Genomic DNA, 72,089 nt, shown 5'->3' with positions numbered 1-72,089 from the left:
TACATGTGTAATGTCATTATTACTGAATGTAATATTTAAAAAAAAAAAAACACTATTTGTTTGTTCAGTTTGAGGCTGCATTTGTAGCCTGACACAACACTGCTTTTTTTATTTATTTTTTTGGGTGGTTTTTTTTTTTTTTTGGGCTGGCTCATATAGTGGTAATGTGTGTTTGGAGTGCCACATCACAGAGCAATTTCTGTAGTGCATATGTAATATTTTTCCTTTCATTACAAAATAAGGATGTGTGTGTTTTGGGTTGTTAGTGTATGTATTTTTACTTGTGTCCTATGTCTGTGTCCTGTACATGTTTTCCTGTGTTGCACTTTCCATAGTGCATATGGCTATTGGACAATGTTTATTGTTGTATGTAGTTGCTTTTTGGAAAACGGTCCTTATGTTTTTATTCCTAAAAAACAAGCATTTTTGAAATAATTAATGTTTATAAGCATAATGGGTGGATGTATCAACAATAGCATGAATACATGATATTTTATTTTGGTTTTACAGTGTTGGAAAAAAGCAGTACTGGTCGTCCTACAGTAACTCCCATGACATCTGATGATGATGACTCTGCGGAAGCAGGTAAAGTGTCCATTGTAGTATAGGGTATGTTTGTAAAGGAATGGCCATAACAAAAGTTCACTTTCAATACTAGGTCCATCAAAAGAAGTCTGGAGCAGCAGAAGTCGTACTTCTGTAACACACCACCAAAAAAAACACATGTGGCAGCAAAGAAAGCAAGGTCTGATGTCCAGGGACAAACACAGCAGGCTACCCCGCCACGAAGATTATCGACAGTATGTTCGGTCCCCCCACTCCAAATTTTGGACACACCTCCAAGATGTGAACCACACTCCCCTCATCTTGATTGTGAGTATCAAACTGAAATACATGTAATAAATTTCTGATCGTAATCAAACTTTCACTTAAACGCATTAAGTCAAAACACATCAAAATATGATATACTTACCGAAGCCAATAAAACATGAAATAGAATCCTAGCAAAATGGCCTTGTCCACATACTGTAAATATATGTATGTCCACTTCAGCCATACAGTAGCATTTAGTGTGTAAGATGCTGCAACAGAAACTCATGTGTAATTTTGTGAAATAGTAAGGTTGTTTTACAATTTTTCACATGTGTGTTTGACCTATAAAAACATTCCTATGTTTGTTTTAGAAAAACTATAAGGTAACACATTATGGATTACAATTAGTTTTTATGGTGGAGTATGTATGATCTACAATAAAAATAATGTGTTTGCTTTCACAATGAAGTAACCAGACACATTAGCCACAAACAGCCATATGTATGTATTTACATTATGAGTGATGATGTTGCTAGGCAGGATATGTGAAAGCACCAGTCAATGACATGTGTTCCATGTTTAATGTTTTTTTTTATTTTTCAAACATATGGATAACTAACGGATTTTTTTTTTAACAATTACAGCTTCTAGTCCTGGTAACAGCATCCCTCCGCAACAACAGCAACACAGTGACATGGATGAGACAATCATGTTAGAAATGTAGCCATTAAGCAAAGGAATGAGCTCCCCAGCACCTGTGAGTACACTACCACAGCAAAGCACTCCACCACCACAACACAGCCCAACAACACCAGGAACACAAGGCCCTGATCACGTGTTTTGGAACATTTGGGTTAGACAGCAGGCCACTAATGAAGATTGCCTGCGTAGGCAGACACAAATGTTTGCAAGCCTACCATGTCACCTCAGAAGATTAAACAGAAATATGAGTAGACAAAATGAACAAACCACGAGAATTGCCAATACCACGGAACTCATGCGTGCAGACATTACACAGGTCATGGCCAACTTACAGCGCATAATGGAAGAACAGCACAGACTAATGGAAGAACAGCACAGACAACAGCAAAGCTATATGAACATTTTTCAAAACAATCAAAAGATAAATGAAAATGTATTCCGAATTGTAGACAATCAAAATGCTGCTACACGTGAACTCAATGCCACCCTCACTAACCTCAATGAAACACTCAGATCCATGCACCAACAGCAAACAAGCAGCAGTTCTGGTACGACTACTCCAAATATCACGCCAGTGTCATCACCACCAAGACGCTCCACCAGAGCACACCAACATGACAGTGCTAAAGGCAAAGGGCAGGACAAGCAGCCACCCAAATAAAATTAACAAATAAACCTCACATTTTTAAATTTACAGAAGTAAATCAAAATACTTAGTAAGTGTATGTTTGTCAAAATAGATATAACACTTAGCTCCTTGACAATTTGTACAACATCATTAATTATAAGTGGTACAAACAACAGGAAATTAGTATGCACATTTATTCTTTACCATCTTTGAATTTTTTTGGAGGAGGGAAATGCTTGAGCTGCACATACATGTTAGCAGGAAGTAACCAGACCACTTGATTTTTTTCTAATCATTACTCTTTCTAGATTCCAATCAATCTCAGATCCTGCAGACACAATAATTGGCAGACAGCCAGAATGTCTTTAGCAGGAAGTAAACAGACCACTTGATTTTTTTCTAATCATTACTCTTTCTAGATTCCAATCAATCGCAGATCCTGCAGACACAATAATTGGCAGACAGCCAGAATGTCTTTAGCAGGAAGTAAACAGACTACTTGAATTTTTTCTAATCACTGCTCTTTCTAGATTCCAATTAATCTCAGATCCTGCAGACACAATAATTGGCAGCCAGGCATAATCATCCATGACCAATGCAACTTACAATGTGAATTAAAACTGGTTTACATTTCTTCTGTAGACGACTTTACAAGAAAAACACAATAGAGTTGTGTAAAAGTGTCCTAATATGTTTGTGTAAATTTTTACATTTTAATAACCAAAATGAATGACATTATTGTTGTGGCATGTTTGTGTGTGTAAAAAATGAGTAATCATATTTAAAAACCTGAGGCACAACCCACAAAATGAAATAGATTTTAACTTTCAACACTAATGTGTTTAATATTGGATATATGTTGAAAAATGTGTATTGACTTTTAAAAATCCAAATTTACTCCAGCAAACATAAGGCAATAAATTATTTTGGATGAGACAAGTTTGTGTCCCTTTTATAGGCATGATAAGTCAGGTGGGAATGATTTGTAAGTGTCAACACATGTAAACACGGCTGAAAAAAGCAGGTCTATTTTTTTCAGATTTTTTTAACGATTTGAATGAATAGTGAATACCCGTGTTGTATGAAATAACTGCCGCGTTTGACCGATGGTCTAGTCATTCGTATTTCTGAACTTTGTCATTCAAACCATTACGAATAGTCCAAACACTGCCGAGATTGGTGCTTAGTGAATTCCCGTGTTGGGACTTAGAAAAAAAACACAAATCGGACAAACACGATTTTTTTGTAAATATTGTCCATGGTCTCTAAAAAGTAGAATTTCTTAATGATATCAATATCCAAAAATCTGCTAATATAAGAGGTACAGTAAGTCAAGTCTTATAATGAGGGATTATCCATGGTGCCTTATGCTCTTTACCTCAGAATATATCTTCCAAAGAGAAGTAATATATTATAAGAAGGTACAAATGTAGTCATTGTCATTACACCCACGACTTTTCTCGGGTGCAAGTGATTTGCTGTGATGCGTGAACACATTTGCAGGGTCTCCCGAATAATCATACCCGCTATCCATAGACATTGCATTGGCGAATTGTGAATGCAACTATGCGCACCCAGTCATGGTAAATCGCTCCCTCGATGATTGTACACATGCATACGCGTCACGGAAAAGCTGAGAGTGACTACATCTGTATATGATCCTGTATGTTGAATGGGGATGATAAGGTATAGCTTCAAATACGGGAAACGTATCCCTATTGTGGAGTAAATGGTGATGTTCATTTAATATGGACAGGGGTGGACTGGCTCACAGAGGTACAGAGGAACCCCTGGTGGGACCTACGGCTGAGGGTGGGTCTACTGTATATTACCATACAGCTGCTAACACTTCTTCCCATAGTTGCTTCCAGACCAGCATATTGAGCCTGATTCAGATGCGGTTGGAGTTCCTTGGAAGCAGCAGTGATAGCGCTGAGACCTCTATAAAAAGCAGACACCTCCTGCTGCAGTATTGATCTGACCTGCCTCCTAGGACATAGCATTAGATCACTCACTAACTAACTATCGGGCGGCTTGTGACACCCATGGTCAGAGGATGGAGATCACTGGCCTCTTCCCTCCTCCTAAACAGTGGCGACACACCTCTGTTTTCACAAATGGAGGCTGTTGCCACCTCCTCCCCACACCCCAGACAACATCATACTGTCAATTGCTGCTACCTTCATCGCACACGTAGCATGTGTCTTGCAATAATCGGTACCAGTATCGGACTGGGGCATGAAGGGCTCACCGGAGGGATGCTGTTGTAGGGGCCCATGCTTAAGGGTGTGGCCAGGCTCCACTGGGGCGTGGCCAACCACCACATAGGTTTGGCTAACCATTACAGAGTACATGTTCTATATAATAAACCATATTCTTGTAAAGTATAATGTAACATAAGTATAATGCATAATTCAAGTGCACTAGGAAAGAGTCTGGAAACCTGATCCCTAGAGGAGGAGGAGGGGCCACAGGCAGTGGGCCCACCGGTGGTTTCCCCTGTTCCCCTGTGGGCCAGTTCAACCCTGATCGGTACTTTGCACATCACGTAGCATTATGGGATCTGAATAACCCCCATTGTAAAAATATTTCAGCTAGTGATGAGCGGGTCCGGTTTTACTCGGTTCTACTTCTTTCTCAAAACGGCATCTTATTGGCTCACGGATGTCACGTGTTTTGGATAGCCAATAAGATGCCGTTTTGAGAACCGAGTAAAACCGAACCCGCTCATCACTAATTTCAGCTCAGCCGCAGGGTCTGCACTCTTTTTCTGTATATTCACAAAACCACCATTTACAGCATAAGGTAGAACAGAGTAGGGAACTAGCACTGTCTCTGCTTCCGCCATCTGCCTGGAGCCTAGAATTAGTACAGTTGTTATCCTTGCGTATCAATGTTTCTATCAATGTTTTTTGGGAAAGGTCATCTTTACCTCAACTTGGCTTTGTACATTATTTATTGCTATATGTTACTGTATGTTATTAATTTGTATCACAGGGCAAATGTACTAAGGGCCTAATTCAGACCTGATTGCTGGGCATTGTGGTGCATATGCATGCGCAGTTTAGACCTGATCGCCCACTGTGCGAAAATGCAGCCTAGCGATCAGGTCTGAATTACCCCCTAAATTGGGAAGTGAACCATTGGAGAGAGATAAACCACCAACATATTAGCTCCTACTAACTGTCATTTTTGAAAATTTTCAGCTCCAGCCCCATGTGGCCCTTAATCCGGCCCTGCCTGTAACATGGCAGATAGGAGCTGACTGGTAGGTACTTTATCTCTCTCCACTTTATCATTTTCCAAGGCTTAGAACATCTTACCAATGATCCCTCCAGTTTACAGTGCAAATACTTTGTAAACAGATTAAAACTGACAAATGATAAAAATATAATATGAGCTGTCTGCCCTGACCTCGGCCTTTATCCTTCATCAGCTCTTATCTAGCAAAACTATTCCTCCACTACTCTTTGAGATAGTCTACAGAATTTGTAATCAATATCATTATAATCTTGTTATGGAGCAATATAGATTTTCCAAGTCCATGAATATTTTTAATGAGTAATATATCGAATACAGCCTCACAAACTTGGCTGGAAGGAAGTTGTATACCATTATCAAGAGCAGTTTGCAATAACAAATATTTAATACCTGGGCTACATTTCAAAGAAACAAAAGACAATTCAAAAATTTGTTAAGCAATAAAATAAGTACAACTGTAGGCGCTCTGGCATTGTCCTTGGCCAGAAAAATGAAACAATTTTTGTGGAAACTTTGAAAACTTTTGAACATATTTTTCAAACTGCCCAGTGCATAACAGCCTGCAGTAAGTTCAGCAGGACAATCCCTCTGGGGATGTAGTCATAATGTTGACATTTACAATGGCAGCATTCATAATGACGACATCAAAATGTAGACAGTTACGATGACAACATTGTTGAAATGTCGACATTGAACATGTCGACATCTGCAGAATGTGGACATGTTCACAATGCTGACATGTGCAATCTCTACATTGTGCATGGATCGGAAGGTTGGGGATAAGGTGCGGCAGCAGAGTGTTAGGGATAGGCTACGGGCGGAAAAGGTTAGGCTCTAGGGGGAGAGTTTGGGTTAGAGTAAGCAACACTCACGTCTGGAAGCACTTCAAGTTCCACCTGAAAGTTCTCAGGATGCCCACCTCATCATCCGTGCCCTATGGGTGACTGACAGCTGATGTCATTGGGAGGCGAGGCCAAGGGCCATCTGTGCAGGAAGGTGGGGCTTAATGATGGGAGGCGGGGTTTTATCCAGATGGGGCTTAAACCAGTGCAGCCAAGTGTTACACATTCCATGTGGTTTTCTTAGCCAGTGCAGCAAGGTGCTACACATTCCATGTGGTTTTCTTAGCCAGTGCAGCCAAGTGCTACACATTCCATGTGGTTTTCTTAGCCAGTGCAGCCAAGTGCTACACATTCCATGTGGTTTTCTTAGCCAGTGCAGCCAAGTGCTACACATTCCATGTGGTTTTCTTAGCCAGTGCAGCCAGGTGTTACATATTCCATGTGGTTTTCCTAGCCAGTGCAGCCAGGTGTTACATATTCCATGTGGTTTTCCTAGCCAGTGCAGCCAGGTGCTACACATTCCATGTGGTTTTCCTAGCCAGTGCAGCCAGGTGCTACACATTCCATGTGGTTTTCCTAGCCAGTGCAGCCAGGTGCTACACATTCCATGTGGTTTTCTTAGCCAGTGCAGCCAGGTGCTACACATTCCATGTGGTTTTCTTAGCCAGTGCAGCCAGGTGCTACACATTCCATGTGGTTTTCTTAGCCAGTGCAGCCAGGTGCTACACATTCCATGTGGTTTTCTTAGCCATTGCAGCCAGGTGCTACACCAGAGGTTCTCAAACTCGGTCCTCGGGGGCAAACACAGTGCATGTTTTGCAGGTCTCCTCGCAGAATCGCAAGTGAAATAATTAGCTCCACCTGTGGACCTTTTAAAATGTGTCAGTGATTAATTAATACACCTGTGCACCTGCTGGGTTACCTGCAAAACATGCACTGTGTGTGCCCCCGAGGACCGAGTTTGAGAACCTCTGTGCTACACATTCCATGTGGATTTCTTAGCCAGTGCAGCCAAGTGCTACACATTCCATGTGGTTTTCTTGCAGCCAGGTGCTACACATTCCATGTGGTTTTCTTAGCCATTGCAGCCAAGTATTACACATTCCATGTGGTTTTCTTGCAGCCAAGTGCTATACATTCCATGTGGTTTTCTTAGCCATTGCAGCCAGGTGCTACACATTTCATGAGATTTTCTTAGCCATAGTAGCCAGGTGCTAAACGTTCCATGTGGCTTTCTTAGCCAGTGTGCCAGGTGCTACACATTCCATGTGGTTTTAATAGCCAGTGCAGCCAAGTGCTACACATTCCATGTGGTTTTCTTAGCTAGCGCAAACAGGTGCTACACATTCCATGTGGCTTTCTTAGCAATTACAGCCAGGTGCCACGCATGCCATGTGGTTTTTTCAGCCAGTGCAGCCAATTGCTACACATTCCATGTGGTTTTCTTAGCCAGTTCAGTACAGCCCAGTGCTATACGTTCCATGTGGTTTTCTTAGCCAGCACAACCAGGTGCTACATAGTCCATGTGGTTTTCTTTGCCAGTACAGCCAAGTTTTACACATTCCATGTGGTTTTCTTAGCCAGTGCAGCAAGGTGCTACACATTCCATGTGGTTTTCTTAGCCAATGCAGCCAGGTGCTACACATTCCATGTGGTTTTCTTAGCCAGTGCAGCCAGGTGCTACACATTCCATGTAGTTTTCTTAGCACCTGGCTACACATTCCATGTGGTTTTCTTGTATTTTATACTCAGGTTCTATATTTAGTTGCAAATCCACAGTTGTGGACTATTGTGTCTTATGTCACCCTTTTTCCTGTCCACTCATCTATTTCCACTATCTATTCCCCTCTACCCCATAATATTTATCCCTTTATCCTCTAACTCTCTCTACTACACCTGTACCCTTAATCCTTATGTTCGTGAAGGCCAGGGACTTGGTGCAGGCAACTGAGGCAGCTGACTTGGGCACAGTGGGACTTCTGGGCTCTGGTTCAGATCTGTCATTTCAGTGTCCTGTCTGCACTTCTTAGTCTTCTCACGCCCTATTAGAGTTTATTTAAAAAGCATGTGAGGTAGCTGCCGTGTGCATTTACCATGGTGGTGCTGCGACTGCAAGCATTTGGAGGTGGGAACAGGGCATGTTTCAGAAAACTGACATGTCACCTCCATTACTGGGGCATGCTGAAGGCAGCAACTGCATCCTCGGATGCTCCCCAGTTTTAAGTGCCTGATGCCCCCAAAAGCCGTAAGCCTACAGTATCATGCCTTGGGCTGAAGTTTTGTGTGAATGCTATGCTCAACTCACATGTATGGAAATTGTACTGGTATCTGTGCTGTAACTGTAATAGTTTACAACTCATGCTTTAGCTTTTTCCTCATATTGGGTGAGATGTAACAAGCCTTGGAGAGAGATAAAGTACCAGACAATCAGCTCCTAACTGCCACGTTACAGGATGTGTTTGAAAAATGACAGTAAGGAGCTGAGTGGTTGGTAGTTCATCACTTTATCACTCTTCACAGCGTACTGTAGTACATCTGTGAGGTGTAACTTTTTATAATTTGGCTCAAGTTGAACTGCAGCACTCCAGGTCCTAGACAACTCTGCAGAACAGTGTGTCTTTTTCCCTAATAAAGTGCACCTTAGTCACATGAGTATAACCACTGGAAATGTCAAAACTGCATTGCTAGCATGTTAGCGTGCACAGCCTACTGGGCTGGTGTCATTTGTACAACTGTGTGCGACTGAGTCCGAATCTGGGTAAGAAGGACACTGATGTGAGCATCTTTCCCTCATGCCATGTTCTATTGAGCTTTATCCATGACTTGGTACATGTGTAAAACCAATTCTAGTACACTGTGTCTGCGATACAACTATGAACAAAACAGTTGAGATGGCGGTGGACCTCAGAAGGAAACCCAATACCATGCAACCACTCGTAATAGCTGACAGCTTGGTTTTTTGGGTCGACTCCTTCAAATTCCTAGGGTCAAAAATTTCCCGAGACCTCAAATGGGGACCCAGCATAAGCACTGTCGTAAAGAAGGCCCAGCAGCGGATGTCCTTTCTGAGGCAACTCAGGAAATTCAACATCTCGCAGAAGCTGCTGCTCATCTTCTACACTGCGATCATAGAATCGGTCCTATGTTCCTCAATCACGGTCTGGTATGGAGCTGCCAATGAGAGTGACAGACGGAGGCTGCAAAGGGTGGTGAGGAAAGCTGAAAAGATTGTTGGGGATGACCTCCCTCCCTTCCAGGAATTATACCAGTCAAGGGTCAGGAAGAGAGCGGAGATAATCATGGCAGAGACCCAGCACCCAGGTCACAACCTGTTTGAACCGCTTCCATCAGGAAGACGCTACAGGTCCATTCCCACGAAGTCGACCAGATCGATTAAAAGCTTCTTCCCACTAGCTGTCCACCAGCTGAACAATATATACAAAGTCTAACATGTATAATATGTCGAGTCTATCGTACAGTTGCAATGTGCAGTATGAAATCATATGTGTAATGTTTGTAATGTATGCTACGTTTTTCCCCCTTCTTATGCTATGTATTCCCCCTTCATGTTGCTGCTTGGCGATGCATTGTACCGCAAAAAATTCCCAGTGTGTATGTGAGTACACCTGGCCAATAAAGCTGATTCTGATGATTCAAAATTTAAAGAGAAATACAGTACGCTACGCCTTCACTTGGAGAATTGCATTGTGGACCTAATTCTGAGTTGATCGCAGCAGCAAATTTGTTAGCAGTTGGGCAAAACTATGTGCACTGCAGGGGGGACAGATATAACATGTGCAGAGAGAGTTAGATTTGGGTGGGGTGTGTTCAAACTGAAATCTAAATAGCAGTGTAAAAATAAAGCAGCCAGTATTTACCCTGCACAGAAACAATATAACCCACCCAAATCTAACTCTCTCTGCAAATGTTATATCTGCCCCCCCTGCAGTGCACATGGTTTTGCCCAATTGCTAACAAACTTGCTGCTGCGATCAACTCAGAATTACCCCCTGTGTTGGGTGTCCAGAGTGTATGAGGACACATCTGTGCATAACTGTATTCAAGTGTTTGTTTTTCTCTTTCATTTACGGTATGGGTGTAGTACGGCTGACCGGCGGTCTCCTGACCGCCGGTCAGCTTACCGACGCCAGGATCCCGGCAGCATACCGACGCGGGGAGGGACGAGTGCAGCAAGCCCCTTGCGGACTCGCCTGCGGTCGCCACGGGTTCTATTCCCACTCTATGGGTGTCGTGGACACCCACGAGTGGAAATAGTCCCTGTTGGTCGGCATGCTGACCATTGGGACAGTGACCCGTCGGGCTGGTGGAGGAGGTCATGTGACTGTCGGTCAGCTGACCGGCGGTCACATGAATACCACTCGTACGGTATACATGCATACTTATTGTACTCACTTATGTCATATTAGAAATTAATGAACGATGATGTCGTCGATGATGACAATGAAGAAGATGTGACGGCTTTAGACTGATACATTTGTCATTTCTAAGAAAGACTTGTTGTCACGTATACCCATTCTTGTGTAGGTGTAATTGGTTTCTATGGCAATGGTAAGCAAATGAGAAGCCTTTAAAGCATTCTACTAGGGAGGATATTTTACAGATGATTACTTATAAGTAACAACTTATTATCTAAAGTACTTCTAAGGTAAAAGAAATAAAACACACATTTTATGTTGATAATGGAGCTTTGACAAATACATAATTGAGCGAATTACCATTACATTACTCATCCAACTATTTTCGTTCAAGATGCATTTTTGTGTTTTTGAGAAGATTTGAGCAAAATAGACCATAAAGTCCTGTTCTGGAAACATAATCCTTATTCTACATCTAATAATTTGCTGGATATACAAACCCTAGGCATAAGATACAGAGGGAGATGTATCAAACAATACAAAGAGGGCAAGTGGAGTAGTTGCTCATAGCAACAAACCACATTCTATAGAATGTACTATTATTTATAGAATGTACTAGATAAATTATAGCTCAAGTCTAATTGATTGTTATGGGAAACTTCTCCACTGGCCCCAAAGTCTGATACATCTCCCAAGTGGTAGTTAGCTTTCCCGCATATGTGTGGAGAGTCTACAGGTGTCTGCAAGAAACACACTAAGAGATGTAACACATAGAACATTATAGGCCAAATGTACTAAGCCTTCAAAAGTGATAAAGTGCAGAGTAATAAACTACCAACCAACCAACCAGTTCCTAACAGTCATTTTTCAAACAGCTGTTTGGCTATTACTTTATCACTCTCCACTTTATAACTTTTCAAGGCTTAGTACATTCGGCCCTATGTTTAAAATATACACTAAACATTTATCTTCTAAAAATAAACCATTAAGATGGGTATCCAGACACATGGTTGACAGTTACCATATCAAAATTCATAATGCCGACACAGCATTGTCGACCCCAGTCCCTCAGTGGTCAGATCCGGAAGTGAGAGTCACTTGATCGTCTTGACCCAGTAGCAGTGCTGGAGCCATCACAAGTTACAGTAAGTCCCCAATGGGCCACCACGGATGGGTTATCAACAGTTCATCTTGGGGCCGATTCAGATGTTTTTTGCACTGCTGCCACTAAAGGGCGCCCAATGGCAGCAATTCAATTGTTCTACCATTTGGGTGCCCAGTAGCTGCGGAAGACAGATTTCTTCTTGCAGCCTCCTATAGTGCGAGAAAATAAATGTGCTGAAACTGGGCACTTTGGGTGTCCAAACAGGAGTTTGGACGCCCAAAGCAGGGAGTTTAGATGGGTTTAGAAGTTTTAGCTGGCTAGATCCGGTCTGTTTGGGCATGATATGCGCGATGTGTATGGGCACACAAACACAATTGAATTGTGACAATTGTATGTGTGTCTAAAAAGTACTGTTTAGATGGGATTTTTAGATGGCCAAAACAATTTAATTGGCCTCCATGTCGACATACAGTATCATCCGTATGGAAAAGATGAATGTTGATATCGCTCATTGTCAACATGCTAAGCACATTGACAGTTCGACCATGTTGATAATTCTCATGTCAACTAGATGATGGTCAACTTGATAACTGTCAACAAATCATACCACACCCTCAAAATGCATCTATCATTTAAATATACGTGTTTAAGGATTTCATATAGCTCATTTCTTTTTCCGCTTTCAATGCAGGAAAAACTTCAGAAGTCACTTATATGGTTGGTATTTTTAAAATCACTAGATAAATATTTAAAATGAAAGCAGAATAAACAGAAACATTAGAAAGCATTCTCCGAAATTGGTTGACCTGCGCTGAGAACAAAAGATGAATTTGTTTTCTTCTAAAATCATCTCTGCAGAACTCAAAGGAATGTTTGTGTCCTTGCAAAGCATTCCCCTTACAAAATGATAATGTACTATTCATTCTTCCACTTATGTGAGTGCATCTGTTTGGCAGCATTACCAGTTCCCAATTTTGCAATCTAATTAATTCAGGGTCCTTAAACTGTCTTCGTATAAACACTTCCGATCCACGGGCAAAAGAAAGCAATTTATTTCTATATTTTTGGTGGCACCCTTATGATTTGCTTTATGTTTTCATGTGTGTTAATCCTGAAAAGATATCCCCGTCACTGAATATATCACATATTACTTTACTGACTTTGAAATGCATCAATACCTATGATCCTTTCATCTTTCATAAATAGAAGAAAATACAAGAAAACTAATTAAATATTTGGGTGGATAAAGCAGTTGTCAGCTTGCGCTTAAACGTAATAAGATATTTAAATGAAAAAGTGTATGAACATAAAATGCAATAAATGAATGCAAGACAAACCTGGCAATGAAACATTAAATAATTGTGCTTCGGAATATTAAATGGAGCGTACATATATTGCAAATGTAAGCGAATAATACCAACTTACAAAATTACAGTAGAACCGAGGGTAAATCTTCCAATAAAGATCCTTAAACTCCTACCGAAGGGTGTACTGTTATTTTTTTCCTCTTGTGTCAAAATTATGCTAAGCACAGACATTAACTTTTTACAGTTGTAAAACAAACCATCGGCGGGATCTAATGGAGTTCCGAGATTGCCGGAGGTGCTGAATGCCGGCCAATCTCAGACTTTTTTTTTTAAAGGGGTAATCACAAGGCAAAACCATGCCTTGTAAGTGATTGCCCTTTTAAAAAAAATCAGAGATCAGCTGACATCCCTCTGGTGATCTTGAACTCAATTACATCCAGCCGCAAATGTAAAGGGATATGCCACACGTAGTGATTAATATACTAGTGAGATGCTCTTTCCTTAGGTTAAAGGTATATGCAATTCTTTTTAAGTGAACTCTATGGTATGTGACTTATTACTGTCTGCCCAGGATACACAAATCCCTCATTAACCCTCCCCAGAATTATATTATTTCCAGTATTGGGTCTCACTCGTCCCACATATCATTTAACATTGACTCCATTCTCCAACCTCGGGCTATTTCTCTAAGGTGGTATATTAGAGAGACAGTCCAGAGCCAGGCCTTATCTATAGGCAAGCTAAGCAATTGCCTAGGGCATTTGGAATGACTAGGGGCATTCAAGCATGTCTGCAGTATCTCATAAGTAGAGATGTGAGCCTGGCCATTTTTTCTGGTTATAGTTGTGTGACTTTTTCTTCATGTTTTGGTTTTGGATTGGTTTTGCCAAAACTGCCCTTGTGTGTTTTCGTTCTAATTTTAAAAAAAAATCATAAAAACAGCTAAAATCACAGAATTTGGGGGTGTTTTGTTCCTGTAGTATTATTAACATCAATAACATTTATTTCCACTCATTTCCAGTCTATTTCGAAAACCTCACAGCTCACAATATTGTTTTTATCCAGTTCAGGCCAAAAGGTTGCACCGGGGTAGCTGGATGACTAAGCTGGATCATCTCCTCCACATTTTGTGGAAGTAACCTCCTACGCTGATTGCTGACAAGATTACCGGCTGCACTAAACACTCTTTTGGAGTACACACTGGAGGGAGGGCAACTTAGGTAAAATAAAGCCAGTTTGTGCAAGGGCCTCCAAATTGCCTCTTTTTCCTGCCAGTATAAATGCCTACTTGGATGCTGTCACCCATATAAACCTCCACCATTATTTCAATGGTGACATAATCATATGCAGTGATAGTAGACATGTCAGTAATTGTTGGCAGCTCCTTCAGTCTAGACCAGATGTCAACACTTGCTCCTGACTGCCCTGCATCACCGTGGGAGAAATTGAAGGAGGAGCTGTTGACGGGTCACGTTCCGCTTGAGTTGACAATTTACTAACCAGCAGGTCTTTGCACCTCTGCAGACTTGTGTCTGCTGGAAAGAGAGATACAACATAGGCTTTAAACCTAGGATTGAGCACAGTGGCCAAAATGTAGTGCTCTGATTTCAAAAGAGTAACCACTTTTGAATCCCGGCAAAGCGAATAAAGGGCTCCATCCACAAGTTCCACATACTTAGCGGAATCGCTCCATCTTAACTCCTCCTTCAATTTCTCCATCTGCTTCTCCAAAAGCCTGATGAGGGGAATGACCTAACTCAAGCTAGCAGTGTCTGAACTTACTTCATGTGTGGCAAGTTTGAAGGGTTGGATAACCTTGCACAACATGGAAATCATTCTCCACTGCGCTTCAGTCAGGTGCATTCCCCCTCCTTTGCCCATATCGTAGAAGGATGTATAGGCTTGAATGGCCTTTTGCTGCTCCTTCATCCTCTGTAGCATATAGAGTATTGAATGTCACCTCGTTACCACCTCTTGTTTCAGGTGATTGCAGTGCAGGTTCAGAAGTGTTTGCTGCCGCTCCAGTCTTCGGCATGCAGTGGCTGAATGCCGAAAGTGACCCACAATTTTTCGGGCCACCAGCAGCATCTCCTGCACGCCCCTGTCATTTAAAAAAAATTCTGCTCCACCAAATTTATTGTATATGCAAAACATGGGATGTGCTGGAATTTGCCCAGTTGTAATGCACGCACAATATTAGTGGCGTTGTTCGATATCAGAAATACCCAGAAAGGTCCAAGTGGGGTAATCAATTGTGCGATGATGTCCCTCAGTTTCCGTAAGAGGCTGTCAGCGGTATGCATCCTGCCTACGAATGAGTTGGCATTTGTCAGATGCTGCTACTGGTGCCGCTACTGTTGTTGCTGCGGGAGGCAATACATCTACCCAGTGGGCTGTCACAGTCATGTAGTCCTTAGTTTGCCCTGCTCCAATTGTCCACATGTCCATGGTTAAGTGGACACTGGGTACAACTACATTTTGCAGGCCGCTGAGGACACTTTTCTTAATGTCCCTGTACAGTCCGGGAATCGCTTGCCTAGTGAAGTGGATTCTAGACGGGATTTGGTACTGGGGACACAGTACGTCCATCAACTGTCTAAATCCCACTGCACTAAGGCCAGATATCGGACACACATCTAACACCAGCATAGTTGTTATGGCCTCAGTAATCCGCTTTGCAACAGGGTGACTGCTGTCATATTTCATCTTCCTCGCAATGGACTGTTGGACAGTCAGTTGCATAGTTGAAGTTGGGCTGTCACAGTCATATAGTCCTGAGTCTGCCCTGTTCCACTTGTCCACATGTCCGTGGTTAAGTGGACATTGGGTACAACTGCATTTTTTAGGACACTGGTGACTCTTTTTCTGACGTCTGTGTACATTTTCGTTATCGGCTGCCTAGAGATATGGAACCTAGATGGTATTTGGTACCGGGGACATAGTACCCATATCAATTCTCTAGTTCCCTGTGAATTAACGGTGGATACCGGAAACATGTTTTACACCACCCAGGCTGCCAAGGCCTGAGTTATCCGCTTTGCAGCAGGATGACTGCTGTGATATTTAATCTTCCTCGCAAAGGACTGTTGGACAGTCAATTGCTTACTGGAAGTAGTGCAAGTGGTCTTCCGATTTCCTCTCTGGGATGGCGATCGACTCCCAGCAGCAACAACAGCAGTGACAGCAGCAGCAGTAGGCGTCCCACTCAAGGATCCTCTGGAGGAATCCCAGTTAGGAGAGGACTTGTCAGTCATGCCAGTGACATGGTCTGCAGGACTACTGACGTTCCTGAATGAGGAGGAAGTTGATGTTGAGGGAGTTGATGGTGTGGCTTGCAGGAGCTTGGGTACAACAGGAAGAAGAGATTTAGGTGTCTGTGGACTGCTTACGCTCTTACCCAAAGTTTCTGAACTTGTCAATGACTTCTCTACTTATTATTGATTGACAAAAGCAAAACATGGCTTCACACCTGCTGTGTGGATTTTTGGAGAAATAATTCAACACCGAAGAGGTGGCTTTTTTGGTATTTTGCCCAGGCATGACAATGGACGTTCTCATCCCACGGACAACTGTCTCCACTGGTGCTTTATTCAATCAAACCACATCACCATCAGAATCCTCATCGTCAACTTCCTCCTCAGCGCCAGCTACACCAATATCCTCCTCATCCTGGTGTACTTCTACAGTGCCATCCTCAATCTCAATACCAGCAAATGGACTGACGGTGCAGTTCCCAGGACTTGCAGGGGGGCGTGCAAATGGTGGTAGGAGCCTCCTCTTTCTATACAGTCTTGGTAAGGTCAGGCCTAGACATCGCAACCGCGGACACACTTGGACTCTCCTTGGGGAAATGTGATATCTCTGAATACAAAGTTGTATTTTCCTGCGCTTTAACAAGCTTAATTTTTTTTTTTTTTTATAGAGGGAGGAGGGATTTCATCCTCATGAGAAGCTGAGCCACCAGTCATGGACATAGGCCAAGGCCTTAGGCTTTCTTTCCCACTTTGTGTCGTGAATGGCATATTTCCAATTTTACGTTTTTCGTCAGATAATTTCTTTTTTTCTCTGATTATTAATTTTTGATTCTTGTATTTTACATGCCCTCTATGACATTGGGCATCGACCTTAGCAGATGACATTGATGGAATTGCATCGTTAATGTTATGACTGGTGGCAGCAACAGCTTCAGCACTAGTATTAGCAACTGGGAGTGGTTCCTGATCTTCCACTATTTTTTCCTCCAAATTGTTGTTCTCCATTTCACAGAATAGCACCCCTATATTATTGCAACACAGAGAACAGTGCCCCTTAATTTTCACAGCACCCCCTGTATTCTTACAGCATACAGGATCAGTATGCTTTTAATTTTTAACAACTGCACTTCTGAATTTTTACAGCATACAGGGCCAGTGTAAATAGGATTTTAATTACCTACTGGTAAAGCCTTTTCTCGAAGTCTGTAAAGGATGCTGGGGTCCACATTAGTACCATGGGGTATAGATGGGTCCACTAGGAGCCACTGGCACTTTACGAGTTTGAGAGTGTGGGATGGCTCCTCCCTCTATGCCCCTCCTACCAAACTCAGTCTAGAAACTGTGCCTGAGGAGACTGACAACTTTGAGAGAAGGATTCTACACAGATAGTGGTGAGATTCACACCAGCTCACACATGAGGCAAACCAAGCTAACCAGCTTGAAACATCAGCAACGGCTGAACAATATTACTTAACCAAGTAACAAAACAGTACTTAACCAAGAACTAAGCAGTACTGAACTAATTAACCACTGCAGGATCACAAAGTGCTGGGCGGGTGACCAGCATCCTCTACAGACTACGAGAAAAGGATTTACCGGTAGGTAGTTAAAATCCTATTTTCTCTTACGTCCTAGAGGATGCTGGGGTCCACATTAGTACCATAGGGATGTACCAAAGCTCCCAGAATGGGAGGGAGAGTGCGGAGGCTCCTGCAGAACTGATTGACCAAACTTCAGGTCCACAGCGGCCAAAGTATTGAACTTGTAGAACTTTGCAAACGTGTTTGACCCAGATCAAGTAGCCACTCTGCAAAGCAGTAAAGCCGAGACATCCCGGGCAGCGGCCCTGGAAGAACCAACCTTACGAGTAGAGTGGGCCTTAACAAACGTAGGACATGGCAATCCTGCCGTAGAATATGCATGCTGGATAGTGAACCTGGTCCAGCGAGAGATCGTCTGCTTAGAAGCAGGACACCCAAGTTTCTTGGGATCATACAGGACAAACAGAGAGTCCAATTTTCTGTGATGAGCAGTCCTCTTCTCATAGATTTTCAGAGCCCTTACAACATCCAAGGACTTTGATGAAATTGAGGAGTCAGTAGCAACTGGCACCACAATAGGTTGGTTGACATGAAATGCCGACACAACCTTCGGAAGGAACTGCTGATATGTCCAGAGCTCAGCTCTATCTTTGTGGAAGATCAAGTAGTGATGAGCGGGTTCGGTTCCTCGGAATCCGAACCCGCCCGAACTTCAGCTTTTTTTACACGGGTCCGAGCAGGCTCGGATCCTCCAGCCTTGCTCGGTTAACCCGAGCTCGCCCGAACGCTGTCAGATTCTCGCGAGGCTCGGATTCTATCGCGAGACTCGGATCCTATATAAGGAGCCGCGCGTCGCCGCCATTTTCACACGTGCATTGAGATTGATAGGGAGAGGACGTGGCTGGCATCCTCTCCGTTTAGAATAGAAATAGATAGAGAGTGAGAGTGAGACACTTGATTTACTGGAGCTTAGGAGTACTCAGAGAGTGCAGAGTTTACTAGTAGTGACTGACCAGTGACCACCAGTGCAGTTTTATTATTTAATATAATCCGTTCTCTGCCTGAAAAAAAACGATACACAGTGACACAGTACCATATCTGTGCTCAGCCTCAGTGTGCTGCATCATCTAATGTTGTATATCTGACTGTGCTGAGTGCTCACTGCTCACACAGCTTAATTGTGGGGGAGACTGGGGAGCAGTTATAGCAGGAGTACATATTTAACAGTGCACACTTTTGCTGCCAGAGTGCCACTGCCAGTGTGACTGACCAGTGACCACTGACCACCAGTATATTGTGATTATCTGCCTGAAAAAGTTAAACACTCGTCGTGTGGTGTTTTTATTCTATAAACGCATTCTGCTGACAGTGTCCAGCAGGTCCGTCATTATATAATATATACCTGTCCGGCTGCAGTAGTGATATATATATATTTTTTATATCATTATCATCCAGTCTATATTAGCAGCAGACGCAGTACGGTAGTCCATGGCTGTAGCTACCTCTGTGTCGGCAGTCGCTCGTCCATCCATAATTGTATACCACCTACCTGTGGTGTTTTTTTTTTTTTTCAATCTTCTTGATACTACTAGTAGCTTACTTTAGGAGTCTGCAGTGCTGACAGTGTCCAGCAGGTCCGTCATTATATAATATATACCTGTCCGGCTGCAGTAGTGATATATATATATTTTTTATATCATTATCATCCAGTCTATATTAGCAGCAGACGCAGTACGGTAGTCCACGGCTGTAGCTACCTCTGTGTCGGCAGTCGCTCGTCCATCCATAATTGTATACCACCTACCTGTGGTGTTTTTTTTTTTTCAATCTTCTTGATACTACTAGTAGCTTACTTTAGGAGTCTGCAGTGCTGACAGTGTCCAGCAGGTCTGTCATTATATAATATATACCTGTCCGGCTGCAGTAGTGATATATATATATTTTTTATATCATTATCATCCAGTCTATATTAGCAGCAGACGCAGTACGGTAGTCCACGGCTGTAGCTACCTCTGTGTCGGCAGTCGCTCGTCCATCCATAATTGTATACCACCTACCTGTGGTGTTTTTTTTTTTCAATCTTCTTGATACTACTAGTAGCTTACTTTAGGAGTCTGCAGTGCTGACAGTGTCCATCAGGTCCGTCATTATATAATATATACCTGTCCGGCTGCAGTAGTGATATATATATATATATTTTATATCATTATCATCCAGTCTATATTAGCAGCAGACGCAGTACGGTAGTCCACGGCTGTAGCTACCTCCGTGTCGGCAGTCGCTCGTCCATCCATAATTGTATACCACCTACCTGTGGTGTTTTTTTTTCCCCCAATCTTCTTGATACTACTAGTAGCTTACTTTAGGAGTCTGCAGTGCTGACAGTGTCCAGCAGGTCCGTCATTATATAATATATACCTGTCCGGCTGCAGTAGTGATATATATATATATTTTTTATATCATTATCATCCAGTCTATATTTGCAGCAGATGCAGTACGGTAGTCCACGGCTGTAGCTACCTCTGTGTCGGCAGTCGCTCGTCCATCCATAATTGTATACCACCTACTTGTGGTGTTTTTTTTTTTCAATCTTCTTGATACTACTAGTAGCTTACTTTAGGAGTCTGCAGTGCTGACAGTGTCCAGCAGGTCCGTCATTATATAATATATACCTGTCCGGCTGCAGTAGTGATATATATATATTTTTTATATCATTATCATCCAGTCTATATTAGCAGCAGATGCAGTACGGTAGTCCACGGCTGTAGCTACCTCTGTGTCGGCAGTCGCTCGTCCATCCATAATTGTATACCACCTACCTGTGGTGGTTTTTTTTTTTCAATCTTCTTGATACTACTAGTAGCTTACTTTAGGAGTCTGCAGTGCTGACAGTGTCCAGCAGGTCCGTCATTATATAATATATACCTGTCCGGCTACAGTAGTGATATATATATATTTTTTATATCATTATCATCCAGTCTATATTAGCAGCAGATGCAGTACGGTAGTCCACGGCTGTAGCTACCTCTGTGTCGGCAGTCGCTCGTCCATCCATAATTGTATACCACCTACCTGTGGTGTTTTTTTTTTTTTTCAATCTTCTTGATACTACTAGTAGCTTACTTTAGGAGTCTGCAGTGCTGACAGTGTCCAGCAGGTCCGTCATTATATAATATATACCTGTTCGGCTGCAGTAGTGATATATATATATTTTTTATATCATTATCATCCAGTCTATATTAGCAGCAGACGCAGTACGGTAGTCCACGGCTGTAGCTACCTCTGTGTCGGCAGTCGCTCGTCCATCCATAAGTATACTAGTATCCATCCATCTCCATTGTTTACCTGAGGTGCCTTTTAGTTGTGCCTATTAAAATATGGAGAACAAAAATGTTGAGGTTCCAAAAATAGGGAAAGATGAAGATCCACTTCCACCTCGTGCTGAAGCTGCTGCCACTAGTCATGGCCGAGACGATGAAATGCCATCAACGTCGTCTGCCAAGGCCGATGCCCAATGTCATAGTACAGAGCATGTAAAATCCAAAACACCAAATATCAGTAAAAAAAGGACTCAAAAATCTAAAATAAAATTGTCGGAGGAGAAGCGTAAACTTACCAATATGCCATTTACCACACGGAGTGGCAAGGAACGGCTGAGGCCCTGGCCTATGTTCATGGCTAGTGGTTCAGCTTCACATGAGGATGGAAGCACTCAGCCTCTCGCTAGAAAAATGAAAAGACTCAAGCTGGCAAAAGCACAGCAAAGAACTGTGCGTTCTTCGAAATCACAAATCCACAAGGAGAGTCCAATTGTGTCGGTTGCGATGCCTGACCTTCCCAACACTGGACGTGAAGAGCATGCGCCTTACACCATTTGCACGCCCCCTGCAAGTGCTGGAAGGAGCACCCGCAGTCCAGTTCCTGATAGTCAGATTGAAGATGTCAGTGTTGAAGTACACCAGGATGAGGCGGATATGGGTGTTGCTGGCGCTGGGGAGGAAATTGACCAGGAGGATTCTGATGGTGAGGTGGTTTGTTTAAGTCAGGCACCCGGGGAGACACCTGTTGTCCGTGGGAGGAATATGGCCATTGACATGCCTGGTGAAAATACCAAAAAAAATCAGCTCTTCGGTGTGGAAGTGTCACGATCCGGGTATCTGGACGCCATTTCTTACCCATCAGATGCCTCCTAAGGCTGGCTCAGCGCTCCAGGACCGGATCCCATTTGTTATCCTGATGTATACATTCCTGTATCCTCTCCTGTCACTCTCGGACGCTGTCACAGTAAACGCCATATTACACCTGGCATGGCGTCTCCCGCGGCCTCCGCCGCCGTCCCTGTACTTCTGCATGCAGAGTGTCTGAGTGGCGATTACGTCAGCCGCGGCCTCCGCTGTGTCCGCGTGGTTGGATGTGCATCTGTCAGCCTGGCGCCTCCTGTCTCCGGTGGCCGGCGCCGCCATTACTGTTTACCACATGGATTACAAACCAAACTTCCCTCCAAGTGTCTGCATGGGCGCAGCCATCTTGGATTCTGTCAGCTGATCATTTCCACCAATCTGTTCTCAGTATTGATAATCTGCATAATTGCCTAGCCAATCCCTTCCTTGCTGCAGGTATAAATACACTGTGCCTGAGCAAGGAAGGCGTCAGTGCTTTGGTTGTCAAACCTAGTTCCTGTTTGTCTCTCTCCTGTGATTGTCTTCCAGGTTCCAGCTCCTGTCTCAAGACTTCCACCATAGAGACCCGCACCAGCATTCCACCTGCGGTGTAGCCTGACTCTCCAATCCATTGTGGATTCATCTGTTTCCAGCTACAACATTACCTGCTTCCAGCTCAGCTTCCAGCAGAGTACAGCTTCCCTTAAAGGGCCGGTGTCCTTTCTACACTTTACCACTCTCCACCGGTATTATTATTTCTCCGCTCTCAAGTTCTACATTTCAGTTCATATTTCATCGCTCCCAAGTTCATTTATTATTTAACTGGTTCCAGACAGTATCCACTCCGTGCTAACAACAGTCTGGTTCCAGCCAGTATCCACAGCAGCTGTTTTATCTTCAGCAACCCAGCTTTTCCTGGAACACCAGCTGGCACAATCCTGGGTTATCTCCATTGCTACAGTCGGGCCTGGTAAGGACTTTCCATCTAGAAGATCATAAGAACTATCTCACACTACCAGTGCCCTGTGGCTCCTGCCATCCTGTAGTACCCAGGAACTGTATTTATTCTTTGCTGACTTTTACGTTTTCTTTTACTGCTGCTGTGTTGCGGAGTTGTCATAATAAACATCATTGACTTTTATCCAAGTTGTCGTGGTCACGCCTTCGGGCAGTTATTATTCATGTTACTTACATGTCCAGGGGTCTGATACAACCTCCCAGGTTCCGGTACATCTCAGCCCCTACAACTGAGGCTGCCTCCCGTCAGCTCAGGCCCTCAGTTGTGACAGTAAGCACTGACCTAATGAATCCAGCCGGAGACCAGGATCAAGCGGCCAGGCCGATGCAAGAACTGGCAGCCCGACTAGAACATCAGGAGGCTGCACAGGGCCACATCATCCGCTGTCTCCAGGATCTCTCTACTCGGCTGGATGGGATTCAGACAACTCTCCGTGGATCAGGCGCGTCTGGTGCGTCAACCACAGTGACTCCAGCTATAACCCCACCCACCTTACCCATTTCTGCTCCACGTCTTCATCTTCCAACGCCAGCAAAATTTGACGGATCTCCAAGATTCTGCAGGGGATTTCTCAACCAGTGTGAGATTCAGTTTGAGCTACAACCTGGCAATTTTCCCAGTGACCGTACAAAAATTGCCTACATTATTTCTCTTCTCAGTGGCTCAGCCCTTGATTGGGCATCACCGTTATGGGAGGGGTCCGACACCCTGCTATCTTCCTACACTGCCTTCGTGTCAACATTCAGGCGCATCTTCGACGAGCCAGGCCGGGTAACCTCAGCTTCATCCGAGATTCTCCGTTTACGCCAGGGGTCACGTACTGTAGGACAATATCTGATACAGTTCCAGATCCTGGCGTCCGAACTGGCATGGAACGACGAGGCCCTGTATGCTGCATTCTGGCATGGCTTATCTGAGTGTATTAAAGATGAGTTAGCTACCAGAGACTTACCTTCTAAGTTAGATGAGCTAATCTCACTCTGCACGAAAGTTGATTTACGTTTCAGAGAGAGAGCAACTGAGCATGGAAGATCATCTGCTCCAAAATCTTCTGCTCCTCCTCCTCGTCAACTGTCACCATCTAAAGATGAGCCCATGCAACTTGGCCGTTCCCGTTTAACTCCTGCTGAGCGCCGAAGACGTCTCTCCGAGTTTCTCTGTCTCTATTGTGCAGCTCCGTCTCACACCATTAATGCCTGTCCCAAACATCCGGGAAACTCCAAATCCTAGCTCGCCAAGGAGAGGGCCGGCTAGGAGTAATGATCTCCTCTCCATCTTCTCAAGATTGTAATCTCCCAGTCTCGCTTCAAGTTGCTCAACGTTATCGGAACGTCATTGCCCTCCTTGATTCCGGAGCAGCTGGGAACTTTATTACCGAATCCTATGTTAAACGGTGGTCCCTACCCACCGAGAGACTTCCTTCGTCCATTTCCTTAACTGCCGTGGATGGCAGCAAAATTTTTGATGCAGTTATTTCTTTAAGGACTCTACCAGTTCGTCTGAGAGTGGGAGTTCTTCATTCCGAACTTATTTCTTTTTTAGTGATTCCAAGAGCCACACATCCTGTGGTCCTGGGCCTTCCATGGCTCCGTCTTCACAATCCTACAATTGATTGGACGACTACGCAAATCCTGGCATGGGGTTCCTCCTGTGCTGAGACATGTTTGTTTAAAGTATTGCCTGTCTGTTCTTCCTCCCCCAGGTCGTCTGATGTTCCACCTCCTCCATATCAAGATTTCACGGATGTGTTCAGTAAAGCTTCTGCTGATATCCTTCCTCCTCATAGAGAATGGGACTGTCCGATTGATCTCGTTCCAGGGAAGGTTCCACCTCGAGGCCGAACTTATCCGTTGTCTCTGCCTGAGACGCATTCTATGGAGGAATATATTAAAGAGAACCTAGCAAAGGGGTTCATTCGACCTTCTTCTTCTCCAGCCGGCGCAGGCTTCTTTTTTGTAAAAAAGAAAGATGGTGGTCTGCGGCCGTGCATCGACTACAGAGGTTTGAACGACATTACCATCAAGAACCGTTATCCTTTACCCCTGATTACTGAGCTCTTTGACAGAGTTAGCGGAGCTACCATCTTTACAAAGCTGGACTTGCGAGGTGCATACAATCTCATCCGGATCCGTGAGGGTGACGAGTGGAAGACCGCCTTTAACACCCGTGACGGACATTATGAGTACCTCGTCATGCCCTTCGGATTGAGCAATGCTCCAGCTGTCTTCCAGCATTTTGTCAATGAGATCTTCAGAGACATTCTATACCGTCATGTCGTGGTCTATCTAGACGATATCCTCATTTTTGCCAACGATTTAGAGGAACATCGTTTTTGGGTTAAAGAGGTTCTGTCCCGTCTCCGTGTCAATCATCTCTATTGCAAATTAGAAAAATGCGTCTTTGAAGTCAAGTCCATTCCGTTTCTAGGGTACATTGTGTCCGGTTCCGGACTAGAGATGGATCCTGAGAAACTACAAGCAATCCAAAATTGGCCGGTACCGTTAACCCTCAAAGGGGTCCAGAGGTTCTTAGGGTTCGCCAACTATTACCGAAAGTTTATACAAGACTTTTCCACCATTGTGGCGCCTATTACTGCTTTCACTAAGAAGGGTGCTAACCCGTCCAAATGGTCTGAAGAAGCCATGCAAGCATTTCATCTTTTAAAACAAAGGTTCATCTCTGCGCCTGTTCTGAAACAGCCTGACATCGACTCTCCTTTCATCTTAGAGGTGGATGCCTCCTCCGTTGGAGTAGGAGCGGTGTTATCTCAGAGGGCTAAAGATGGCCATTTACACCCTTGCAGTTTCTTCTCCCGGAAGTTCTCCCCAGCTGAGCGCAACTATGCCATTGGCGACCAGGAGTTGCTAGCCATCAAGCTCGCTCTAGAAGAGTGGAGGTATCTGTTGGAGGGAGCTTCTCATTCAATCACCATACTTACAGACCACAAGAACCTTTTATACCTGAAGGGCGCACAATGTCTCAACCCTCGTCAGGCCAGATGGGCACTTTTCTTTTCCAGGTTCGACTTTAAACTCCAGTTCTGTCCGGGCTCTCAGAATCGCAAGGCCGATGCCCTTTCCCGCTCATGGGAGCAAGAAAATGAGTCAGAGTCTTCAGACAAGCATCCTATTATAAATCCGTTGGCATTCTCCACGGTAGGGATGGACTCTACGCCCCCATCAGGGAAAAGTTTTGTGAAGCCGATGCTAAGGAAGAAGCTCATGCATTTGGCCCATGCTTCCCGTTTTGCCGGACATACAGGTATCCAAAAAACCCTGGAGTTTATCTCTAGGTCCTATTGGTGGCCAACTCTGAAAAAGGACGTCTTGGAGTTTATTTCATCTTGCCCAAAGTGTGCCCAACATAAAGTATCCCGCCAGTCGCCTGCGGGGCAACTGGTTCCACTATCCGTTCCCCGTCGACCATGGACCCACTTGTCGATGGATTTCATTACAGACTTACCCATGTGCAACAAGTTCAATACCATCTGGGTGGTAGTTGACCGGTTCACCAAGATGGCACACTTCATTCCTCTCACCGGTCTTCCGTCAGCTTCCAAGTTGGCTCAAGTATTCATACAAGAGATCTTCCGACTCCACGGTCTTCCTGAAGAAATTATCTCAGATCGAGGAGTTCAATTCACAGCCAAATTCTGGCGAAGTTTATGTCAAGTCCTCCAAGTCAAGCTAAAGTTTTCCACGGCTTACCATCCTCAGACCAATGGTCAAACCGAGAGGGTGAATCAGGACTTGGAGGCCTTCCTCCGCATCTATGTGTCCTCCTCTCAAGATGACTGGGTTCAATTACTTCCCTTGGCCGAGTTCTGTCATTACAACCAGTATCATTCTTCATCTGCTTCAACACCATTCTTCACTAACTTTGGATTCCACCCTAAAGTCCCTGAGTTCCAACCGCTTCCAGCAACTTCTGTTCCCGCAGTGGATATCACCTTGCATCAGTTTGCCAATATCTGGAAGAGCGTACGATCAGCTCTGCTCAAGGCATCGTTCAGGTACAAGAAGTTTGCGGATAAGAAGCGTCGAGCAGTTCCTGCTCTCAAGGTGGGTGATCGGGTATGGTTATCCACGAAGAATTTGAGGTTAAGAGTTCCCAGTATGAAGTTTGCACCTCGCTATATCGGTCCTTTCAAGATTGAACAAGTCATCAATCCAGTTGCTTACAGACTCCAGTTGCCTCCCTTCTTAAAAATACCCAGGACATTCCATGTTTCCCTGTTGAAACCGCTGATCTTGAATCGGTTTCATTCCTCACTTCCTCCAACTCCGAAAGTCCAAACTCAACGAGGCGTTGAGTATGAAGTGGCCAAGATCCTGGACTCACGTCACCGTTATGGTCAACTACAATATCTTATTGACTGGAAGGGTTATGGTCCTGAGGAACGTTCATGGACCAATGCTTCTGATGTCCATGCTCCTGCCTTGGTCCGGAGATTCCATTCCAAGTTTCCTCAAAAGCCAAAGAAGTGTCCTGGGGCCACTCCTAAAGGGGGGGGGGGTGCTGTCACGATCCGGGTATCTGGACACCATTTCTTACCCATCAGATGCCTCCTAAGGCTGGCTCAGCGCTCCAGGACCGGATCCCATTTGTTATCCTGATGTATACATTCCTGTATCCTCTCCTGTCACTCTGGGACGCTGTCACAGTAAACGCCATATTACACCTGGCATGGCGTCTCCCGCGGCCTCCGCCGCCGTCCCTGAACTTCTGCATGCAGAGTGTCTGAGTGTCGATTACGTCAGCCGCGGCCTCCGCTGTATCCGCGTGGTTGGATGTGCTTCTGTCAGCCTGGCGCCTCCTGTCTCCGGTGGCCGGCGCCGCCATTACTGTTTTCATTACCACATGGATTACAAACCAAACTTCCCTCCAAGTGTCTGCATGGGCGCAGCCATCTTGGATTCTGTCAGCTGATCATTTCCACCAATCTGTTCTCAGTATTGATAATCTGCATAATTGCCTAGCCAATCCCTTCCTTGCTGCAGGTATAAATACACTGTGCCTGAGCAAGGAAGGCGTCAGTGCTTTGGTTGTCAAACCTAGTTCCTGTTTGTCTCTCTCCTGTGATTGTCTTCCAGGTTCCAGCTCCTGTCTCAAGACTTCCACCATAGAGACCCGCACCAGCATTCCACCTGCGGTGTAGCCTGACTCTCCAATCCATTGTGGATTCATCTGTTTCCAGCTACAACATTACCTGCTTCCAGCTCAGCTTCCAGCAGAGTACAGCTTCCCTTAAAGGGCCGGTGTCCTTTCTACACTTTACCACTCTCCACCGGTATTATTATTTCTCCGCTCTCAAGTTCTACATTTCAGTTCATATTTCATCGCTCCCAAGTTCATTTATTATTTAACTGGTTCCAGCCAGTATCCACTCCGTGCTAACAACAGTCTGGTTCCAGCCAGTATCCACAGCAGCTGTTTTATCTTCAGCAACCCAGCTTTTCCTGGAACACCAGCTGGCACAATCCTGGGTTATCTCCATTGCTACAGTCGGGCCTGGTAAGGACTTTCCATCTAGAAGATCATAAGAACTATCTCACACTACCAGTGCCCTGTGGCTCCTGCCATCCTGTAGTACCCAGGAACTGTATTTATTCTTTGCTGACTTTTACGTTTTCTTTTACTGCTGCTGTGTTGCGGAGTTGTCATAATAAACATCATTGACTTTTATCCAAGTTGTCGTGGTCACGCCTTCGGGCAGTTATTATTCATGTTACTTACATGTCCAGGGATCTGATACAACCTCCCAGGTTCCGGTACATCTCAGCCCCTACAACTGAGGCTGCCTCCCGTCAGCTCAGGCCCTCAGTTGTGACAGGAAGTATTTCAACAGAAATGCGGACAACAGGTGTCAAGCCGTGTGTTGCCTTTGTCAAGCTGTAATAAGTAGGGGTAAGGACGTTAACCACCTCGGAACATCCTCCCTTATACGTCACCTGCAGCGCATTCATCATAAGTCAGTGACAAGTTCAAAAACTTTGGGCGACAGCGGAAGCAGTCCACTGACCAGTAAATCCCTTCCTCTTGTAACCAAGCTCACACAAACCACCCCACCAACTCCCTCAGTGTCAATTTCCTCCTTACCCAGGAATGCCAATAGTCCTGCAGGCCATGTCACTGGCAAGTCTGACGAGTCCTCTCCTGCCTGGGATTCCTCCGATGCATCCTTGAGTGTAATGCCTACTGCTGCTGGCGCTGCTGTTGTTGCTGCTGGGAGTCGATCGTCATCCCAGAGGGCAAGTCGGAAGACCACTTGTACTACTTCCAGTAAGCAATTGACTGTCCAACAGTCCTTTGCGAGGAAGATGAAATATCACAGCAGTCATCCTGCTGCAAAGCGGATAACTGAGGCCTTGACAACTATGTTGGTGTTAGACGTGCGTCCGGTATCCGCCGTTAGTTCACAGGGAACTAGACAATTTCTTGAGGTAGTGTGCCCCCGTTACCAAATACCATCTAGGTTCCATTTCTCTAGGCAGGCGATACCGAGAATGTACACGGACGTCAGAAAAAGACTCACCAGTGTCCTAAAAAATGCAGTTGTACCTAATGTCCACTTAACCACGGACATGTGGACAAGTGGAGCAGGGCAGACTCAGGACTACATGACTGTGACAGCCCACTGGGTAGATGTATTGCCTCCCGCCGCAAGAGCAGCAGCGGCGGCACCAGTAGCAGGCTCTCTCAAACGCCAGCTCGTTCCTAGGCAGGCTACGCTATGTATCACCGCTTTCCAGAATACGCACACAGCTGAAAACCTCTTACGGCAACTGAGGAAGATCATCGCAGAATGGCTTACCCCAAATGGACTCTCCTGTGGATTTGTGGCATCGGACAACGCCAGCAATATTGTGTGTGCATTAAATCTGGGCAAATTCCAGCACGTCCCATGTTTTGCACATACCTTGAATTTGGTGGTGCAGAATTATTTAAAAAACGACAGGGGCGTGCAAGAGATGCTGTCGGTGGCCAGAAGAATTGCGGGCCACTTTCGGCGTGCAGGCACCGCGTACAGAAGACTGGAGCACCACCAAAAACACCTGAACCTGCCCTGCCATCATCTGAAGCAAGAGGTGGTAACGAGGTGTAATTCAACCCTCTATATGCTTCAGAGGATGGAGGAGCAGCAAAAGGCCATTCAAGCCTATACATCTGCCCACGATATAGGCAAAGGAGGTGGAATGCACCTGTCTCAAGCGCAGTGGAGAATGATTTCAACGTTGTGCAAGGTTCTGCAACCTTTTGAACTTGCCACACGTGAAGTCAGTTCAGACACTGCCAGCCTGAGTCAGGTCATTCCCCTCATCAGGCTTTTGCAGAAGAAGCTGGAGACATTGAAGGAGGAGCTAACACAGAGGGATTCCGCTAGGCATGTGGGACTTGTGGATGGAGCCCTTAATTCGCTTAACAAGGATTCACGGGTGGTCAATCTGTTGAAATCAGAGCACTACATTTTGGCCACCGTGCTCGATCCTAGATTTAAAACCTACCTTGGATCTCTCTTTCCGGCAGACACAAGTCTGCTGGGGTTCAAAGAACTGCTGGTGAGAAAATTGTCAAGTCAAGCGGAACGCGACCTGTCAACATCTCCTCCTTCACATTCTCCCGCAATTGGGGGTGCGAGGAAAAGGCTCAGAATTCCTAGCCCACCCGCTGGCGGTGATGCAGGGCAGTCTGATGCTGACATCTGGTCCGGACTGAAGGACCTGCCAACGATTACTGACATGTCGTCTACTGTCACTGCATATGATTCTGTCACCATTGAAAGAATGGTGGAGGATTATATGAGTGACCGCATCCAAGTAGGCACGTCAGACAGTCCGTACTTATACTGGCAGGGAAAAGAGGCAATTTGGAGGCCCTCGCACAAACTTGCTTTATTCTACCTAAATTGTCCTCCCTCCAGTGTGTACTCCGAAAGAGTGTTTAGTGCCGCCGCTCACCTTGTCAGCAATCAGCGTACGAGGCTACTTCCAGAAAATGTGGAGAAGATGATGTTCATTAAAATGAATTATAATCAATTACTCCTTGGAGACATTCACCAGCAGCAATTGCCTCCAGAAAGTACACGGGGATCTGAGATTGTGGATTCCAGTGGGGACGAATTAATAATCTGTGAGGAGGGGGATGTACACAGTGAACGGGGTGATGAATCGGACGATGATGATGAGGTGGACATCTTGCCTCCGTAGAGCCAGTTTGTGCAAGGGGAGATTGATTGCTTCTTTTTTGGTTGGGGCCCAAACCAACCAGTCATTTCAGTCACAGTTGTGTGGCAGACCCAGTCGCTGAAATGATGGGTTGGTTAAAGTGTGCATGTCCTGTTTATACAACATAAGGGTGGGTGGGAGGGCCCAAGGACAATTCCATCTTGCACCTCTTTTTTCTTTTTTTCTTCTTTGCGTCATGTGCTGTTTGGGGAGTGTTTTTTGGAAGGGCCATCCTGCGTGACACTGCAGTGACACTCCTAGATGGGCCAGGTGTTTGTGTCGGCCACTAGGGTCGCTTAGCTTACTCACACAGCTAACTCATTGCGCCTCTTTTTTTTTTTTTGCGTCATGTGCTGTTTGGGGAGTAGTTTTTTGAAGGGCCAGCCTGCGTGACACTGCAGTGCCACTCCTAGATGGGCCAGGTGTTTGTGTCGGCCACTAGGGTCGCTTAGCTTACTCACACAGCTACCTCATTGTGCCTCTTTTTTTCTTTGCATCATGTGCTGTTTGGGGAATGTTTTTTGGAAGGGCCATCCTGCGTGACACTGCAGTGCCACTCCTAGATGGGCCAGGTGTTTGTGTCGGCCACTTGGGTCGCTGAGCTTAGTCATCCAGCGACCTCGGTGCAAATTTTAGGACTAAAAATAATATTGTGAGGTGTGAGGTGTTCAGAATAGACTGAAAATGAGTGGAAATTATGGTTATTGAGGTTAATAATACTATGGGATCAAAATGACCCCCAAATTCAATGATTTAAGCGTTTTTTTTTAGGTTTTTTTGAAAAAAACACCCGAATCCAAAACACACCCGAATCCGACAAAAAAAATTTGGTGAGGTTTTGCCAAAACGCGTTCGAACCCAAAACACGGCCGCGGAACCGAACCCAAAACCAAAACACAAAACCCGAAAAATTTCAAGTGCACATCCCTAAGATCAAGTAGGGGCTCTTACAAGACAAAGCCCCCAACTCCGACACATGTCTAGCAGAAGCTAAGGCCAACAAAGTGACAGCCTTCCACGTGAGAAATTTGACCTCAACCTCCGGTAGAGGCTCGAACCAATCCGATTGGAGGAACTGTAACTCCACGCTAAGATCACAGGGCGCTGTAGGCGGCACAAAGGGAGGCTGAATGTGCAGAACCCCTTTCAGAAAAGTCTGAACCTCAGGGAGGGAAGCCAACCGTTTCTGGATGAAAATGGTTAGGGCTGAAATCTGGACCTTTATGGATCCCAACCTCAGACCCATATCCACTCCTGCTTGCAGGAAGAGGAGAAACTGTTCCAGCTGAAACTCCACCGTAGAAAACTTCTTGAACTCACACCAAGATACATTTTTTTTCCAAATACAAAGGTAATGTTTAGACGTTACTCCTTTCCTAGCCTGTATCAGGGTAGGAATAACCTTGTTCGGAATGCCTTTCCGAGCTAATATCTGGCATTCAAGTCGTGGTAAGTCTTGATAAGCGAATGGCCCCTGCTGCAGCAGGTCCTCTCGAAGAGGAAGAGGCCTTGGCTCTTCTAGCAGTAGATCCAGAAGATCCACGTACCAAGTCCTTCTTGGCAAGTCTGGAGCAATGAGGATTGCCTGAACTCTTGTTCTCCTTATGAGTTTTAGAACTCTTGGAATGAGTGGAAGTGGAGGAAACACTTACACTCACTGGAACACCCACGGAGTCACTAGGGCATCCACCGCCACGGCTTGTGGGTCCCTCGACCTGGAGCAATTCCGCCGAAGCTTCTTGTTGAGACGAGAGGCCATCATGTCTATTTGAGGTACACCCCAAAGATCTATTACCTTCGCGAACAACTCCGGATGGAGTCCCCACTCTCCTGAATGGAGATCGTGTCTGCTGAGGAAGTCCGCTTTCCAGTTGTCTACTCCCGGAATGAAGATTGCTGACAGCACCAACGCGTGTTTTTCTGCCCAGAGGATGATTCTTGTTACCTTGGACATTGCAGCTCTGCTCTCCGTTCCGCCCTGTCAGTTTATGTAAGCCACCATTGTTACATTCTCCGACTGTACTTGAATTTCTCGATCTCGCAGAAGATGGGCAGCTTGGAAAAGACCGTTGCAGATGGCTCTTAGTTCCAGAATGTTTATTGGAAGGCTGGACTCCAGGCTTGACCCCCGTCCCTGGAAGGTTTCCCCCTGAGTGACTGCACCCCTACCCCGGAGACTTGCATCTGTGGGTAGAAGGACCCAATCCTGAATCCCGAACCTGTGGCCCTCCAGAAGGTGAGGTAGTTGCAACCACCAGAGGAGTGAAATCCTGGCTTTCGGCGACAGATGTATTTTCTGGTGCATGTGTAGATGAGATCCCAACAACTTGTCCAGGAGATCCAGTTGGAAGGGCCGAGCATGAAACCTTCTGTACTGTAGAGCCTCGTAAGAGGCCACCATCTTCCCCAGAAGGTGAATGCACTGACGAACTGAAAAACACGGACTGGCTTCAGGACATCCCGGACCATTGTTTGTATCACCAACGCTTTCTCCTCTGGGAGAAACACCCTCTGTACTTCTGTGTTGAGGATCATTCCCAGAAAAGACAACCTCCTGGTCAGCTCCAAATGTGATTTTGGAAGATTCAGGATACAACCATGTTCCCTGAGTAGATGAGTCGTGAGAACAAAAGACTGCAACAATTTCTCCATGGACGATGCCTTTATCAGCAGATCGTCCAGATATGGGATTATGTTCACCTACTGTCTGCGGAGGAGAACCATCATCTCTGCCATAACCTTGGTGAACACCCTCGGTGCTGTGGAGAGGCTGAATGGCAAGCCTAATTTGAAGAATCAGTGAGGCGAGAGTTCTTGAAACTCCAGTCTGTATCCCTGGAACACAATATCCTGTACCCAGGGATCCAGGCCGGACGACACCCAGACGTGTCTGAAATGTCTGAGTCTCGCACCCACCATCCCGGCTTTGAGGTCCACTGTCATGCTGAGGATTTTGAGGAACCAGAAGCAGGTCTCTGGTCCTGGGAGCCTGCGGGTGCAGGCTTTTTGGATTTTACCCGACCACCTCTGAAGAAAGTGGTAGGAGGCTTGGACTTTTTTGCCTTAGCAGTCCGAAAGGACTGTGGCACAGCTGAAGAAAATGGTTTCTTCGTAGAAGGAGTAGCAGAGTGAATGAATGGTGACTTACCCATGGTTGCTGTGGAAATCCACGCATCCAACGCTTCCCCATATAGAGCCTGACCAGTGTAGGGTAGGTTCTCCACACTTCTCCTGGATTCCGCATCTGCAGACCATTGGCATAGGCAGAGTCCCCTGCAGGCTGAGACTGACATGGAAGATATCAGTGCAGTCAGCATACCCAGGTCCTTCATGGATTTCACCATGAACCCCGCAGAATCCTGTATGTTACGTAAAAACAATTCAATGTCACTTCTATCCATTGTATCCAAATCCTCTAGTAATGTGCCTGACCATTTTACTATGTCTTTAGAAATCCATGCACAGGCAATATTGAGCCTTAATGCCACTCCTGAAGCAGTGTAAATGGATTTGAGCGTAGTGTCAATCTTACGATCAGCCGGTTCTTTTAATGCGGTAGATCCAGGGACAGGTAAAACCACCTTTTAGACAGTATGGAGACAGATGCGTCCACAATGGGTGGGTTTTCCCATTTTTTCCTATTTTCCTCAGGGAAGGGAAAAGCAACCAGAACCCTTTTTGGGATCTGGAATTTTTTCTCCGGGTTTTCCCAGGATTTTTCAAATATAGCGTTTAATTCTTTAGACACAGGAAAGGTTAGCGAGGCTTTCTTATTGTCAGTGAAGTAAGCCTCCTTAACCTGCTCAGGTGGGGTTTCATTAATGTTTAACACATATCTAATGGCCTCAATCATGAGCTGCACCCCCTTATTAAGGGATGCCGCCCCCCTCAGCACCTCCCCATCACCATCTGCAGTATCCATGTCATGTTGCATAATTTGGGCAAGTGCACGTTTCTGCGGGAACATTCTAGGGGATTTTGCAGAAATAGGGACAGAGCCTGACCAAACTGCCATAGATTTCTTCAAAACCTGAGTTTCAGTCTCAGTATTAGCTACCCTAGTAGAGATCTGAGAGATCATTCCTTTGATAGAAGTTAACCACTCAGGTTCAACAATAGGGATCTGAGACAAAGCATTACAATCCTGTGTACATGGAATGGATCCCTCCTGAGAGGAAACATCTTCTGCAGCATATGACACAGAGTCTCTAGACATGGCTAAGTAAGATATTAAACACACCCCCACCCCCCACCCCCATTTCCCCCCCACACATACACACAAAGGAAATGTCAGAAACAGTTTCCCCGCAAGTATGCCACAGAAAGACACAGAGATTGGAGCCAACCCACACACATCGCTTTTTGAGGTAGAACTAATGAAACTACCAGCGCTGTCTGTATACCTTAATAGACTACACAGACTTTACACAGCCTCCTTCCCCCTTCTACAACCCCCTGGTACTGCACAGGATAGCTGGAGTTGCTTGGAGGGACAGCTCTCCCTGTCAGCATCTGTTGTACAGGAACTGCAGGCAGAAAAATGGTGCTGAACGCTGCTGGGTCCACTCTGAGGAGAAGCTCCACCCCCACCCCCGCCCCCCGAACATGGTGCTGGCCTGATGATTTCTGCTGGCAGTGATCCGGGGACCCTGACAGGCTTGCTGACCAGTGTATGGTATAGGCGCTGGCTCAGGGCGCCCCTTACAGCACCGCACTATGTACCACTGAGCCCCGGAGTGCTGCTAGTTCTGCGCTCCCTACCCTGTTGCCGCCATCTTCACACCGGCTTCCCGCTTGCCAGTGGTGCCGGTAACTCACTCGACATAGAAGTCTGCTGGCTCTTTAAGTGGGTGGCGGCATGCTGTGGGAGTGAGCAGTCATCTGGAGCAGCTAACGATCAGCACCCTCAGGAGCTCAGTGTCCTGTCAGCAGAGATAATGGCTCATACCCCGCAGGGTGGACACTACTCCCCCCCTTAGTCCCACAAAGCAAGGAGACTGTTGCCAGCAGCCTCCCTGTAAAATAATAAACTCTAAGAAAACTTTTACTAGAGAAACTCTGGAGTACTCCCCTAGCTGTGACCGGCTCCTCCAGGCACATATTCTAAACTGAGTCTGGTAGGAGGGGCATAGAGGGACGAGCCAGCCCACCCTCTCAAACTCTTAAACTGCGAGTGGCTACTAGTGGACCCGTCTATACCTCATGGTACTAATGTGGACCCCAGCATTCTCTAGGATGTAAGATACATTTTATTTTAACAGCAACACCCCTATATTTTTACAGCATACAGGACAAGTGTGCTTTTAATTTTTAATAACTGCACCCCTGAATTTTTAGAGCATACAGGTCCAGTGTAATGTTATTTTGACAGCAGCACCTCTTTATTATTACATCATACAGAAGCAGTGTAATTTTATATTTTAACAACTGCACCCCTGAGTTTTTACAGCATACAGGGCAAGTGTAATGTTATTTTAACAGCAGCATCCCTATATTTTTATAGCATACAGGACAGGTGTGCTTTTAATTTTAAACAACTGCACCCTTGAATTTTTACAGCATACAGGGCCAATGTAATATTATTTTAACAGCTGCACCCCTATATTTTTACAGCATACAGGACCAGTGTGCTTTTAATTTTTAACAACTGCACCCTTGAATTTTTACAGCATACAGGGCCAGTGTAATGTTATTTTAACAGCAGCACCCCTATATTATTACAGCATACAGGAGGACAGCTACACCCATTTACAGCTGCAGCACCCATAACAGCACATGAAACACCAGTGACAGCCAGGACAGCACCCCTAACATAGCACAGGTACACCACAGTGACTGCAGCGGGTGGTATTTGACACACTAGCTGTTGGTATACAGGCGCTCAGCATACTGGTGCCAGAATCCCGACCGCCGAAATACTATCAACTAATCTCCCTCTTGGAGTGTCCACGACACCAATGGAGGGAGTATAAATAGCATTGCACGCGTAGCACACCACCATGCCTACAGCATGGCGAGCGCAGCAAACCCACAAGGGGCTCTTTTGCGCTTGCATCGCTGCCAGCATTCCGGCGGTCAGGATCCTGGTGCCGGTATGCTGGGTGCCGGCATCCCAAGCTCCTGCGATTCATGCTACACCCACTGCAGCAGCACTCCAACAGATCATACACTAACCCCACCCAACACCACCACCCACACTCTCCAAGTCCGGAGTAAAAATGGCGGCGGAGCAGCTGTTTATTTGGGATTGGATTCAAAACCCACCAGAATCTGGCAGCGGGATGATGACATTTTGCCTCATTCTGGTTTCCGAGACTGGCGGGAAGTACAGAGCCAGACTCAGATCCGGGCTCAGAACGGGATGTTCAGGGGTGTCCAGTTCTATGTGAACAGATCCCGCTCATCTCTAGTAAAAATAATCCCACAGCCAAGAGGTGGTTTTTTTGGTCATATGCCCAGGCACTGCAATGGCATTCTTTTTATCACATTCAACAACTTCAGTCACCAGTGGCTGACTTACACAAACAACATCATCATCAACATTCTCACTGTCAGATAGTACACACATATCCCTTTATCCTGTCCCACGTCAACACACAAATCCTCAATTTGTATTATGTCCTCCTCATCAGATTCGTCACCCTCCTCCTCATCATCATCATCACCATCTTTACTTGTACTGCTCCCCACATGTTCAAATGGTTCAGAAATGGTAGAACGAGGTGAAAGAGGTGAAAGAGGCTTCTCTATGAGGACAGTGTGAGAAATGTCCGCTGACGTAGACACCCCTAAACGTTGCTCAAGAATGTTTGATGGTTCTGATTCTGAATGTGCAGTTTGTCTTACTGCCTCTGCAGCTAACTTTACTTTTGATATTTCTTCTTTACCACTCTAAAATAAAATTATTTTTTCCTAAGCCCTCTATGCCCCTGGACTTCTGTCTTAGCAGATGACATAGACGGACTTGCATTGTCAATGTCATGACTAGTGTCAGCATCTTCAGCACTAGTAGTAGCCTCCATTTTTATCAACTCAAACTGGGGTTGACCTTCACCGACAGCGTCACACAAATGAGTCAAAAATATATAAAATAAATAATTGCACACTGTGGTTGACTTCAACAGTATCGCACAAATGAGTCAGAAATGTATATAATTACACACTACGGATGACTTCACCGACGCACAATAGGTGTATGAGTAGTAAATAATATACTGCGGTCTGACCAGCAGTGTCACAGTACTTATGAAAGCATTCAGAATGGTGTGGGGATTCCATCGTCGGTATTCTGACTGCTGGTATCCCGACAGCGGGGATACTGACTGATTTCCTATTGGACAATAATAAACCTCCGACGTATCCACAGAGACTCCTTACTCACCATAACCAGAGAAGGGCTTACTGCACCTATCTGTGCCAAGAATGTTTTATTAATATCGAAAAAAACATATTTAAAAATACTGTTTTTGTGACAATATATTATAGTTTATAAATAAATAACATACCGTTCCTTTCACCCTAATTGGAGTGATATATCTGCCCTAACCTGCACGTATTCCAATTTATTTTTACTATTTACCCTTTCAGCACTGGTACTATTATATTATAACATTTATAGTAGTGCCACATGGAGACTGCATACAGGGGAAGCAGTTAGCTTCCCGATGGATGGGATACCAGCGGTTAATATATATTTGCTGGGATCCCGAAGGAGGATGCAATGCCGGCATTTACATACCGACGCCGATCGGGATGCCGGTATCACATTACCGACAGACGCTGGCGTCCTGCGGAGGGGGTGAGGGGGTGGTTATGTTTAGGCAGGAGAATGGGGGTTAGCATTAGGGAGCAGGGACGGGAACATTAGGGTGAGGGACCGGGGAGGAAGGGTTAGGTTTAGGGACCTAGAGGGGAGGGTTAGGTTTAAGCAGCGGGGAAGGGAGGGTTAGGGTTAGGCACCAAGCAGGGAGGGTTACAGTTAGGCACCACCGGCGAGGGTTAGGTTTAGGCACCCCCAAGGGAAGGTTAGGGTATGGAATACATGAGGGTTAGGTGCTGGGGGCTGTTGGGATTCTGATGGATGGGATGCCACTCTAGGTATAATGACAGTTGGCATCTTGTCCATCGGAAAATCATACTGATCTCACACATAGGCCCCCTCCTGGGATAAAATGTCATTTCTGGTTACAGAAAGAGTTTAGCACATATTGTATTACATTGTTCGGTCCGGGTAAATCCGATAACACCTGAACATGGGGTTTTCACATCGAACCGAGTTCCGGCTCGGGTCTTCCTGCCAAGTTTGCTTCTCTGGCCGAGTCAAAATATTGCTACTGCCAAATTGTGTGTATGGAGAGGGTGTGGTATGCCATTAGGATTAGGACGCCATTAGGTGCCATTAGGAGGAAAGGGAAAGTTGTAGTTTCTGTCTGTCAGAACCACGAGCTTCAACTGCAATCCTGGGCACTGCAAGTGCCAACTGCAAACAGGCTACAGTGTGTTTATCAGACACTTGTAGCTCCTGCAATGCAGTGCTGCAAACAGGCTGTTGTGTATGTTTGTTACAGTGAACTTGTTTTTCACAAGGATATCTATCTACACTGTAGTGCTGTGTCTGACTGAGCTGCCCTCCAAAGAAGACTGCTTTTTTCTTATATAATAATAATAATAATAATAATAATAATAATAATAAATAATAATTTAAATCATATTTTTTGAAGAGTGTGTGTCTTGGAGAAACAGCTGTTATTACTGTACTTAGGGCCTCATTCAGACCTGATTGCACACTGCACTTCTTCGCAGTCGTGCGATCGGGTCTGAACTGCGCATGTGTGTGACCCGTACGAAGAAAGCGATCACACCGGTGATCACAAGAAGTAATAACCAGAGGCGTTTAGCATATTCCTGGCCAGGGCTATGAGCTTACCCACCGCATCAACGTAGCCTCTCATTTGGGTAAGTCCCTAACACTATCTATAGGGGTTCAGGTACGGGGGGCGGGACACCCCAGAGCCACCCAGCCAGACAACCCCAGGGCATCGCAAGAGTGATACAAATAAAGGGTTAAAGAGGTAGGAGCAGCTGCTGCTGCATGTGTGAGTAATGTGAGGAGTAAAAGAAAATGATGTGAAAGTGTTACATATATATATATATATATATATATGCAGCTCACTGCACAGCCGAACGCATCCCTGCAAAGCCCTAACCCCCTCCCCTGTAGGCGATGATTACCTCGTCGCAGCAGTGCAAATATAGCCTGCGTGCAACCAGGTCTGAATTAGGCCCTTAGTTAATGGTATTGTCCTTACTTGCAAGTGGTGGTCCGGATACTGTTCTTTCATGCAGGGGTGCTGCCTGGCTAGCAGTTACAGCAATACACACTATACTTTTTAGTATTTAGCATTTTTATAATAATGGTTCCCAATAAAATTTGAATGTACTCTTTATGTAAAGTGTCCTATAAAAATGTACTTACTACTGTCATCACTCCTATTAATAAATGTGTAATATCCCTTGGTAGCAGTGCTAGAGCACATGACATCACGCCGAGTGCAAGCTGCGGGAAGCATGGCACTGGACGGTCCGTGCGACTATACAGGCTGTAGGATGCAGGGAGCGTGCCTGGAGTGTCCAGAGGAAGCTCTGGGGGCAGCACTGTAGCAGCGACACTGGCTGTAACCTGGAATGACACCCTGGAAGTGAGACGCCGAAGCCTCTGTACTGGATCAAAAACACCGCAAGACCATCGTAGCACATGCGCAGTGTGGATTAGATGCATGCGCAATCGGCCTATAATCACTCAGCATCGACACTGCATACACCCCTGTATCAGGCATGGGTCAGCTGCTATGGGGTCCCAAATGCTGCCACATGAATAAACCCACAATTACCAAGTGGCCACCACACTAATGTCATGGTCAGGGAAGGGAAATGATCCCTCCATTATGCCAGTCCCGTTGTTAATGTGTCATACTGTACTGGGGTATGTAGGACAGAGCAGTGTATGGAGATTACCTTATGTGCAGGATGTGGGAGTAATAACAGGTGGTCCAGCGAGTTGTCCCGATGGTGTGAGGACAACACCCTGAAGGCAGCAGCTGCCTCGGGCTATGCTTGCAGATCGGCCAAGGGAGGTGTCTGAACCACAGGATACGTCTAAGGGCTTGTAGAAATGTCAGAGGCTTCCCCTTTTGTTATTGTATAATCCGCTAAGCCACATTGTGGACGCTGTAGTGAAAGGGTGACCTGCGTCCCCATACTGGAAATTTGGGTTCTGTCACAAGGGAAGAAAGAGGGATAGATGAGGGCTCAGCTGATATTTGTGAGGAAGATGGGCCACACTTTATCAGCAGTGGAATGAATAGACAGGGGCACCTCGCAGTCATGTAGGCAGAGGAATTACATCATATTAATCCCATCAATGAAGTCATTCTCCAGTAGGGTAGCCTGCTCTGCTGCAAGATACCCGCTGCTGGGTCCTTCTGCAGCGCGGCTTCCTCTCCCGGCACCCAGTAACTGCACAGGGTCCCGGCTGCAGCTCTTTCCCTCAGCCCGACTGGTGGCTCTTCTCCCTGTCAGGGCCCATGCTGCAACCTCATGCTGTCTGTATACAGCCATCTCTGGCCCTAAGGTGCAGATGCAGGGGTGGATATGAAGGGGTGGGGGGCCTATGCAGCTCTGACTCAGGGGGTGCAAACTCCGATAGAAGTTATTAGAGATGTATTGCAGATTCCTGATAAGGTGACAGTAGACGAGAAGGAATCTTATTTTAATGTAAAGAAGAAATCCTCAGCTACTTTCCCTGCATCAAGAGTCAATTCTCTGTTTGAAGTGACTTGGGTAAATCCAGAGGCAACGTTTCAGATCCCTCAGAGGTTGCTCATTCCTTCCCTTTCCCGCAGGAGGATAGGAAGAAATGGGGAAACCCACTGATCGTGGACGCATCTGTATCTAGATTGTCACATAAAGTTTTTTACCTGTCCCAGATGCAGCCTCCTTAAAGGACACGGCTAATCACAAGATTGAGACCTCTTTCAAATCCCTGTACACAGCTGAAGGTGGCCCAGAGACCCATTATTGCATGGATCACTAGGGCCATTGCAAAGGGGTCAGGTTACCTAATTGATGATTTTAATTCTCTACACGGGAGAAATCGTTTTGATCCTGCAACATATACAGGACTCTGCAAATGTTATGATGGAGGCCAGGAAGGAAAAATCCTGTTCAATGCATGCGTCGCTGCCATAGCAGTGTCGGCATGCAGAGGCTCATGGCTACGTCAGGGGACTGCGGACGCAAATTCCAGGAGCGGCGTGGAGAGCCTACCTTTTGCAGGTGAGGCTTTGTTTGGAGATGAACTGGATAAGTGGATATCCAAGGCTACGGCGGGTAAGTCTACATACCTTCCTTCCGCAGGAGCCCCAGCTAGGAAAACCTACTCAGCCACACCTCTGCAGTCCTTTCGTACAGCAAAATTTAAATGCAAACCCAAAGGTTCTTCTACGGCCTTTAAAGGCAATAACAGTAAAACCAGAAACCAGCAGCTGCAGGTTCTCAGGAACAGACCTCCGGGTCTGATTCCTCAAGCCTTCAGCATGACGGTGGTCTGCACTCAGGGCCAGTGCAAGGTCTCTATGCACCCTAGGCAAAGCTTCAACCTGGTGCCCCCTAACCTGCAACCCCCCTACAGGAGGTGCATCAGGGCTATGAGGAGCAACCATGGAGGCGCCCCTCGGGAGCCATAGACATCCGCCTCCTATGTGCCTTCACATGACTTGATGTTACTCATGTTGGTACGGAGGAAGCACTGAGACACTATGTGGTACAGCCTGATAGTGGTAGCTGCACCTGATTTGACCCGCAGTAGCAGCCAGCGCAGTGTAAAAGAAGGAGGCCACATACAGAGACATCCTTCAGTTTTTTAATAGATTAATTCAGTGGCGCCCTACAGGAGCTGACGCCCCTAGGCAGATGCCTAAAGCTGCCTAATGGTAGAGCCGGCCCTGACCGCACTGCCTGGAAGACAGGCAGGTGGGAGCCCGGTTACATTCTTTCAGTCACATTTAGGCAACATCTTGCCAGGATTCCTGGATGAAAGACCTTATCACCCTGGGATACAGACTGGAGTTTAAGGAACTCTCACCACACAGATTCTTCAAATCAGGCTTACCAGCTTCTCCAGAAGCAAGTATGACTTTACAAGCAGCCATTCAAAAACTGGTACAGACTCAGGTCATTGTCCCAGTTCCACCTCAACTACAAACAAGGGTTATTACCCCAACCTGTTTGAGGTTCCGAAACCGGACGGTTCGGTAAGGCCCATTTTAAACCTGAAATCTCTGAACCCATACTTGCAGGTGTTCAGGTTCAAAATGGAGTCTCTGAGAGCGGTGATCTCAGGTCTGGAGGAAGGGGTATTTCTGGTGTCTCTGGACCTCAAGGATACATATCTTCATATTCCGATTTGGCCACCTCATCAAACTTATCTAAGGTTTGCACTACAGGACTATCACTACCAGTTCCAGGCACTGCCATTTAGCCTCTCCACAGCACCAAGGGTATTTACCAAGGTAATGGCAGAGGTGATGTTTCTCCTCCGCAAGCAGGAAGTGAACACAATACCTTACCTGGATGACCTGCTAATTACAGCACCATCCAGGGAGAGGTTGTTGGACAACTTTGTCTTCTAATCCTGACTACTTCAGAATCACGGGTGGATTCTGAACCTACCAAAATCCCACCTGGAACCAACACGGAGGCTTCCGTTCCTGGGGATGATACTGGATATGGAGGAACAGAAGGCAATTCTTCCGTCGGGGTGTTCTGAAGCCAACCCGGATATTGGTGCATCTATGCATTCGCCTTCTGTGGAAGATGGTCGCCTCTTACGAGGCTCTGCAGTAAGGAAGGTTTCATGCAAGGCCCTTCCAGCTGGATGTTGGACAAATGGTCCGGATCGCATCTTCACATGCACCATAGGATACATCTGTCGTCAAAAGCCATAAATTCTCTTCTGTGGTGGCTTCAGACTTCTCACCTGACCGAGGGTCGAAGGTTCGGGATTCAAAGTTGGATTCTGCTGACCACAGACGCAAGCCTCAGAGGTTGCAGAGCGGTCACCCAGGGGGAAAGGTTCCAAGGAAAATGGTCAAGTCAGAAAGCCATTCTTCCGATCAACATTATGGAACTTAGGGCTTTATACAACGCCCTTCTACAGGTGTCCCATCTTCTTCAAGATCACGCCATTCAAATTCAGTCAGACAATGTGATGGTAGTAACATACATAACTGACAGGGCGGAATGAAGAGCAGAGCAGCAATGTCAGAGGTAGCAAGAATTCTCCTCTGGGCTGAAAGACATGCGGTGGCACTGTCGGCAATCTTCATTCTGGAAATAGACATCTGGGAAGCAGACTTCCTCAGCAGACACAACAGGAGTGTGGGTCCTACACCCACAGGTGTTTGGGTCCTTAACACGTCGGTGGGGAATTCCACAGATAGACATGATGGCCTCTTGTCTCAACAAGAAGCTAAAGCGGTTTTGTTCCAGGTCAAGGGACCCACAAGCAGTGGCGGTGGACACTCTGGTGACTCCATGGGTCTACCAGATGGTTTACGTGTTACACGCTCTTCCATTGAGCCCAAGAATTCTCAAAAGAATAAAAAGGGAAAGGTTCATGCAATTCTCATTGCTTCAGATTGGCCAAGAAGGGCCTGATACGCGGATCTACTGGAGATGCTCCTAGAGGACCCGTGGCCTCTGCCTCTTCGAGAGGCTCTTCTACAACAGGGATCGTTCGTCTCTCAAGACTTACCATGGCTAAGTTTGATGGCATGGAAGTTGAGCGTCAAATTCTAGCCCGGAAAGGCATTCCGGACAGTGTTATTCCAACCCTGATCAGAGCCAGGAAAGGGGTAACGTCTAAACATTACCACCGTATTTGGAAAAAATTATATCTCGAGGTGCGAACACAGGAAATTTCCTGCAGTAGAATTTCACCTGGGACGTTGTCTCCTTTTTTTTCTACAGTCAGCTGTGGATGTGGGCCTACGTTTGGGCTCCTTGAAAGTCCAGGTTTCGACCTTGTCCATTTTCTTCCAGAAAGAATTGGCTTCCCTCCCTGAGGTTCAGACGTTCTTGAAGGGTGTTCTGCACATCCAACGGCCCTTTGTGCCTCCCATGGCACCTTGGGATCTTAACGTGGTGTTGCAGTTTCTACAATCGGAATGTTTTGAGCCTTTACAGGAGGTTGACGTAAAGTTTCTTACGTGGAAGACTGTTACACTGATGGCCTTAGCTTCAGCAAGGCGTGTTTTGGAACTGGGGGCGTTGTCTTACAAAAGCCCCTATTTGATTTTTCATGAAGATAGAGCTGAACTCAGAACTCGTCAGCAATTTCTTCCTAAGGTGGTGTCTGCGTTTCATATTAACCAACCTATTGTGGTTCTGGTGCTTACTGACACCTCTGCTACCTCAAAGTCCTTCGATGTTGTGAGGGCTTTGAAGATCTATGTGAAGCGGACAGCTCGTGACAGAAAGTCTGACTCGCTGTTTGTTCTCTATAATCCCAAGAAAATTGGGTGAACTGTTTCAAAGCAGTCTATTGCTTGCTGGATCAGGCTTACTATCCAGCAGGCTTATTCTACGGCAGGATTGCCGGATGCTAAGGTACAGGCCCACTCTACTATGTCGTGGGTTCTTCCTGGGCGGCTTCCCGGGGTGTCTCAGTTTTACAGCTCTTCCGAGCAGCTATTTGGTCGGGTTTGAACAGGTTTTCTAAGTTCTACAAGTTCGATAATTTGGCATCTGAGGACCTGCAGTTTGGTCAATCAGTTCTGCGGAAACCTCAGCACTCTCCCACCCAGTTTGAGAGCTTTGGTACATCCCCATGTTACTAATGTGGACCCCAGTATCCACTAGGACATAAGAGAAAATAAGATTTTAATTACCTACCGGCAAATCCTTTTCTTATAGTCCATAGAGGATACTGGGCACCCGCCCAGTGCTTCATGTTTCCTGCACTGTTACTTTGTTAAGTAATGTTGTTTGTTCAGCTGTTGCTGTTCCTGTTCAGATTTGGCTAGTACGGCTTTCCTCTTGTTTGTGTGTGCTGGTTCGAATCTCACCACTGTTCTGTTACATCCTTCCTCGTGATATTTCCATCTCCTCGGGCACAGTTTCTAAACTGAGTTTGGTTGGAGGGGCATAGAGGGAGGAGCCAGTGCACACTATTGATTTTTTAAAGTGACTAAGGCTCCTAGTGGACCCATCTATACCCCATGGTACTAATGTGGACCCCAGTATCCACTACAGACTATGAGAAAAGGATTTACCGGTAGGTAATTATAATCCTATTTTCCGAAAAGCTGCTTTGCAAAAATATCAGTTTTTCGGAAGTGATATTTATCTAAGGGAGTCATGATGAATTTCAAAAAAACTGTGAAATGTAAAGGTGAGAATTAAAAACTAAAAATTCTTAATTCACATTTTTTTTTTCATCATGAATAGGCCGCCATGCCACATAACAAGAATAAAATACATAAGGAGGCAATAAAATGTCATTGTGAAACATATTGAACTGAAACCATGAATAGCACGTAACTTATGTATAAGCAGCGGAAGTACCCGGCATTGCCCAGGTTTAAATCTTCAAGTTATTAATTTATCAATGAGTTAGATGTAACTGTCAACATTTTAAAAATAATTGACAGCTCTTCCCCCTTTTTTTTTTTTTTTGGGGGGGGGTCGCGAGTAGCCCTAATCCCCACATCTCATTTATATATATACTGTATATCTATATCTATATCTATATATATATATATATATTTATTTATTTATTTTTTCATTTTTTTTAAGATTTACATTCACCTTTAACCAACGGTGTTCTTGCAGACCCAGGTGGTGTTCATACAGCCATCTACGTGCTAATTCTAGATAAGTGTAAGAATTTGCACTGGCACGAGCTGTAGCCTTGATCTCATGCAGAGACTGTAAATTCTTTGCCATAGGGACTACGCGGGGCAAATTGTTCAGCTGGGCTATAGTGCGTCTCATAACAAACTGCATGTCTTTGGCATTGGGCGCTCTGGTCTTATGGTTGGCCTCTGGAGGGTGGGAGTCTTTCCGCAGCACTTTGCCCCCCCTGCCGCTCTCAGCAGTACCATGGGGGACACTGTTCCTCTCCATCCGTGTCCTGATGAATTTGGCCTTGCTCCCATAGGTCATTGTGCTGCGTGAACCTTCATAGGCACTATCTGTAGGACTGATGTGTGCAATCATCACTAATCTGCTTTTCCCGCTCAGTGCGCCCTTTAGCAGCCAGGTCAGTTTACTGTCTTGATAGTTTATATGGCTGCCTGGTCTCTCGCGCAGTGCCATGATGCCAGAGCCGGCCCCAGGCATAGGCAAACTAGGCAATTGCCTAGGGCATCTGGTATGCCTAGGGGCACAATCAGCTTCTGCTGATTCAAATGATATGCGCCATGCATATATTCTGTGTGTAGCATTTTGTATGCAGACACAGCCACAGTCGCACACAGTATATAGGCATGCCACATATCAGTTTAATCAGCAGAAGCTGCTTGTGCATCCTAGCCACATAGCAATGCAAATAAGATGCATTTTCATTAAAATAGGCATCCGACGTTAACAGAGCTGCCAGTTGAGTCACGCCAGGAACTATATGTGTCATTATGTGTTTAAGGGCATTAATAATGTGTAACATATGTGTAAGAAGCACTATGTGTGTCATTATGTGTATAAAGGCACTAATAATGTAAGGGACATTATGTGTGTCATTATGTGTATAAGGGCATTAACAATGTGTGGCATATGTGTAAGGGAAATTATATGTATAAGGGCATTAATAATGTGTGTCATTTGTAAGGAGCATTACTGTGTGGTATTATGTGTATAAATGCATTACTAATGTGTGGCATTATGTGTATAAGGTGCTCTACTGTGTGGCGTAATGTATAGAAAGGGAACTACTGTGTGGTCTAATGTAAATAAAGAGCAATATGGTGTGGTGTAATGTGAATAAGGAGCAATATGGTGTAATGTGAATAAGGAGCAATATGGTGTGGTGTAATGCGAATAAGGAGCAATATGGTATAATGTGAATACGGAGCAATATGGTGTGGTGTAATGCGAATAAGGAGCAATATGGTGTGTTGTAATGAGAATAAAGAGCAATATGGTGTGGTGTAATGTGAATAAGAAGCAATTCAGTATGATGTTACGTGAATGAGAGGCACTACTGTGAGGAGTAAGGTATATAAGGTAAAGAGGTACTACTGTGTGGTGTAATGCGAATAAGGAGCAATATGGTGTGGTGTAATGCGAATAAGGAGCAATATGGTGTGTTGTAATGAGAATAAAGAGCAATATGGTGTGGTGTAATGTGAATAAGGATCAATTCAGTATGATGTTATGTGAATGAGAGGCACTACTGTGAGGAGTAAGGTATATAAGGTAAAGAGGTACTACTGTGTGATGTAATGTGAATAAGGGACACTATTGCATTATAAATTGTGAATAAAGTTGCACTACTGTGAGGCATAATTTGAATTGGGGGTACTATTGTGTGGCCATGCCCCTTACCAGCAAAAACACATACCTTTTTGGGCTGTGTGCCGAATGTGTACACTTTTCTTATTTAAATTACAGGGGGTAGGAAAACAAAATAAGGACTGCTATGGGTGAGGTGTGATGGTGCTGGGAATGGGTGCAGGGTCAGAGGCAGGACTAGCGGAGGTGCTAGGGGGCACCAGCCAAAATCTTGCCTAGGGCATCATATTGGTTAGGGCCGGCTCTGCATGATGCAGTTCCTGTGGGCGAGAAGGAAGCGGTTGATGTAACCTCCTTCTTTCATGGTCTGGCCGCTGTTGGTAGTCTGGCTTGCCCGCTCTGTTCCTGCCAGGTCTACCATGTACAGTCGGCCTGTGCTCACTCCATCACTGCCTGTTTGCTTTACGGTGATCTATAATATGGCATGGGCGCATGATGAGGTCTTATTAGCAGTTGTTGTTGCTTCAGAGTGACGCTTATATCCCATCTTCAGCATAGTCATGGCCTCCTCAGGAGAACTAGGGGAGAACGCAGTAATCCCTAGTAATTTGGTTTTACCATAAGGAACCTCTCTGAGGGCCAAAGATCCAGAGGAAGGTCTTAATAGGTCCCGGATCATTTCATTGTAGATCTCTGCATATGACAATGATACAGAGAAATTAACTCTCCTTCCAGTCTCCTCAATAGTCTTAAACAGGTCCTTCAGGGTGCAATACATCACTCCAGGGTCTCGAGGCTTGCCCATCATAGTATAGGTCTTCCCTGTGCCTGTGGGGCCGTAGGCAAATATGGCAGCATTGTACCCAGCTAGGATGTCATCCACTATGTTCTTCATCGTGGAATCATACACATTTTACTGTGTAGCTGCCTGATTGAACACGTGACACCCACAGAGGTAGAATATGTCGGGATTGTGCCAGTCGGGATCCCGGTGTCGGTATTCCGACCGCCGAGATCCCGTCCGGTGGGATCTTGACCGCATCCCTCTATTATGTATACTATAAAGTAGAGATGACAGGGTTCAGTTCCCCGGGATAACTTTGCTATCCGAGCCGGGATCTGAGCCTGACTCAGGCTTTCCCGCCTGACTCGATGACGTCATTGGGGTGTATTCAATTATAGTCGTAACTGCTGTCTTGTCGGAAAGACGTCAGTTTCCAACATATTTAGTTAGAATTGTGATTCGATCTATTCAATGGGGCTCCCGTTTTTCTGACAGGTCGAAAATTTCGACTTGTCAGAAAACACATGGATTGGCAGATTAGCAGTGGGTCCACATGCTTTGTCGGATTTACGGCCAAATCTGACGGCGTTTAGTCCCATTTTTGACAATATCAATCTGACTATAAAAAAAGTTGTATTGACATTGTCGGACAAAACCTGACATGCATTGAATAGACCCTACTGAGGCAAAACGTCATCATCCCACTGTCGGATGCTCGCAGGTTTTGAAATCTATGTAAGTCCCCATGCATCGGAGCCACCTTTACTCCAGCATTGGAGAGTGTACTGGATGGATGTGTTCCCCTCAGTACTGCATGGTATGGTGTGGCATGTGGCAGGTGGGCGTGCCCTATGTGCTGTTTCTGAAAAAGGGGTGCTCTCTCTGTCAGCTGTATCTTAAAAAGTGGTGCTCTCTCTGTCAGCTGTATCTGAAAAAGGGGTACTCTCTCTGTATGCTGTATTTGAAAAAGGGGTGCTCTCTGTCTGATGTATCTGAAATAGGGGTGCTCTCTCTGTCTGCTGTATCTGAAAAATGGGTGCTCCCTGTCGGCTGTATTTGAAAGGGGTGCTCTCTCTGTCTGCTGTATCTGAAAAAGTGGTTCTCTGTCTACTGTATCTGAAAAATGGGTGCTCCAAGTCTGCTGTATTTGAAAGGGGTGCTCTCTCTGCTGTATCTGAAAGGGGTGCTCTGTCTGCTGTATCTGAAAGGGGTGCTCTCTCTGTCTGCTGTATCTGAAAGGGGTGCTCTCTCTGTCTTCTGTATCTGAAAAAGTGGTTCTCTGTCTGCTGTTTCTGAAAAATGGGTGCTCCATGTCTGCTGTATCTGAAAGGGGTGCTCTCTCTGTCTGCTGTATCTGAAAAAGTGGTTCTCTGTCTGCTGTATCTGAAAAATGGGTGCTCCATGTCTGCTGTATTTGAAAGGGGTGCTCTCTCTGTCAGCTGTATCTTAAAAAGTGGTGCTCTGCTGTATCTGAAAGGGGTGATCTGTCCATCAATCCAGGGGCTCTGCCCCAAGTATAAAATTAAAACATTAAAAGCTTAAAAAAAGTCTACAATTATAATTATAAAATATATATATTTTTTTGTTTGTGCTGTACTCCAGGGTACTATACAATTTTTATATTATTTTCTGTGACACTACCAGTCAACCGCAGTATATTATTTCCTACTATTACATGTATTGTACAGTGCTGTTGGTGAAGTCAAACGAAGTGTGTAATTATTATTATATACATTTCTGACTAATTTGTGTGATGCTGTCGGTGAAGCCAACCGCAGTGTGTAATTATTATTATTTATATACATTTCTGACTAATTTGTGTGATGCTGTCGGTGAAGCTAACCGCAGTATGTAATTATTTATTATATATATTTCTGACTCATTTGTGCCATGCTGTTGGTGAAGGTCAAACCCACTTTCTGTTGATAGAAATGGAGGCTACTACTAGTGCTAAAGCTGCTGCCACTAGTCATGACATTGACAATACAAGACCGTCAACATCATCTGCTAAAGCAGATGCCCAGGGGTATAGAGGGCTTAGGCAAGGGTATGTAAAATAATTTCGTTTTAGAGTGGTAAAGAAAAAAAAATCTATGAACCATCTGAACATATGGGGAGCATTACAAGTAAAGATGGTGATGAATCTGATGAGGAGGACATGACAGAAATAGAGGATACTTGTGTGGAAGTGGGGCAGGATGAGCATATGTATATAACTGACAGTGAGGATGTTGATGATGATGATGTTGTTTGTGTAATTCATCCACCTGTAGCTGCAGTTGTTGACTGTGAAAAAAAGCAAGTCATTGCAATGCCTGGGCATAAGCCCAAAAAAGCCACCGCTTGTGTGTGAGATCATTTTTACTCCATTCCTGACAATGTTTATGAAATAATCTGCTACATTTGTGAGGCCAAATTTAGTAGAGCACACGCGCATGCAGGGGGGGGGGGGGGTCCGAGTACCTAGAAACCCTCCCAAGCCGCCGATATATCGCACAGCGGTTTACTGAATTTTTTTTTTTTAACAGTATTTTTTAATACTGACTGCTGCTTGATGCTGTGACAGTCTCCCTTCACGGCTGCAGCAGCTGTCTCACATACGCGCTGAGAGGCTGGCTGCCGCATGCAGCTCCTCTTAGGCTGAGAGGTGACAGGTGAGAGGTAGGAGACGCATGGCGTGTGCTCACTCCCGGCACCAGCGGTCAGCCCACGGCACTGACTCAAACAGTGGACTCCAGAGCAGCCGAGGACCAGGTCATTTGTGTGTGAATACGCCGGGGGCGGGCGGGCACCAGTATTTACTGTACTAATAGATTTTGCGATCATTGGGACCAGTATGAGTGCGGGGACCGGGGGGGGGGGGGGGGAGAGAACAGGCGCAAGTACCTCATATTACCGTATTTTTCGGACCATAAGACACACCTTGTTTTTAGAGGAGGAAAACAGGAAAAAAAATATTCAGAACCAAATAGTGTAATATAATATTTAATAAACTGAGGGGGGGGGGAGTCACTTTATTATGGCAAATATTTAAGAGTAAACCTTGGCATTTGCTGAAATTGCGGTAGATCTTTACACACACACACACACTCTCACTGTAAACACAGGTTCCCCGCATCCAGCCTGTATTAAACACACACACACACTGTAAACACAGGTTCCCCGCATCCAGCCTGTATTAAACACACACACACACTGTAAACACAGGTTCCCCGCGTCCAGCCTGCGTTAACCACTCTGAGAAAGGAAGAGGTGAGGGGGGGAGAGCGGGGGGACTCACTTTATTGCCTGTCACAGACTGTCAGTTTACGCTGCCCAAAGCACTCTACTCTGAGGAAGGAATCGGAGGAGGTGAGGGGAGGGAGCGGGGGAGTCACGTGATGCCGACGCTCTGCTGCCGCGCTCTCAGATGCCGGGCTCTGAGATGACGGCAAAGCAGCAGCAGCAGACAGGACCCGCCGCTACCCGCACCCGATAACTGCTGCCTCTCCCACTCAGTGCGCTCCCACCCAGCGCATTGAGAGCGCTCCATAAGGTTTTTATTGCTCTGCATATGTATTATTCGGACCATAAGACGCATGTACTTTTCCCCCCACATTTTTGGGGAGAAAAAGTGCGTCTTATGGTCCGAAAAATACGGTAAGTGATGCGGCAGCAGCGGTCATAGGAACCAGCATGAGTGGGGTGGAGGGTTGGGCATAGGTATTTAAGAAACTATGTTTTGATGTGCCATCATGAGTGTGGGATGGGTGTTATCTGTTTATGCTGTCTTTGGGTGGTGGGAGAATGAGCATGGTGCCTGAGTGCTGCCCATCTATATGTGTGTGGGGGGAAGGGATGGTCGTGGTGTCTGTGCTGCCAGTTTATGGAGGAAGTGAGGGGGGGAGGGAATGATAATTTTGGTTGTGGTGCTATGTGGGGGAGAAGGGTGTTTGTGGTGCATCAGTCTATGGGGGGGAGGGGAGGTGGTCGTGGTGCATCAGTCTATGGGGGTCATTCCGAGTTGATCGCACAAAGCTGCTTTTTGCAGCCCGTGCGATCAACTAGTTTCCGCCTATGGGGAGCGTTTTTTTGCATAGCAATGCTACGAACGCTTGTGCAGCCGTGCTTTGCAAAAAGATTTTGTGCAATTTTTAAGTGGGTCCTGACATACTCACCTGCTGCGATGTCTTCAGCGTTGCAGGTCCTGGAATTGACATCAGACACCTGCCCTGCAAACACCTGGACACGTCTGCGTTGGACTCACTACTCCCAGAAAACGGTGAGTAGCCGCCCCGGAAAGCCTTCCTGCTGTCAATCTTCTTGCGATCACTGCTGCGATCACTTTCATCGCTGTTCCTGTCATTGCCCAATGACAGTCATCGCTGGGCAATGACGCGCCTGCACAATGCACGCACCGCGCATGTGCATTTGCAACCCGTTTGCACTGCTGCGATAAACAGCGGTGTGTGAACGGGTCGGAATGACCCGCTATGTGGAAGAGGGAGGGGATGGTCGTAGTGGCTGTGTTGTCTATCTTGGGGGGGGGGGGGGGGGGGGAGGTGGCCCTGGCTTTTTTTCATTGGTCTGTAACCAATTATTTGGAAACCCCCCTTTCAAAATCCTGCGTTTGCCACTGTAGATGTAGGAACATTAGCCATCTAGGCACCTACTCCATGTTAAGTCATTTGCAGCGAAGACATGAAATTTATTGTACAAGATTATAATGTAAGTAACACCTCATCATCAACATTCTCAGAGTAATACTTAATGGAGGAAACCTTCTAAAAAAATGTTTTGTGGGGGCCCATAAAAACAAATCATTTCACCCACAACTTAAGTGACGGTCCCATTGCTGAAATGTACTGTTTACTATATACAAAATAAGGGTGGGTGGGACAATTCCATCTTGCGCCTTATTTCTTTGAGTTATGTGCTCTTTGGAGCATTTTTTGGGCATAGTTTATAAAGCTGCCATTCTGTCTGCCACTGCAGTGCCACTCCTAGATGTGCCAGGCGTTTGTGCCACCCACTTCTGTCTCTTAGCTTAGTCATCCAGCTACAGTACCTCGGTGCAACCTTTTGGTCTAAACTGGATGCAAACAATATTGTGAGCTGTGAGGTATTCAGAACAGACTGGAAATGAGTGGAAATTTATGTTATTAAGGTTAATAATACTGTAGGAACAAAAACACCCCCAAATTCTGTGATTTTAGCTGTTTTTATGATACAAAAAAAAAATTAGAACCAAAACCAAAACACACAAAGGCGGTTTTGGCAAAACCAATCCAAAACTAATACATGAAGAAGAAAAAAACAAAACCAGACAAAAATGGGCAGGTGCACTAATAAGAAGGGTGAGATACAGTAACTACTTTTATAATATATACTATACAGTACTTTACTTTAGTTGTTTATTGTTCTTGTGCTGCGTTTGCTTGTTATATTGTACATCTACATTCTAAAAATTGACAATTTATTTTCCACATCCTTATTTATAGATTGCTTCTAAACATTTTTCAGTTGATGTTAATGTTTTTCCTATTGTGCTGTATCTCATAATTTACTGTTGCTATGAACGCAGTAATGGAAAGTATATATAGTATTTAAAAGTAATTTAATGGGTTCAATCTATGCAAATGTGTCCTTAACCATGTTTCACAACATATATTTTTTTTAGCACAATAAAAAAACATTAATTTTTGAGCAAATACACATAAAGTGTAAACCCATTTCCTCATCTCTATTCTAAAACTATCTCAAAATTGACATTTAGGGGCCTATTCATCATCATCATCATCATCATCATCATCAGTAGGTAAAATTATTAACTTTACCTACTTTTGATAACTTTTGATACTGCATTAAGCAGGGAACGCAGGAGATTTCACTGAAATTTCCTGTTTACCTGTCACCCCTAAAGCAGATTGCAGTACCAATACATCAGTAGGGGAACTTCATTTATCAGACTCTGAAAATACATATTTTTTTGGAATTTGATTGTGAGAATGGACTCTTTCTGCACATTCTCTGTTCTCGATTCCCTGCTCCTTCCTATTCCTTTGGGATCCCTCTGCCCCTATTTGGCTCCCACCACTGGTCGTTTTGGTTTTCGTACGCAGCTAGTGAGCTGATAAACTATCAGTGATATTAGCATCATGAATGGACCCCACCTCACATAAAATCTGTGATACCTTTACTAAAAAAAAAAATGTAAAGAATTCGAGATAACTGTGTATCAAATTACTGTAAGTGTATTTTATTTTTTTCATTTTGGTATTTTTGTTTAGTTGAACAGATGTTTTATTTACCTGTCATCCCTGGCACGGCTCCAAGGTGCTTGTCACTCATTACAAAGAAACATTGTTGTATTCTGCACACCCCATCCAGAGTCTGAGCTCTCGCTCTGTCAAATTTATAAATTTTCTCCAATTTGATGTTCACCAGAGGCAATACGCTACCAGTGTTATCAGAATTAACAACACCTGCATTCTCCATCTGTTCCAGATTGTTTTGGATCAAGCTCAGTTTTTATCTTGAAAGCCAATTATCCTCGACGCTGTATAGCAAACCAGCTCGGAGTTAAACTGACCATCTAGCTCTAAAACTAAAGTTCTTTCTAATGATTTATTCTTAAGCCATTTTGAAAACAGAAAATACTTGGCACATAGATTAACTACAGCTCTATCTATCTATCTATCTATCTATCTATCTATCTATCTATCTATCTATCTATCTATCTGTCTGTCTGTCTGTCTGTCTGTCTGTCTGTCTGTCTGTCGGGTCTGTCTATCTATCTTATTACATTTTACCACATTTTTTTCCCCCTATCATCAATCAGTGTAAATGTATCTCGTTAATCGTTGGTGCCCCGTTGTTTTAATGCATGCAGGCCAATATGGACGAGATTGTCCATATTAGCATGCAGTGCTATGGAGCCGGGTGACGGGGGAAAGTGAAGAAACTTCACTCCCCCGTCACTCCCCACCATCACCGCCGGGTATCGGCCGTATCCGCCATCGGGCAGCTCGGCGGAGGATCGGTAAGTGTGTAGGGCTCATTGGGATTTAATTGCAAAGTGATTGACAGTCAATGAGTGTTTGGGGGCCGTAATGGGGGTGTCCACTCAAATTCAGACGTGTCGCAACCATTTTGTGGGCGTGTCACAGCTTTCGACTGTGAGCCTGCAAGCAATATAAATGGCTCCGGCATGTTACTGCTTGCGGCTATGATGTGTGAACATGGGGTTGGTCAGAAAGTTGATAATCATTCGATGGGCATGCGATGGTTGTGTCGATGATCATTCAATGTGCGTCCATTGGTTGTGTCTTTGTACGCAATCGTCGGATCTGAGGTGCTAGAGTGGGTGTCAGCTGAAATCCTTGGGGTTGCGACATTTGCATATTTTCGCACAAACGCTGCGTACGGGATCACAGCTGCAGCGGAATTCGTCTCTGAATCAGGCCCTCTATCCTCTCTCTTTAATTTAAAATAATCAGCACTCCTTTACTATAAAGCTCTCTAATTAATGTCATTGAAAATATGTCACTTTATTTTGTAAATAAAAGAGGAAACACATCTCTTTGTTTATTTGTTTTTTTTATTTGTTTTTCTTTACCCAAGAACGATTCAGTATTAACATTAACCAGGAAAAAACATATTATTCAGAAAGTATTTTTTTTCTTACTGTATTCAGCAATGCCATGATGCCACAGGCTACCCACTGTGATTGCTTTAGAAATATATTCCGATGGGTTGGTAAACAACATCATTCAAAATAGATGATTTGCCTGTAAACAACATCTGACATCCTCACTTGCTCAGCTGATGATGTTGTATGTGCAGCACACAGCAGCAAGGGCTACACTGCGTTTGTATATGATTAGCACGTATCCTTAAATGCCTCAGACAAATTAAATTTCTGGCAGATGGCGTGAATTAACCATTTTACATAGATGTGGGGTATGGGTATCCAGTATACTGACTGTCACTTACAGTAAAAACATTTTATTAAAATATATCATATACTGTAAATGAAGCTTTGTTATGAAGAACATCAAAAAAATTGCTATGGTTTGGCATTTTATCATCATATACTAGAGCCCCTTATGCACACTGTGCCAGGTAGAGCCACTTAGACACACTGCGTCAGGTAGAGCGAGAGAGAGAGAGAGAGAGAGTGAGTGAGAGAAAGAGAGAGAGGGATGGAGGGGGGTGTCTAATTACCTTGGAGGGAGAGTGAGTGTGAGTGTGTGAGTCTGTGTGTGTTTGTGTCTATGTGTCACTTTCATTACCTTGCAGGGGGAGAGCACTCAGCACAGCAGAGAAGAGCTGGGCGCCTCAGCAACATAGCACACTCACGATCCAGCCGTCCAGCGCCTCAGCGTGGGAGCCTACTAACGGAACAGCAGCATGATGCCACAGTGGGGGAGCACGCTGAGGGAGACTCAGTGGGGGAGAACAGCTATAACACATCGTGTAGCTCCCAGCAATCTATGTGACACACTGCTAACAAGGTTGCAGGGGTGCTGCAATACTTGTACGGCGCAGCCCCTATCACATGTGTGTGCCAGTGGATACGCCCACAGTGCAGATGTGCTGTGTGCATTGCACCACTGGCACACATGTAGTTATGGCCCTGATGCGATCTATACTAATGCAAATGCAGCAGGAGGTGTAAAACACATCCTTGCTGCATTTGGAATTCCAGTACTGCGAGCACTTCGCAGCCTGGTATCAACTTGTGATGTTCTCCACAGACTACCAGCTGAGTAAGTCTTAGCTTACTCAAGCTGCCTGTTGCAGGGGGCCTTGGACGGGATATTAACATACATCGCCGCTCCTCACCACCCATCGCAGTGATGCTAATCGCATATGTACTAACATATGTGATTAACATCGCAATGCGGTGATGGAGGCCCCCCGCGATACCTGTGAGGTGGTGTGCAGAGGGTTTCCGTCACCTCCCTGGGATCTCCCTCTCCTCCCTGGGCAGGAATCAGGCAGTGGGCTGTCCTGGGTGCCGCCTCCTCCTCCCTGCAACCAGAAGGACCTCCGGCTGTGTTGCTAGGGGGATGAGGATTTTTGCTTACGGGACCAGGGCTGTCTGGAAGGAGGTATGCCGGGGGAAGGGGTCGACATCTGTGGTGCAGGTGGCAAGATGCAGCGGGATGAGGCGGCCGGAGATAAGAAGCCCATAAGATTCTAAATGGCGATACCCTCAGGGGCGAAAATGCAGCCGCCGGGGGTTAGTACATATGAAAATGTGGTAAAACCCCCCAAAATGGGGGTTTTACCACATGTTCCCTTTAATTCATTCTGCCCCTTGTGAGGCCAAGAAATCTGGGTCTGAGGTGCAGACCTTGGCCTCGCCACTCCTAGAAAATGGGGGCGGCACACAGGCCGACTCTGCCCTCGCTACCCCACGCAAACACCTCTGTCTATCAGGCAGGCAGAAGCTGTTACAAAAATGCAAGCCACATGCAGGACCCACTCTGCACATGTGCAGAACTGGTCCTGAACCAGCGCAGTTTGACAAAAATTGGTAAACTGCGCGGGTGATCACACAAGCGATCCTTGCTGAATGATGACCATTGTTAGTAAGCAATGTTTAGGGTCATAAATGTATGCAAGATGTATTAGGAAAAACATTACCTTCAAATTATCCACTTTCAGAGCTGCAAGTAGAGCATCAAATGTTTCTGGTATTATGAGTCCTGAAGCTTGAGGAGATATAACACTACTAAATGTAATGTCTTCCAGGGACCTCCAGTTAGACAGAAACCTAAATGTAGAGACTAGTCTTTGCTCAGAAGTGGTGGCTGGTCTAAGGTCAGGGTCTTGTTTTTGAATGTATAGGGTTACGAGTTCCAACAACTCCAGAAAGTAGTCATCCTCCATCCTGAGACAATTCCTGAAATCCCCAGTGTTATTGCCACAAATTTCTAGCAACAACGGCATACGTAGAATTTCCCAAACTCCACTATTACAGTCTAGGTTTTAAGGGTAGGTTTAAGAATGCTTCAGCACCAGTGCCTTTATACTGTAAGTACAATACCTCAGTAAATTTGATTTAACTAAGTGGACTCAAGCATGGAAATCCTTAAAACATGGACTGTAATGGCGGTGTTTGGGAAACGCTGGCAGTACCTTCCCAAAAATGTTCTCCTCCTACTCATGTCATGAGAAGAGTCACAAGAGCAACAGCAAAAACAGCATGTAATCCATTTCATTTTCTAAAAACAAAATACACACAGAAGCCTCATAAATATGCAATAAATGTTGTTTGTTTACTTCTGGCCAACAAATATTCTCAGACATCTTTTGTAGTTTTAGCTTTTATTTAAATTTTCAGTAATCATTCTTGCCCCTAGATGCAAAAATTGCGTGAGCCCAAAAATAGAATTTCAAAAACATTGTATAGTGTGTGCTGCCGATATCTGGACCTTCCACTGGCAGAAAAATTGTGCCAATTGTTGGCTTGACTGAAAAAAAATGCATAGTGTATCGCTAGTTTTAAGCTTACAGTTTGGGTTTTTGTTGTGTGCAACTTTCATGATTTAATTGTGGTTTATTATTTTTTTATTGTTAAATTACAGTATATGTTGATACAATTTATATTGGATAAGATGAATTGATTAAATACAGTAACACAAAAATGTGTTGACTCCTGGTTTATATTTATGTTGATTACTGTAAATTAGAGGTGTGAGCAGAGTCTCATGTTTTGGTTCAAGTTGTAGTTTCATCTTCATAGTTTGGTTTTGGTTCAGAATTCAGATTTAAAATCCGAATCTTAGATTTTTGTATTTCTTGAAAATGCATAAAAACAGCTAAAATCACATCATTTTTGCAATCTAAAACCTTATATTCAGACATTAAATCCAAATTCTCAACCACGGGAAGACCACAGCTCAGATCTCCTCAGGAGACCAGAATCAGGACTTGGGGGGTAATTCAGACTGCATCTCAGGGCTGCAATCGCCTCTGCCTGATTGACAGGCAGAGGCGGTCGCAGGCGGGAGGGGGCATGTCAGCGGCATTAGAACACCGTTGGCGGGCACAGTCCAGACAACGCAGGCATGTCCGGCATATTGGGGGGCAGCCGTTGTGACCTGGGACGTGGTGGGTAGCTCCCTGCCAGAGCGCAGGAGCTGTGCAGGCAAGGAGTTACTCGCCGGGTGCAAAAGCGTTGCCGCTGTGCGATTCTTCTTCAGTAGTGTGGGGGAGGGGGGGTCCGACCAGGGCCAGACATGTAGGGCGGGACTAGCCCTGTGCTGGATGTCCACCCGCATGTCTGAGAAAATGATCATCGATGTGTTAAATTTAGCATATCTACGATCAGATCTGAATTAGGCCCTTGGTTCGGTTCAGATTTGCCAAATTCGGGTGGGTTTGGATTATCCGCACATCTCTACTATAAATTTTGATTTGTGTTTTTAGTTCAGCTGCCTTTATTTGATTTTCTTCAATAGAAGTGTACTGCTGTCATATTTTTATTTTGCAAACAAAGATTAGGACCAACCTCAAAGGACTAATGATATCATATATATTAATCAACCCAATATATTGCTTATCTAGGGGTTGTTACTACCAAAAACTATAGGTTACCATTTTACTACTAAAGGAGATAAACGAATTGCCCTGGGTGGTGCACAAAAAGAGACTGCCTTTAAACTGTGCCACATTGCGACAACTTGCGCTCAACAATCCCCGCACATGTGTCTGTTTGTTTATTCATTCATTCATTCATTCATTCATTCATTCAACCAACCAACCGTTGTTTCATTTACACAATGTTGCATTTACGGCTGCCTTTGTGCAGAGTTGCCTAAACAAACGCTGAACCTCATACTTTGTTAATTGTTTATCCTTTCAGACAAGTGTTGTGTTTTCAAGCTTTAATTCAAAATAATAGCATAATAGCTGTTTGAGGAGAATGCCTTTAAGAAGTTAATCACCCTGAAAATTAGAATGTTAGCAGCTAGTAGAAAATAAAATGTATTGTTTTTCAACTCTGCACATGCAACCACTTTGTTCATTATTTTGGCGGTGTTTTCATTAAAAAGATTTCCATTTCATTAATAGCACTTAAATAGCTCTTGGTGGTCCCCCATTCTGCTATTCATTACCAACACTCATTTTGTTTTATTTTCGTTTTCAAGGAGATCAGTAAATCATCTATTTAATTATATCACAGCTGCCCATGACAAACTGTTCTCAAGTCTGTTGTTAAAATGAGAAGGATTTTTTTTTTGCTTCTGTGCAATATTTGATGCAGTAATTACAGATTTATGAAACCGTAATAACATTTAATGCGGTTTTATATTATTACTTCTGTAAATATTGTATTATTAACTTTGATTAAAGTTCATGGTTGCAAATTTGCAATTTAAATTAGAAAAAAAATTCTGTAAAGGAGGGTAAGCTATTCTGTCTTCCTTTTTCTTGGTTGTAAGAATAATTCATTTATTTATTGGTATCTCACTGGATCCTGCATTGTTACTCTAAAAAGATCTGTGGCACCAGGAAGCAAAGAACTGAGGACTTTAGAATATAAATCAAAATATTTTCCATTTGCCACTTTCAAAAGCTTAAGTAGATTCGTCTTTCATATGGGTTTTAAATGGTGTTTTATTCTGATGTTTGTAGTTGCATTCCTTAAAACATTGATTGTAAACAGATAAGCAATGTGTTCTTTCTATGTAGAAATAAGAAATGGTGCAACAAAATAGTTATGTTACAAAATACTTTTCTGATGTGAATTGTAAATCACACCATGAAGTTTATTTAAGAGCTGCATTACCCACTAGGAAAATAAGGATGCCCCCCCCCCCCTTCTGACTCAGAGAAAACAGACACAGCTAGAACTGCAGGGGAGGTCCTTGCAGCTCACATATGAGACTCAGCCCAATGAGTCAGAGGAGCATGTACAGTAATTAACTCTGTACTGGAGATACTCACAACTTGCTCCTTGGTGCTAAGTAGTATCATGGGAATGCCCTTACCATAAGCTGCTGATTCTGTACAGTATATATTGACTGGCACTGGAGAGGGAGGTGGAAAACAGTAACAAAACATTCAATGTAAACTGTGGGCTTTGTATTGCATTATAGGGGAGATGTATTGTACTAAGCCTTGTAGAGAGATAAGGCTGTGTTTAAAAAATGGCAGTTAGGAGTTGATTGGTTGGTACTTTACCTTTCTCAATGTTATCATTCACCAAGGCTTAGTACATCTGCTCCATGTGAGCTGAGTGCATATTGTGGTATAGCATGTGAGCTGAGGACACAGTGTGACATATATTGAGAGCTTAGGGCACTACTGCCTCACAGCACTGAGGTCATGGGTTTGATTCCCACCATTGCCCTAACTGTGTGGAGTTTGGATATTCTCCCTGTGCTTGCATGGGTTTCCTCGGAAACCAAAGATATACTGGTAGGTAAATTGGCTCCCAAAAAAAAATCAACCCTAGTATGAATGTGGTAGGGAATATAGATTGTAAGCACCACTGGGGCAGGGATTGCTGTGAATGGTCAAATATTCTCTGTACAGCACTGCGGAATATGTTTGCGCTATATAAATAACTGGTAAATAAATAAATAATAAATGTTTCATAGTTTAATAAGGGAGACATTTAATTGGCTGTTTCCATATTGTGTGATAAGCTTATTGTCACTGTGAGGCTTGAAATGCATAATAACAAAGTAACCACATCCCGATCTTTGTATGATTTTAATTACATTTAATTACTATTAAATGCATTGAACCTTCTGCATATCAAATATATCTTTGAGGAACAGAAGAACTTGAACAAAATACATTAAAATCATGACTACAGCATCTAAAATATTGTCTTTTTTTATTCTCCTTTGCCTTAATCATGTATTGTGAACTGAAACCTTGAGCCTTGACTAATGTGTAATTTTTTTTAAATACATTCTTTTTTTTATATTTTGTGCTCTATCCTCCCAGTATAAAGTACATCCAGGCATGCTCCATCCCTTTCAGGGTGCTGTGTCCGTAGCTCATATTGTTATGTTCTAACTTATTGTCCTATTTTCATAATTCTTCTTATCACCACATTGTGCTTAATTCAAATTAATAATGATAAATTAACTAAATTTAAATTAAAATAAGATTTTACTTACCGATAAATCTATTTCTCGTAGTCCGTAGTGGATGCTGGGGACTCCGTCAGGACCATGGGGAATAGCGGCTCCGCAGGAGACAGGGCACAAAAGCAAGCTTTTAGGATCACATGGTGTGTACTGGCTCCTCCCCCTATGACCCTCCTCCAAGCCTCAGTTAGGTACTGTGCCCGGACGAGCGTACACAATAAGGAAGGATCTTGAATCCCGGGTAAGACTCATACCAGCCACACCAATCACACCGTACAACTTGTGATCTGAACCCAGTTAACAGTATGATAACAATGAAGTAGCCTCTAAAAAAGATGGCTCACAACAATAATAACCCGATTTTTGTAACAATAACTATGTACAAGTAATGCAGACAATCCGCACTTGGGATGGGCGCCCAGCATCCACTACGGACTACGAGAAATAGATTTATCGGTAAGTAAAATCTTATTTTCTCTAACGTCCTAGTGGATGCTGGGGACTCCGTCAGGACCATGGGGATTATACCAAAGCTCCCAAACGGGCGGGAGAGTGCGGATGACTCTGCAGCACCGAATGAGAGAACTCCAGGTCCTCCTCAGCCAGGGTATCAAATTTGTAGAATTTTACAAACGTGTTCCCCCCTGACCACGTAACTGCTCGGCAAAATTTTAAAGCCGAGACCCCCTCGGGCATCCGCCCAAGATGAGCCCACCTTCCTTGTGGAATGGGCACTTACAGATTTTGGCTGTGGCAGGCCTGCCACAGAATGTGCAAGCTGAATTGTACTACAAATCCAACAAGCAATAGTCTGCTTAGAAGCAGGAGCACCCAGCTTTTTGGGTGCATACAATATAAACAGCAAGTCAGAATTTCTGACTCCAGCCGTCCTGGAAATATATATATATATATATATATATATATATATCTATATATTTTTAGGGCCCCGACAACGTCTAGCAACTTGGAGTCCTCCAAGTCCCTAGTAGCCGCAGGCACCACAATATGTTGTTTCAGGTGAAACGCTGACACCACCTTAGGAAGAAACTGGGGACGAGTCCGCAGTTCTGCCTTGTCCGACTGGAAAAACAAATATGGGCTTTTTTAAGACAAAGCCCCCAATTCTGACAATCGTCTGGCCGAGGCCAGGGCCACAACATGGTCACTTTCCATGTGAGATATTTCAAATCCACAGATTTGAGCGGTTCAAACCAATATGATTTTAGGAATCCCAACACTACGTTGAGATCCCACGGTGCCACTGGAGGCACACAAGGGGCTGTATATGCAATACTCCCTTGACAAACGTCTGGACTTCAGGAATTGAAGCCAATTTTTTCTGGAAGAAAATCTACAGGGCCGAAACTTGAACCTTAATGGACCCCAATTTGAGGCTCATAGACACTCCTGTTTTCAGGAAGTGCAGAAATCGACCTAGTCGAAATTTTTTCGTGGGGCCTTCCTGGCCTCACCCACGCAATATATTTTCACCACATGTGGTGATAACGTTGTACGGTCACCTCCTTCCTGGCTTTGACCAGGGTAGGTATGACTTCTTCCGGAATGCCTTTTCCCTTAGGATCCGGCGTTCAACCGCCATGCCGTCAAACGCAGTCGCGGTAAGTCTTGGAACAGACAAGGTCCCTGCTGGAGCAGGTCCTTTCTTAGAGGCAGATGCCACGGTTCCTCTTGGAACAGACATGGTTCTTGCTGAAAGCAAATCCCATCTTAGCTCCCGAGGCCATTAGTCCTCTGTGAGCATCTCTTGAAGTTCCGGGTACCAAGTCCCTCTTGGCCAATCCGGAGCCACGAGTATAGTTCTTACTCCTCTACGTCTTATAATTCTCAATACCTTGGTTATGAGAAACAGAGGAGGGAACACATACACCGACTGTTACACCCACGGTGTTACCAGGACGTCCACAGCTATCGCCTGAAGGTCTCGTGACCTGGCGCAATACCTGTCACGTTTTTTGTTCGGGCGGGACGCCATCATGTCCACCTTTGGTCTTTCCCAACGGTTCACAATCATGCGGAAAACTTCCCGATGAAGTTCCCACTCTCCCGGGTGGAGGTCGTGCCTGCTGAGGAAGTCTGCTTCCCAGTCATCCACTCCCGGAATGAACACTGCTGACAGTGCTAACACATGATTTTCCGCCTAGCGAAAAATCCTTGCAGTTTTGACCACTGCCCTCCTGCTTCTTGTGCCGCCCTTTCTGTTTACGTGGGCGACTGCCGTGATGTTATCCCACTGGATCAATACCGGCTGACCTTGAAGCAGAGGCCTTGCTAAACTTAGAGCATTATAAATTTGCTCTTAGCTCCAGTATATTTATGTGGAGAGAATTCTCCAGACTTGATCACACTCCCTGGAAATTTTTTCCCTGTGTGACTGCTCCCCAGCCTCTCAGGCTGGCCTCCGTGGTTACCAGCATCCAATCCTGAATGCCGAATCTGCGGCCCTCTAGAAGATGAGCACTCTGTAATCACCACAGGAGAGACACCCTTGTCCTTGGATATAGGGTTATCCGCTGATGCATCTGAAGATGCGATCCGGACCATTTGTCCAGCAGATCCCACTGAAGAGTTCTTGTGTGAAATCTGCCGAATGGAAGCGCTTCGTAATAAGCCACCATTTTTACCAGGACTCTTGTGCAATGATGCACTGACACTTTTCCTGGTTTTAGGAGGATCCCGATTAGCTCGGATAACTCCCTGGCTTTCTCCTCTGGGAGAAACACCTTTTCCTGGACTGTGTCCAGAATCATCCCTAGGACCAGCAGACGTGTCGTCGGAACAACTGCGGTTATGGAATATTTAGAATCCACCCGTGCTGTCGTAGAACTACTTGAGATAGTGCTACTCCGACCTCCAACTGTTCTCTGGACCTTGTTCTTATCAGGAGGTCGTCCATTCTCTTTGACGACGAATCCTCATTTCGGTCATTACCTTGGTAAGGACCCGGGGTGCCTTGGACAATCCAACGGCATCGTCTGAAACTGATAGTGACAGTTCTTTACCACGAACCTGAGGTACCCTTGGTGAGAAAAGCAAATTTTTGGGACATGGAGGTAAGCATCCCTGATGTCCCGGGACACTATATAGTCCCCTTGTTTGCTATCACTGCTCTGAGTGACTCCATCTGAATTTGAACCTTTGTAAGTGTTCAAAAAAAATTTTTGATTTAGAATCGGTCTCACCTAGCCTTCTGGCTTCAGTACCACCATATAGTGTGGAACAATACCCCTTTCCTTGTTGTAGGAGGGGTATTTTTATTATCACCTGCTGGGAATACAGCTTGTGAATTATTTTCAATACTGCCTCCCTGTCGGAGGGAGACATTGGTACAGCAGACTACAGGAACCTGCGAGGGGGGAAACGCCTCGACATTCCAATCTGTACCCCTTGGATACTACTTGTAGGATCCAGGGGTCCTGTACGGTCCCAGCGTCATGCTGAGAACTTAGTAGAAGCGGCGAAGGGCTTCTATTCCTGGGAATGGGCTGCCTGCTGCAGTCTTCTTCCCTTTTCTCTATCCCTGGGCAGATATGACTCTTATAGGGACGAAAAGACTGAGGCTGAAAAGACGGTGTCTTTTTCTGCAGAGATGTGACTTAGGGTAAATAACGGTGGATTTTCCAGCAGTTGCCGTGGCCACCAGGTCCCATGGACCGACCCCAAATAACTCCTCCCCTTTATACGGCAATACATCTTTGTGCCGTTTGGAATCTGCATCACCTGACCACTGTCGTGTCCATAAACATCTTCTTGCAGATATGGACATCGCATTTACTCTTGATGCCAGAGTGCAATATCCCTCTGCGCATCTCGCATATATAGAAATGCATCCTTTAAATGCTCTATAGTCAATAAAATACTGTCCCTGTCAAGGGTATCAATATTTTTAGTCAGGGAATCCGACCAAGCCACCTCAGGTCTGCACATCCAGGCTGAGGCGATCGCTGGTCACAGTATAACACCAGCATGTGTGTGTATACTTTTTAGGATATTTTTCAGCCTCCTATTAGCTGGCTCCTTAAGTACGGTCCTATCTGTAGATGGTACCGCCACTTGTTCTGATAAGCGTGTGAGCGCCTTATCCACCCTGAGGGGTGTTTCCCAACGCGCCTTAACTTCTGGCGGGAAAAGGTATACCGCCAATAATTTTCTATCGGGGGAAACCCACGCATCATCACACACTTCATATAATTTATCTGATTCAGGAAAAACTACAGGTAGTTTTTTCACCTCACACATAATACCCTTTTTTGTGGTACTTGGAGTATCAGAAATATGTAACACCTCCTTCATTGCCCTTAACGTGTGGCCCTAAAGGAAAATACGTTTGTTTCTTCACCGTCGACACTGAAATCAGTGTCCTTGTCTGGGTCTGTGTCGACCGACTGAGGTAAATGGGCATTTTACAGCCCCTGACGGTGTTTGAGACGCCTGGACAGATACTAATTTGTTCGCCGGCCCTCTCATGTCGTCAACCGGCTTACAGCGTGTTGACATTATCACGTAATTCCATAAATAAGCCATCCATTCCGGTGTCGACTCCCTAGAGAGTGACATCACCATTACAGGCAATTTGCTCCGCCTCCTCACCAACATTTACCTCATACATGTCGACACACACGTACCGACATACAGCACACACATAGGGAATGCTCTGATAGAGGACAGGACCCACTAGCCCTTTGGGGAGACAGAGGGAGAGTTTGCCAGCACACACCAAAACGCTATAATTATCCAGGGACAACCTTTATATAAGTGTTCCTCCCTTATAGCATTTTAATATATGTACATATCGCCAAATCAGTGCCCCCCCTCTCTGTTTTAACCCTGTTTCTGTAGTGCAGTGCAGGGGAGAGCCTGGGAGCCTTCCCACCAGCATTTCTGTGAGGGAAAATGGCGCTGTGTGCTGAGGAGAATAGGCCCCGCCCCCTTTTCGGCGGGCTTCTTCTCCGGAGTTTTTGATATCTGGCAGGGGTTAAATACATCCATATAGCCTCAAGGGCTATATGTGATGTATTTTTCGCCATACAGGTATTATACATTGCTGCCCAGGGCGCCCCCCCCCAGCGCCCTGCACCCTCCGTGACTGCTGTGAGAAGTGTGCTGACAACAATGGCGCACAGCTGCAGTGCTGTGCGCTACCTGATGAAGACTGAAAGTCTTCTGCCGCCTGGTTCCGGACCTCTTCATCTTCAGCATCTGCAAGGGGGGTCGGCGGCGCGGCTCCGGGACGAACCCCAGGGCGAGCCCTGTGTTCCGACTCCCTCTGGAGCTAATGGTGTCCAGTAGCCTAAGAATCCAATCCATCCTGCACGCAGGTGAGTTGAAAATCTCTCCCCTAAGTCCCTCGATGCAGTGAGCCTGTTGCCAGCAGGACTCACTGAAAATAAAGAACCTAAAAACTTTTTCTAAGTAACTCTTTAAGAGAGCCACCTAGATTGCACCCTACTCGGACGGGCACAAAAACCTAACTGAGGCTTGGAGGAGGGTCATAGGGGGAGGAGCCAGTACACACCATGTGATCCTAAAATCTTGCTTTTGTGCCCTGTCTCCTGCGGAGCCGCTATTCCCCATGGTCCTGACGGAGTCCCCAGCATCCACTAGGACGTTAGAGAAATTAATATAACTAAACTCTCCACACTTGTATTTCGCACCTTCAGCATATCAAATATATATTTGAGTAACAGAAGAACTTGATCCTAATTTTAAAATACTTTTAACAGATGATTGCCACGTGTTTGCTGCCCACTGCTGTCGCTTAGCTTAGTCATCCAGCTACCTCGGTGCAACCTTTTGGCCTACACTCGATATAAACAATATTTTGAGCTGCAAGGTATTCAGAATAGACTAGAAATGAGTGGAAATGAATGTTATTGAGGTTAACAATACTGTAGGAACAAAAACACCCCCAAATTCTGTTATTTTGATATGATTTAAAAAAAAAAAGAATACAGATCCAAAAGCAAAACCAAATCCCACAAGGGCGGTTTTGGAAAAACCAATACAGATCCAAAACATGAAGGAGATCCAGAACCAAAACACAAAACCCGAAAAATAGCCCGGCGCACACCCTTAATTTAAACGTAATAAATTAAATATTGAGTTATTGATGCCTTTGTGCTGTATAAGCCATAACGAGTTGTTTTTCTAACTTATCCCTTCTCTCTGAGTGATCTAGCGGAAACATTGGGAGATGTAGGAAGACCACAAAGGGTTCAAGATGTTTCTTTGCTGAGGATCCCAAGAACTTAAGTGAGTGATAATATTATGGGGGTTGTTGGTGGCAACCAAAGGGTATCACAATATTTAGTATCGCCATTTGGTTGCAACGGAAGAAGATAATCATACCAAATGGATTTTAGGGTTCTGTGTATACTAAGTAATTGTGTGTAGACGTACTGTAGTAGTGTTTCTTTACTTGCATTGGAAGTCCACCTGTGTGTTGTACGCTAATTATCTGAGCACTGGTAGATTCAGTTATTTTGATTATAAAATTTACTTTTTTTATACTACACCTTATATATTATTTATTTTTGTCTTTGAAGCACATGTGATCAAGAAACAAAGTATTGGGGTCAGTTCATTAATGAAAGAAGAGGACTCATCTTAGTATACATCAGTGGAGGACCCTTTCTGTCATGGGATTGTGCGTTCTTGAACATAGGGATACACTGTGCATAGGATTACATTACTTTGAGGCCATATAGATTATGTTGTTGGTATGGGTGAATCCTCTTTTTGGAGGCTGGGCAGTTTGATTTTGAAATGCTGAGGAAGGTATTTGTTATAGTATGATGCTGCCTATGGTTTTATCTGATGGACTTTTCTCAATCTCACTAGTTTTATATCAGTATGCATTACTGTGTGTATTGCTATGTTTCTTTCAATGTTTAAATAACATCAAATTATTTTCAAAGAAATTCCCTTTAATTTGCTCTTATTTACCCTTAATTGAATGCAATTTCCATAGAGCTAATGTGAGTATCCGTGCGGCTTTAATTGGAAAGTAGCATCGCCCACTCATTTCCATCCACAGCTTGAACTGTCAACATCAGTGTCAATAGTTGCACCTGCCCCAAGCTGGGCACATGAGATTCATAAGAAACAGGTGTCCCTTTGCTTTATGTGCTCTTCAGAACAGTGCTGACAAATAACTACAAGCCCACGATGCAAGACATTCCCACGAGCAGATCTTTTGCGTGCGACTGCAGCATTGCCACCCAGTTACCACAATGAAACTCCCATTTCAGGCAAAAAGAGATCCATCAAAGTATGTTTCCCCTGGATCCCCTTCTGTAAATGCACTATATCAGAATCAGGGCCTCCTTTGTTTTAGGAACTAAACTGGATTCTTCAAGACCACCAAAGCAGCGCCAACCTTACCTCACTACCAGCTTAACAACTTGCTGCCCATTGTCCCACTTTGATCAGTTACAAAATAAAATATTTAAAGAAAGAAGTCATAATGAAAAAAAATTTAAAATCACCTGTCCGCAAGTGCCAGCCCTAGTCACGTGCCTCGCCAGTGCGGCAATTCAGAGTCATACGGATTTTGATTTCATCTACAGTACACTGATGACCAGAGAGACAGTACAAGGGTGTGAAGAGGCGATCTTACGTAGTTAAAGTTTGTTTAGGACATGTTCCCTCAAGTACATATTAGACCTAGATGTAACGGGTTGGGTATGTGTGACGGGCGGTCAGGAGGCCACCAGTCACTATACCGATGCCGGGATACCGGCTGTGAGAGGGTGGGGGGAGGGTATGCGCAACGAAGCCCCTTGCGGGCTCCCTGTGCTCGCCACGCAGCGGAATCAGTGGCTCGCTGCACACGCCACCGATTCCATTTCCACTCTATGGGTGTCGCGGACACCCACGAGTGGGAATAGTCCCTGTTGGTCAGCATGCCTACCGGAAGGATTTTGAGCAGCCGGGATAAAGTGGTCGATATTGTGACTGGTGGTCTCCTGACTGCCGGTCACAGAACTACATCCCGACAATATATATGGCTGTTGGAGGGCGTGACCTCTGCATTTAGCACTAGGCAGGTGCAAGTACTAATTGCTTATACTCACTTGTGGAAAACCAGGCGGGTATGCTACACATGCAGACAGGGACACATGCTGTGGTTTATACAGCTCATCACATATGCAAATATACACTTATTTTTCCCATGTGTTTCATGCATGTTGCTTTTGAGCAATGTGCACCTGAATTACTTCCAACTCCACAGCTCGGCTAAAGGACAAATAATATTACTCTGTAGTTAATCTTCTAATTATGAACTAAGTTTTATCAGTTGGACAAGAGTAAAAGGCTGCAGTTGATCCTCAAATTGCACAGCTAACAAATGGCTGCTAAAATCGCAAAGACCTTTAAATCACATTTATGATTCCTAACAATACTTCACATTGATCTGCACTTCTAATTATCTTTGCAACACAGTGG

This window comes from Pseudophryne corroboree, chromosome 5, assembly GCF_028390025.1.
Source record: "Pseudophryne corroboree isolate aPseCor3 chromosome 5, aPseCor3.hap2, whole genome shotgun sequence".
Lineage (NCBI taxonomy): Eukaryota > Metazoa > Chordata > Amphibia > Anura > Myobatrachidae > Pseudophryne > Pseudophryne corroboree.
This window is presented reverse-complemented; position numbering follows the sequence as displayed.